Here is a 67,188-nt window from a genome sequence, read left to right as displayed (position 1 = left end):
ATTCTGCTCAGATCGAAAGGCCAGCTGGTCTCCTGTGGAAACCTAGATTTTAGTTGGAAGAGAAAGAGGGATTTTATAAAAAAGTGTGGATGTTTAAAAAACAATATTTTAAATCAAGAAGGTGATGTATTCGTAGTTTACAATCAGTTCCTTTTGGTTTTGAAGCACCCTCGTTATTTGGAATTTACGGGGACCTTAAGACCCATTGACTCCATCTCAGTTATCCTGATTTATCTTCCCTGAAAAGGGTTCTGTAGCCATCTCAGTTTATACTCGGATATAATTTGCCTGGCAAATGATATAGATTTCCATTTCATAAAAATAACAGAGACTTTTTTGGAAAATACAGACTCCTCTGCGCTAATACCGCAGCTGGAAATACCATCCGGGGTCCCGTAGCCTACCCCGTGCCTTCTCTAACCTCTGAAGCCCACGGCTGTTTGATGCTGCTCTGGAAAGGCCTGCCCTTCAGAATCTGGATTTCACAGCATCTGGACTTTAGGACCTAATTATTATTCTCTTCAGGATGTTCTTTCTAGAGAACTCGCTTTGCTCCGGCTGCAGCTTAAGCAAAGGTCTATTCAAAGCAGTAATGAATAATCACCGGGGCCTTAAACTCACACCTCCCCAGAGAGAGCACATCTCTCCGCCCCTCCCTGGCCCACACTCGCTGGGTTCCTGTGTATTCTGGGTCTGGAGGGGTCAGCCATTGGCAGACAGAGAGGCCAGACCGCTGTTCACCCCACTCTGACCACCATGGCAGCCCCGTGGTCCCTCTGGCGGCCTCAGCTCCTGGGGGCTCTGCGAATACCTTTCCCCTCTGGAGTCTTCAGGACCAGGGCTGGCAGCAGCCCCCGCTGTGGCTAGACTCTGTGTTTCCTATCCTGCCCGCACTCCGCACAGGGCCTCCTCTCTGAAGTCTTCTGGCCCATAAGAGCTGGCTGCTATTTCGGCCAGGACTCCTGGAGGGCCGGGTGACAAGAGTCTCAAGCCCTTCAGCTTCGTGCAGCGTGAGAGAAGCCTGCCAGGTGCCTCGCTACCCATGCCCTTCCTCTCCGGATTCCCTCGAAGGGTCTGGGCTCCCCCGATTGGTTCTGAGGCCAGCAGGATCTCTGTGGGTTATGGGCAGCAAACCCTGCTGTGCCACCCGGGAGGAGGCTCCGAAGGGGGAGCAGGCATGGGTCAGGAGCAGAGTCTACCTCACAGCTAGCACAAGGGGAGCTGGCAGCATGGACAGCACCGGCTTCGTGGGCCTCCCGTGGATGGAGAAGGACATTTGCATAGACGGCCTCCAGCCATGGCCCCCTGTACTTACCTTCCTGTCCCAGTCCTGGGCGGACCCTCATCTCCTGCTTCTGCCCTGCACAGCCCGCCCTCTGGAACATTTTCAAAGCACGGGCATCCACCTGAGGATGCTCTCTACTGCTGGTCCCCTCCTGCTTCTTGGTACCATGGTAACGTAGGGGCCTCTCACAATCATGGCTCCTCCATCACCACTGTCCTGGGCTGGCCAGGTGGGCCCCAAGACAACCCACAGAGCAAGCACAAAGCCGGACTGTTAGCCAGGTGTTAGGTTAGATACAGGCCCCTCGAGGAGCTCGTGAATTGGTGTTCAGAGTTGAAGTCACCGAGTCACGCGGGCTGTAATCCCAGCAGTGGGTAGATCCACCCGACGGCAGGTCCCGGTCCTCACCGGCGCCTTCAGAAGGAAAGGGAATGCTTTCCACGGATTCCCTGGCTCCGCCACGCTTACCACCCGAAAGCCAGGCCCGTCACCTCACTCCCTCTGAAGGCTCTTGGCGACGGCCCCGTCTTTGTTCAATTTGCAGCCGCGGCACCTGGAGCATAGCAGGGACCCAGAAAGGTTCTCACCGCACACCACAGTGCCAGGCCGCCTGGCTGGCCAGGAGGCCCAAGGGCTGAGGGGTCGAGGACAAGGACAGCGAGGGTGTGTGCTGGGCTCCACCCTCCTCCAGGATGCTCTGTGTCTGTCTGTCATTCCGCAGCCCTGCACCTCGGGTTCCTCGTCTGTAAAATGGAAGATGGGTGTGGAGGGGTGCCGAGGGACAGCAGCGGCAGAGCGGGAGCCTGCCCTGCGCGCACAGCGGCCCGCTGCTCCCTGCAACACTCACAGAGGCTGAGTAGCTAAAACAAAGAGCAAGTTCACAACAGAATCTCGTGTGTCACACACACACACACTGCATAGAAACAGATGCAAACAGATACTCAAAAATGCTAGTGAGGATTATCTGTAGCTGGTGAGACTATGAATGACTTTTGGTTTCTTTCCTGTAATTTCCAACTTCTATGCTGAAATTACATAAAACGACTTTGGAAATGAGGGGTGTGTGTGTGTATTATTGGGGATAGAACCCAGGACCTCTGAGCTAAACACCAAGCCCTATTTTTAAAATTTTTTAAATCTTATTTTATTTTTATTTTTTGGTGGTACTGGGGTTCCTGGAAGCCCTTCTACTTCTGGGCTACACTCCCAGACCTATTTTATATTTTTATTTGGAAACAGGGTCTCTTAAGCCAGCAAGGCTGGCTTCGAACCTGCACAATCCTCCTGTCTCTGCCTCCCACACGCGGGAATTACAAGTGTGCGCCACCACGCCCGGCTAAATTTTATTTTGAGACAGGGTCTCATAAGTCACAGCAGGCCTCAGTAAGTTGCTGAGGCTGACCTGGAATCCTTCTGTCTCAACCTTCCAAATACTGGGATTATACAGGTGAGTGCCACCATGCCTGATGGGAAATGAGATATTTTAAAAACTTGTTTGGAGGGACACACACACACACACACACACACACACACACACCCCTGAGATTTATAAATACTTCCCCCCAAACCTGAATTTGATTCTGGGTTCTCAGGAGACACCCCTGTGGTTTCCACTAGCCTGGGAACAGAAGGGAGCCCGCCACGGGGCTGGGACACCCCAGCGCTCCTGGCACACCCAACTAGAGAATGCGACATCTTGTGTTTGGAGTAAACTTCCTCCGTTAATCACGGGGACACTCCAGGTCTTTGGGCACAGTGATTGGTATAATTACAGCCTCCGTTTCCGACAGTAATGCCAGCAGCCAAGTGGAGTGTGTACAAAGCCAGCCCGGGCTTCCTGGAGTTGGCAGAGATGGGGTGCTTCCCTATGTCATGAAAGCCAACGGTGAAGAGGCCTGGTGTAGACAGATTTTGGGTGTAGACAGAAGTGTGTGCATTGCTACTGAGAGGACTCTCAATAATGTCAATAAACTTGGCGTTGGCTGGAATAGCGGGAAAGGATTTCCATGTTTCAGGCAGCTGCTTAAAGATGGATCCCCAGACTGCCCCGTGAGCTCCCACCGGCCACGTCTCCTCTCCGGGTGAGAACAGTCACACCTATCATGAAGGGGCTTGGCCAGTTCAGTGGTACGGTCCCTGGTGCCATTAAAAATGGACTCATTTAAAGAGCTGGGCGTGGTGGCACACGCTTGGAAAGGCGGAGACAGGAGGATCACGGTTAATGGACATCCTCAGCTACTTAGTAAAGCCCCTTTGCAACTCGGTAAGACCCTGTTTCAAAATAAAAGAATAAAAAAATCAGGCTAGGGGTGTAGCTCAAAGGTAGAATGCCCCTGGATTCCATTCCCAGTACCACATACAAAAATAAAGTAAATAAATAAAGCAGGTTGTGGGTGTATCTTAGAGGCAGAATGCCCCTGGGTTTAACTCCCAGTGCCAAAATGTACATATTTTTACATCCCAAAGAAGTAGATAGGCAGTGGTCACTAAAAGCAGTCAACGTAAACCACCAGGCCATCTGCCTTGTTTCCTACCCCTGTCAGCTCCCCAGGAGCAGGAGGGCCTTTGTGGATGGAACAGCGTACACTGGGCAGCATGTCTGCAGTTCAGCTGATGGGAAATCAGGAGGCAAATGCAGGTAGGGCTGGGCCCCCCGGGAGCAGCTGGAGCAAGGGGGAGGAGGGAGGAGCCAAGTGGAAAGGGGGAGGGCCATGTGAGAGGAGGGAGGGGCCAAGGGGGAGGAGGGAGGGGCCACGTGGGAAGGGGGAGGGCCATGTGGGAGGAGGGAAGGGTCAAGTGGGAGGAGGGAGGGCCATGTGGGAGGAGGGAGGGGCCAAGTGGGAAGAGGGAGGGGCCAAGTGGAGGAGGGAGGGCCACGTGGGAGGAGGGAGGGGCCAAAGGGGGAGAGGGAAGGGTCAAGAGCTAGGAGGGAGGGGTCAAGTGGGAGGAGAGAGGGGCCATGGGGAAAGGGGAGGGCCATGTGGGAGGAGAGAGGGGTCAAGTGGAGGAGGGAGGGGCAAGTGGGAAGAGGGAGGGGCCAAGTGGAAGGAGGGCGGGGCCATGTGGAAGGAGGGCGGGGCCATGTGGAGGAGGAGGGGCCGAGGGGAGGAGGGAGGGGAGGTTGAGCCCTGAGCTTCACACTGCTGGTTGGCTTCCCACAGGGTCTCTGTGGTCTCAGGGGGGGATATGTCTTGAGTGTGGGCTCACCTGGGTGGGCCTTGCACTGGTGCCAAGGACCGTGTCCATCCGCCCTGCTGGGCTCCAGGTCCAATGCAAGATGGCTCTTCCTCTAGAGATGGAGACTGTGAACCCACAAGATTTAGAGATAAAAATTAAACTAAAGGACGCATCATCTAATCACACTCCTCCAATCCCAGTATTTGGGAGGCCGAGAAAGGAGCCTCGCGGGTTTAAAGCCCAGCTCAGCAGTGTAGCAAGACCCCCAGCAACTTAGTGAGACTCTGCTTCTAAATAAATAAAAAGGACTGGAGGTGTAGCTTGGAGGTAGAATGCCCCTGGATTTAATTCTAAGAAAGAAAGAAGAAAGAAAGAAAGAGAGAGAGAGAGGAGAAAGGAAGGAGGAGGAGGAGGAAGAAGAAGAAGAGAGGAGGAGAAGGAGGAAGGGAGGGGAAGAAAGAAAACAAATGAGGATATGGAAGTGTGCACAGCTTCCTTAAATAGCCAGGTATAAAGATTAAAATTAGATACCGCTATGGTTTTAATCTTTTAATTTTTTTTTTTTTTTTTTTTTGCAGTACTGGGAATGGAACCCAGGGGCATTCTACCTCTGAGCTACACCCTCAGCCCTATTTTTTTGTTCTTTATTTTGAAACCGGGTCTCACTGAGTTGCAGAGGGCCTCACTAAGTAGCTGAGGCTGTCTGCCAACCGCGATCCTCCTGTCTCAGCCTCCCGAATGCTGGGATTACAAGCGTGTACCACCATGCCCAGCTTGTGTGTGTGTGTGTTTTTTTTTAATCTATGAAGTATTCTTGCCAGAAATGAATCTCATCAAGACTCGAGTCCTAACTCCACGCTGTGTGGAGCGGGAGCACTGTGAAGAAACAACCGCGTGAAACCCAGAACATTCTACAAAGGTCCGGATCGCCTTCTCCAAGGGCGGGTGTGACGTGGGACAGGCAGGTGGGAGAGCTCCCCCACAGTCCCATCCGGACCCCGAGCCAGGTGGACGGCCCTGGAGTCTGCACGAGGGTGCATGTCTTGACTACCCTCAGCCACCCAGCAGACAGACAGACTGCTCAGTGCGCGGCCACCGGAGCCATGGCCGCCCCACCCAGGACTGTGATCTGCAGCAGGCACACCGGGGAAGCCGCCAAGGGAGGCTCCTGAGGACAGGAGGATTTCTGCACGACTTCAAAAGAGCACGCTTTCCTTTTTACATAAAATACCTACCCGAAAGCCACCCGAAATCCATTGGGCGGCGCTAAATGCTCGGTTGTCCCCGCTGATCAAGTCCTGACCTCTCAGCTTGTCGCACAGGTAGCCCTGCCGGGATGCCCACGTGGCGGGGACGGCAGGCGGGGGGAAGGCCGAGGAACCCTGCACCACGCCCTTCTCCACAGTGCCCAGCCGCCAAGTCAGTGCCAGACCAGGGAGGTGTGTGCGGGCCGAGTGCGGGGGCATTCATCTGCTTCTAATTAACCAAAGAAACTTCTGGTTGAGGGCCCAGAATTTCTCAATAAGTGGCCAATTTTTATCTCACTAACTTCTGTTGTTTGATTCGAAAGCTTGTGTGTGAGGGTGGAGGTACAAAAATACCTGACTGGTGTTGGCTGGCCCTCAGGTTTTGACGGCGGCCTGCAACTCAGTCACTTCAGACGCGCCTCGGTTGGGGAGACTCCGGGTCTCTAGACTCCGGGTCTCCAGGTCCTCCGAGCCGGCACCCCCTCTTTTGGACGGCTTCCTGGCTGGGCAGCGGCGTCCTCTGTCCTCTGTGGACACTGAGCAGCCCCTGTCCTCTGGTGCAAGGGCGGGCGGGGCACATCTGTGGGGTAAAGGAGGAAAGGTGTCCTTCACTTAACAGACTCTGTAAAGGAAAAAATTAAGTATGAAGCCGGGCGTACTTGGGAGGCTGAGACAGGAGGATCGCAGTTCATGGCCAGCCTCAGCTACTGAGTGAGGCTCTCTGCAACTTAGTGAGACCCTGTTTCAAAATAAAAATTTAAAAATAGGGCTGAGGGTATAGCCTGGAAGTAGAAGGACCCTGAGTTCAATCTCCAGTACCTAAAAAAAAGTATGTATATATATATATATATATATATATATATATATATATATGACATTTTATATATGTGAATATATTTCTACAAACATATGAAATATAAGAGACTGACATCGACAGAGGTGTCAACGGCCAGCTCCTGGCAAATGCTGGCTAAAACCTGCGGAGCCAACGCACCGCAGCCGCCATGTTAACATGACTTGGGGCGTCTGGTTCAAGGTGGGTCTTCGACTGATTGGAATTGCACTGAGCTCTTTGTGTGGGTGTGTGGCACTAGAGATTGAGCCCAGGCACGCTCGACCTCTGAGCTACACTCCCAGCCCTCTTTATTTTTTATTTTGAGACAAGGTCTTGCTAAGTCGCCCAGGCTGGCCTTGAACTTGCGATCCTTCTGCCTCATTCCCCCAGTAGCTGGGGTTACAGGTGTGCATCACCTCGCCAGGCTCCACGGGGAAAGTTTTGAATAAACTTGAGGGGTTACACCCTTTAAAACATGTCCCGCCCAACCAAACCCATTCTAGGAAACCATCAAAATTCAGCTCGCCATTGGCTTCCTGATCTGCCCACAGGAGACAGCCTCGGGCCCCATGGCTGCACAGGAATGGAGCCGTTCTGTGCTGGTGCCAGGGACGCCTGTGGCCTAGGGCCCCCTGTCCTCCCTCTTGGCGGGAGCGCTTGGGACCACTCCAGAAACCTCCCAGCAAGAGCCAACTGCTGACTCAGAGGCCTGTACTGAGCTCTCAGCTCGCCCGTGGCTTCTCCTGTAGCCCGAACACCGCTGGTTCTTTCCCCCACAAGAAACAGGTTTAATAATAAGGCATTGGGCATTCAGGCGCACACACCGCCCACCAAGGATCAGAGGACGAAGGGCGCACGCCAGGCCCCCCGCTGGGGAGCTGTCGGTAAAAAACATGAACTGAGTCCAGTGCTTCGGTTTTCCCAGAGGAGTCCTTACACAGCTTCTTACCTGCCTTCCTATCCTGTTGAGAAACCTGCAACCAGATAGACTGGGACCCGGCAGCACCTCGGGGCCTCCACGAGGGTCTGAGCCAGGCTCAGCTCCCAGCTCCAGCCCCTCCCCCTGGGGATGGGTGCGCACACATTGCCAGGGAGTGAGGGAGGGGTGGCAGCAGGCGGGAGGGACCCAGGCCAAATTTTGAGACGGATCCTTGCATGGGTGAGGGGGGGCGATTGCACAAGCCATCATGGTGGCTGGAAGAGGAAACTGAGGAAGCTGGCGCCTGCAGGCAGGGGCGGGGTTAGGGAGAGTTGCAGAGCCTCCGAAGTGGTCTTCTGCCCTCCGTCCTCCAAGGCAGAGTGGTAGAGGAGAAAAAGGGTGGTAATTCGGAGCCAAAGACTGAAGTTGTAAGGTGCAGGGAATCGCAAGGTTCTGACTGCAGGGCCGGTGTGGCCCAGTATCAGCCTGTCAGGGCTCCCCGGGGGCCAGGAGAGCCCTCCATTTACAGTCTTATGTTGTGCTCCTGTTTCCACCTTATATTACCTGGGGGCCAGTGTATATCTGTAATCCCAGTATGTGGGAGGCAGAGACAGGAGGATTGCAAGTTCAAGGTCAGCCTCAGTAATTTAGCAAGACCCTCAGAAACATAGTGAGACCCTGTTTCAAAATTAAAATTTGAAAAGCCTGTGGATATAGCTGGGTAGTAGAATGCCCTTGAGTTCAATCCCAGTAAAATAACAACAACCTGGGAGACTTCAGGACACAGGGTCCACACCAGACCGTACAGGTCCAGGCGAGGGCAGACGCTTCAGGGATGCTGGGTATGTGTTTCATGTGTGTTTAAAATTAGAAATAACCTGAAATCCTAGCTACTCATGAGGCTGAGGCAGGGAGGTTACAAATAAGGGTCAGCCTGGGCAACTCGGTGAAACCCTGCCTCAAAGTAAAATAAAATGAGCTGGGGAGTGTTCTCGTCTGGCATGCATGGGGCTCTGGGTTCAGTCCCCAGCACCACAAAATAATAATAAATAAATAATAAATAAAATTAGGAGTAATTTAAGCCTAGTGACATTGCCCCTCTGGAGTCCTGGGGCCTGTGAGTTTTGACGGATGTGTAGAATCATGTGATCATTCCCACAATCAGCCTCCAGAACAGTCTAACACCCCCTTCTACCAGGTGTTGGTGGTCCCTTCTACTCCAGGCCATAGGCGGCCACAACTCACCAGCGCCCCTGCCCTGCCTGGTGAGAGCCACTGAGAGAGAAGCCAGGTTGCCGGGTCTCCTGCTCCTGGAGCGCGGGCAGAGCTCAGGGCCCCACCCACGCATCCTAAGGTGCCCAGAGCCGTCAGGAGTGCCCCCAGCTGCCCACAGCTGCTGAGGACCGGCTCATTGGTTTGGAGTTCCCAGGTTCCTCTTCCAATTAGCTGCCGGCTACTTGGGGATAACCAGACAGGGCTTTGTAGGACGCACAGGTTGTCCTTCTGAGAGGCGGCCTGTCCGGAGCCCAGCGTAGCTACACCTCCAGGTCCATACGGGGACGGGGACCGGGACGGGGATGGGGACAGGGACGGAGAGGAAGGAGGCGAGGTCTCCAGCCAGCCTCCCCCACCCCCAGGGGACTTTAGGGTCCCCTCCCCCACTTCACTCACTCTGCCAGGGAGGGGACCCGGTGACAAGAACAAGATGAACGGAGCTTGTGCGTGTGTGGGCGTGTGTTGAACAAAATGTTCCCGGGTGGAGGCCTTGCAAGAAAGTGAAGTGGGGGAGGCGGGGCCCAACCAAGGCGTCAGTCAATGAGACCACCTGCCGGACTGGTGCCCCAGGCAGAGATCCCGCAGGCCAGGGCTGTGGCCTCAGAAATGGCTAGCAGCGTGCACAGATTTATTTTATTTTTATTTTTATTTTTTTTATGGTACTAGAGATTGAACCCAGGGGCATTCTGCCTCTGAGCTACACCCGCAGCCATTTTTATTGTGTGTTTAGAAACAGGGTCTGACTTGCTGAGGCTGGCCTTGAGCCTGTGGTCCTCCTGTCTCAGCTTCCCCCGTCCTGGCCTGGGAGGCTTCCTCGGGGTTTTCTAGGGATGATGTACCACCAAAAAAAAAAAAAAAGAAAGAAAAAACGAAATTATCTTAATTATACATATTCATGGGGTACAGTCTATAAGTAGATACATGTATGCGATGTGTAATGATCAAATCAGGGTGGGTAACGTTTCCATCTACTTGAACCCAGGGGCATTCTACCTCCAAGCTACATCCCAGCCCTTTGTATTTTGAACCAGGATCTTGCTAAGTTGCTGAGGCTGGACTCGAACCTGCGGTCCTCCTGTCTCAGCCTCCCAAGTACAGGGATTACAGGCCTGAGCCACCACGCCCAGCATAATCCTGTCTAAGCGGGCCGCCCTTCACTCGGAAGCCACATGCTGTCCTTGCCGTCTTTGGGCTCTCCTCCCGTGAACACCCCGTCCATGTTGACGTTAGGCTTGATGAGAAGATGCCCTCCTCTGCGGGCACCGGACTGTGCTGCTCCGCAGAGGCTGGCAGAGTCCTGCTCAGATGTGTCACCCGCGTTTTTATCACCTAGACATCTGCTAAAAGACTCGAGCGTGTCTAGCTTTTAATTGCCTTGCCCACCCACACAGAAGCTGCTGGAAGCATTCACCTGGGCGTCTAGTACTTTCTGGTCACAATGCTACTGATGTTCCCCAGGCCACAGCTCCTCGGTGACAGGAAAGGGGAGACTTCAGTCTTCTTCCCCGGCGGGGCTTACCCCAGACTCCATCAAAGAGCTCAGGTGCTTCGTGCTTACAAGGGATATACAAAACCACCCCAAAGTCAAACAGCAAAGACAAGGTCAGAAACAAAGGGGAAGGGAAGGCAGACCACTGGAAGAGAAAGCTCGTGATAAAAAGAGTGTCCGAGGGCAGCTGGCAGGTGCGCACACTTGCAACCCCCGTATTGGGAGGCTGAGACATGAGGATCGCAGGTTTGAGGTCAGCCTCAGTGAGGCCCTCTGTGACTTAACAAGACCCTGTTTCAAAATAAAATAGGTCTAGGTGTGTGGCTCAGAGGTAGAATGCCTTGGCTTCAATCTCCAGTACCAAAAAATTTAAAAAAGAGTAAAATATTTGTAAAGTGCTAACCATGACGCCTACATCTAGCAGGCAGCCCACACCCCGAAACCTGCGCCAAAGCGTACAAATAAAAAGGGCAGAGGGGACGTCACATCTGGGACGGGTCACTCAGCGATGGGATAGCTTCTCAGAGAATCATGCCACCATTAAAAAAATAAGAAAAAGAAAAATGGAAAGAAAGAAGCCAGGCCTTGTGGCACACGCTTGTAATTCCAGTACTTGGGAGGCTGAGACGGGAGGATCACCGGTTCAAAGCCAACCTCAGTAACTCAAAAGAGGTTGTCAGTAACCTAGGGAGACCTTGTTTCCAAATAAGAAATACAGGCGCGCTTGTAATCCCTGCGCTTAGGAGGCGGAGACGGGAGGATCACGCTGGTTCGAAGCCAGCCTCGCTGGCTTAAAAGACCCTGTTTCCAAATAAAAATATAAAATAGATCTGGGAGTGCAGCCCAGAGGTAGAAGGGCTTCCAGGAACCCCAGTAGCACCAATAAATAAATAGAGTAAAAAATAGGGCTGGGGGTATAGTTCGGAGGTAGAATGCCCCTGGGTTCCATCTCTAGTACAAATAAATAAATAAATAAATAAATAAATAAATAAATAAATAAAATAACAAAAATAAAAAAGAAGAAATACAAAAACCACCAAGTGACTCCGAGACCCACGTAGCGCAGTGGAAATGTGGCGGCCTAGCACGTTCGGCGGAGCCGCAGCGTAAAGAAGCAGGTGCCTTCGCATGGTCTTCGTGGTGGTAATAGGGCAGCAGCGTTTCGAGTTCTTTTACAGCTTTCCTGCAGGCATGACTGTTGTCACGGGTCCCTTGCACTCCCCGCCTCCCCAAAGGAGAGGGGCAGCCGGAAGGCCGCAGCAGCAGCAGCTGCGTTACCGTGACTCCTGCAGGCAGATGGATGGATTGATAGTGGGGCCTAGGAAGCTCCGCTGTGATGTATGTCAGGTCTCCTTGAAGCTCCGGGACATGGAATGCTGGGATGCACTCAGGATACCGGCCACTGGAGTGTGTGTGTGTGTGTGTGTGTGTGTGTGTGTGTGTGTGTGTGTGTACTCAGTATGCTGGGGACTGAACCCAGGGGCATTCTACCTCCCAGCTACATCTCCCACCCTATTTTGTTTTTTATTTGAAAACAGAACCTTGCTTACAATCCTGAAAGCCTCACTAAGTTGCTAAGGCTGTCCTCAAACCTGCAATCCTCCTGTCTCAACCTCCCAAGAGCTGGGATTCCAGGCCCCATGCAGGCAATTATCTTTGACCGTTTTTGGCCCACAGAGAGATGAACATGGGTTCTTACTATTATTAATTATTTTTTGGCAGTACTGGGGTTGGAACCCAGGGGCATTCTATCTCCGAGTTATGCCCCAGCCCTATTTTTTATTCTTTATTTTGAAACAGGATTTCATTGAGTTGCTGAGACTGTCTGCAAGCCCAGATCCTCCTGTCTCTGCTGAACATGGGTTCCTTTTTTTTTTTTTTTTTTTTTTTTTTGCAGGTCTGTGGATGGAACCCAGGGGCATTCGACCTCCGAGCTGCACCCCCTGCCCAATTCTTTATTCTTTATTTTGAAACCGGGTCTCACTGAGTTGCGGAGGGCCTTGCTAAGTAGCCGAGGCTGTCCGCGAACCGCGGTCCCCTGGTCTCCGCCTCCCGAGTGCTGGGATGGCAGCGCGCCCCCGGCGCCTGCTGAACATGGGTTCTTAGATCCGGCTCCTTTGGCCCAGTGAGCACCTGTGAGATTCGCTCAGCTCATTCCCTGCACCGTGAGCTCCTGATCCACTGCTGAGTCTATTTCATTACAGGGAAAGTTACTGATCCCTTTTTCTGGATGGTGGACATTTGGGTTGCCTTCAGCACAGGGCTGCTATGAATACGGTTCCGCATGCACGGCCTTCCACACGCGAATCGCTTTGTGGGCACGTGTTTGCATTCTCGAGAGGTGTATCTGTGGGTGGACGAGGGAGATTCGATGAAGTAAATGCTTCAGCAGACACCAAATTCTCAAGGCCGATCTCAGTATCACAGGAAGGGAGCGCGGGGTGGGAGCTGGGACGGGCTGTAGAGCCGAGTACAAGTACCTGCGTCTCCCTCGCCCTGCACTTCACCACACGCCGTGTGATTACAATGACCAGTAAAAAAAGATCTGTGATTACAATGACCAGTAAAAAAGATCGATCTTTGCACAGAAGCTGCCAAACACTCCCCTCGTGACCAGTCCTTCTCCTTCCCACCAGCCACTGCTCCATGGGCGACCTCGGCCACCGAGGAGCAGGAGAGGACCTTTATTTGGCCTTCTCTGACAACTAAACATTCCGAGGACTGTCTCAGATGTTTAGCAAGTGCTCGCAGATCGCATCTTCTGTTCCCTGATCTCAAGTGTTATTTATTGAGCATGAAGATAACTTTATCCTTTAAAGGAAGTGGACGGGAAGCTCCTCTGCGGGCTGGGATCTGGCTGCCGCGGCAAGGCGGTTTCGCAGTCATTTGTCTAAGGGAGAAAGAAAGATGCTGGTAACTTGAGCAGAGAGAACGGCCGCATCCCCTCTCCTGGCAGCAGCCTGATGTTCCAAGTCTTCCTGCCACCTCCCCTGCACTCTCCCGAGGCATTTCTTCCTCCTTCTCCTCTGGGGAGGAGAATGGAGAACCGGGGATGGACCCAGGGGCATTCTACCTGCCTGCATTATTGTTGTTACACATCCCTTGTACTCCCCCGCCTCCTGAGATATACCCCCAGCCTTTTTTATTTTTTGCTTTTGAAACAGAGGCTTGCTAGGTTGCTGAGTCTTGCTAAATTGCTGAGGCTGGTTTCAAACATGCAATCCTCCTGTCTCAGTCTCTCGTGGAAGGGAGACTGAAACATGCTGGAATCAAGCCCAGCTAGGCATTGCAGTGTGTGTGTGTGTGTGTGTGTGTGTGTGTGTGTGTGTGTGTGTGTTTTACTGGAGGTTGTACCCAGAGGCATTCTACTTCCAAACTACACTCCCAGCCCAGTTTTATTTATTTGTTTTATTTTTTTATTTTATTTTATTTATTTATTTTGGTGGTACTGGGGATGGAACCCTTCTACCTCCGGGCTACACTCCCAGGTCTATTTTATATTTTTATTTGGAAACAGGGTCTCTTAAGCCAGCCTTGCTGGCTTCAAACCTGCAAGATCCTCCTGTCTCCGCCTCCCAAGCGCAGGGATCACAAGCGTGCGCCACCACGCCCGGCGCTTTATTTTCTTATTTTGAAACAAGGTCTCCTTAGGTTACTGACAACGTCTTTGAGCTACTGAGGCTGGCTTTGAACCGGTGACCCTCCCGTCTCAGGCTCCTAAATACTGGGATTGCTGGCATGCACCGCTGCTTCTTAATTACCATTAATATTTGAGTTGTGGAGGAGACGTAAAGACGGGAGGGGAGCTCAGGTCTCCAACTGTGTCTCCTCAAAATACATTAACAGCAGCTTCTCCTGCTGTGTGGTTCACAGGCAAATGAATAAAAATAGGTTAGTAGCCAGATTTCTTCCGCCTGGCTTTATCCAAGCTGGAAAGGTGGGGCGCAGCTGTCAGAAGACCAAAGAGCAGTGGGGTTTGTGGCAAATCACTTGGCGACCTGTCTTCGGGGGCCTAAGGGTGCTGGTGCAGTGTGAACTGGGCTTAGCGACCTGTCTTTGGGGGCCTTGGGGTGCTGGTGCAGTGTGAACTGGGTTCAGCTTACGTGCATCCTTTCTTCTTTTTTTTAAACAAATTTTTTATTGAACACAAGTGGTATACATTTAAACTATGCTTGGTGCCTTCTCCCCCCTCCCGCCCCCATTCAAAATGCGTCTGCGTGGTCCCTTCTCTACACTGCACAAAGGCCGGCAAAGCCTGGAGGGAGGGTCAGCCTGGAGGGAGGCGCTGGCAGTGAGCAGCAGGGGCTGGAGGTGGGGGCATGTTCCGTTTCCTTTACCCGAGTGCTGGTAGCATGGGTGGCTTTGGTTCTGAGCACATAAGCTTCAGTCAAAGGCTCGAAAACCGCACCCCCTGTGTAAGCCCAAGTGCCCGAAAGATCCCTCCTCAAACCGGAGACATGCTTCTACCGCTCCCTCAGCCCCCGGGTGCAGGGCCTTCCCGGCCACCAGGGAGGGTAAGCAGAGCAACCACAGGCTTTTAAGATGCCCGCGGTGCCCCACCTCTCCCTGATGTCAGTCCCTCTAGCTCCATCCTGGACGGGTGTTCCTCCAGGGGAGCTGAGCATGTCAGACTCCCAGGCATCCCTTATGGGCACATATCATCCCGCGGAGAAGCAGGTAGAAATTTAAACACGCACGCGCATGCGCACACACTCCCTTGCCTCTGCCCTTGGCCCACACAGACACCTTTCTCAGCCTGCCTTTGTCTGCTGCATTCTTCAAGGCCCCAGAACACAGAAAGTGATAAAAATAATTCCTTTTAACATGGAAATTTATTGCCAAGACCGGCTTCTCAGTATTGTTTGCCAAATCACCCTTTTAGAAACCCTGAACAATGGAGCTGGCAGATGCCACTCTCCCTGAAGAGTCAGGCCAGGCGGGGGCCAGGGTGTCTGCAGAAGAGGCTGCTTGGACCTTCCCAGTGGCAGACCCTTGGCTCCCCTGGCAGCACCGGCATGGCGGTCCCACTGGGAAGAGCCAGGGCTGCGGATAGGGCTGGGAGCCAGGTGCATCTGGTTCAGATCCCAGGTCCTCCATCGGTGACCCTACATCCTCATCAGGTGACCCCCAGGACCTCCCTGGGAGATAGAGAGCTTCAGGGCTGCCTGGAACAGAGCGGTTATCCCAGGACGCGCTGGCCGGCCGGATCCCAGGAGCAGCAGCTCTGAGATGTGCAGGACAGAGCAGAGACTACGGCCTGGGCTCCAGGAGTCACCCACTGCCCCTCTGGGGCCTGTGGGAAGCTGCTCAGCGCCTGGACCTGGTGCCTCGATGGCACAGCCCCGATGCACCACCGAGCAGGCGGGGCCTGAGGGCGAGGACCTCTGGGGCACCCTTCCCAGATGCCTCTGTGGCTTTTGCTATTCTGCCCGCCCCTCACCGCCACCAGGGGGCTTCTGCCTCTTGCTGGAAGAATGGCTCTCAAATCAGGGTATGGAGTCTTCGCCTTCATACCCTGAGGCCCAGGAGTCCCTGCTGCCTCTTCCTCTGGGGAGCACCCTCTGTAGACCTACCTGCTTGCTCAGGGAGCACCTCCTTAAGAAATACAAGCCTCCGGGACATAAAGCACTTGCTGCTGGACAGCCCGGGTCTTAGATACCCCAGAGCTCCACACGCCGGGCATGTCCAAACCAGAATTGCCCTTACTGCTCCCAAGGACCACGGCAGCCCAGCCCCAGCCCGCCCACCGCGCAGGCCCCCAGCTGTCACCTCCTGGCTGACTGGCAGGCTCCTGCGGATGCGCTCTGGGCCGGCCTCTTTGCCCGGCTAGACCAGCTCTACTCACGCCCCACACTGCGGTCTCCTCCTCCATCCTCTCTACTTAAACTCTCACTTTCTGGGATTCAACTCCACCTTCCTGGCTCAGTGCTGAAAGCCCCTCCCCGCACACTGCACCCTCCCAGCTCCTCCATCAACCTACTGCGAAGATGGAGAGGCCCAAACATCCTTCCCCAACCCAGCGTGGCCTCTCTTATCCATCCTTCAAAACTGCTTGGCTAAGCCGGCCGTGGTGGCGCACGCCTGCAATCTCAATACTCGGGAGGCCAAGGCAGGAGGCTTGCAGTTTTAAGGACAGCCTCGGCAAGTAGTGAGACTCCGCAAACTAGCAAGACCCTGTTTCAAACTAAAAATAAAATAGGGGTAGGGGTATACCTCCTAGATAGAACGGCCCTGAGTTCAAGCATCAACACCCCGCTCTGAAAACAACAACAACAACCAAAACGGCTTGGTCTCAGTGCCCAGGAGGCTTCTGGAGCCCCACAGTAGGTGGGGGCCGGCGCCCGGTGCCTGCCCTTCTGACGGCCTCCCTCAGCTCTCAACCTCTCTCTGGACCCGTTTGGGTCTAGAAGCACCTGTGAGCGCCCCCAGAGGGGTGAACTGCCTGTCCTTTACCTCGCTGCCCCCACTACGGCTCCCGGCATGCCGCAACCTCTCAGGATGCGCTAGAGGCGCTAATAACAGCCCGAGAGCGCCCTGGCTCATGGCCGGGCCGTCGTTATCCTCTCTTGCCCTGTGGCTTCTGCGCCAGAACACATGCCACCCACTGTCCCTCCCGGCCTGCACCCAGGGGACACACGGAAGCAGTGGCAAGCCAGGGACAGTCACGTGTGCTCTTTGCATGTGATTTGCCTGAAATTTGAATGTAATCGGCTTACGCCTGCAGAATCTAATCTCTGGCTATGTGACCTTAATGCTGAAGCCACATCAGTGAGACTCATGGGAAGCTATCTCCTGCCTCCGCCCACCTCCCCGGCCCACCTGGAGGTCTGACACTGTGGTCCTGGCAGCGAGGTCTCTGGAGTCTCCAGGGGGTGTACGCTTTGCATTCAGAGCAGGAGGAGCAGTGTTGAGTTCAAAGGACCCCAACCAGGCTGGGGACAAGGCCGTCCTGACAAAGTAACATCCCACGCCTGGACGCCTGCTCTACCCAAAGCCTTCTGCTGGCGGGGGCTTGCAGGTGAGAGGAAACCAGGGCTGGGCCAGGCAGGGTGAGAGTCTAGGAGAAAACACACAGCAGTCACTGGGACTCCGGTGGCGGCAGGAGTCGGGGCTAAGCAGTCAGGAGACTCCTGAGCCCCGGGACACCAGAGGTGGGGAGGGACCTTGGCTTGCTCTCACACATGGGCAGATGCCCAGGTGGTTTTCATAAACGGCCCAGTTGGCACCAGCACACCGACGTTCTCGGTGGCCCTCCAGGTGGGGCCAGCCGCCTAGGGCTAGCCAGCACCAGCGTTCTACGCACCCTATGCACGGCTGAGGTCAGCAAGTCTTACGCAGAGGGCAGGTGCGTCCCGGGCACAGTCTGCGGTGCTCCACATAGGAAACGCCTCCAATTGCTGGCCGAGCTACTCTGTGTTCCCAGCCTGCGTGATGCGCCAGACAGACGGGTATGGGATGCCAAGGGCCGGCACTCGACTTCCGTCAGACGTCAAGGAACGAACGGTACCTCGCAAATCAGGCAAAGGAAGGCCACGTTGCTGAAACCCCAGAGGTACCACCGTAAAGCAGGGGTGCTCCGAAGCAGCTTGGAATATGGCGCAGAACACCCCCAAATCTCACTCCCACGTATAACTACAGCGTGCCAATACCCCAAACAAGCCGGGTGTGGTGGCGCACGCTTGTAATCTCCGCGCTTGGGAGGCGGAGACAGGAGGATCACACTGGTTCGGAGCCAGCCTCGCTGGCTTAAGAGACCCTGTTTCCACATAAAAAAGTTAAAAAAAAAAATAGGTCTGAGAGTGTAGCCCGTGGGAGTGTATCCCGGAGGTAGAAGGGCTTCCAGGAACCCCAGTACCACCAAAAAAAAAAAAATAAATAATAATAATAATAATAATAATAATAACCCCAAACAAAAACCCTACCAGAGAAGCCTTTTCAGTTTCCAATCATTCCCAAACACCAGTAAAGACTGTAAGAATTGCCTTCATAACTATTTTGTGTGTGTGTGGTACTGAGGGTGGAACCCAGGGGCCTTTCTACCTCCAGGCTATACACTCAGCCCTATTTTATAATGTATCTGGAAACAGGGTCTCACTAAGCTGCTGAGAGCCTCACTAAGTAGCTGAGGCCGGCTTTGAACCTGCGCGATCCTCCTGTCTCAGCCTCCCAGGCGCTGGGATTACAAGCGTGCGCCACCACGCCCGGCTTGATAACTATTTTAAAACAGATGCCAGGGCTTCGTCCCAGAGACGCCGATCCCAGGTGGCCTCGGGGAGTCCTGAGCGCTGTTACCAAGGAGCTTAGCAGGGGATTGTGGGATATGTCCAGGGGTGACCCACAGGGCTAGTCGGTGTCAGAGAGCTAAAGAACTGTGCTGGGTCTCTCTCCAGAGACCAACTGCAAGAGGGTGAGGGGATCTGAACACGAGGCCCTGGGGAGGGAGGGTGTACGCACATTCCAGCAACATTTGGGGTTATATGCTAAAGTTTCAGTGAAGTGGTACTTTTTCTGGGTAGCAACTTAATGGCCCAGAATTTTTTGTTTGTTTTTGTTTTTTGTTTATGGTACTTGAGATTGAACTCTGGGCATTCTCCCTTCAAGCTACAACCCCAGCCTTATTTTATTTTATCTTATTTTATTTATTTATTTTTGCAGTACTGGGGATGGAACTCAGGGGCATTCTACCCCCAAGATACACCCCCTAGCCCTATATTTTATTCTTTAATTTGAAACAGGGTTTCACTAAGTTGTGGAGAGCCTCACTAAGTAGCTGAGGCTGGCTGCAAACCCATGTGCCTCCTGTCTCAGCCTCCCAAGTACTGGGATTGTAGGTATGTGCCACCATGCCTGGCTATGGTCCAGTATTTGAAAAATAGCTGTTTCTTATCTTCCTTCCTGCAAGATTTTTGGTAAAAGGAAAGTGTCTCCCACCCCAAACCCAGCCATTATGGTGCCTGATTTGCAGTTATAGCACCTCATTAGCTTTAATTAGTAAAATTAATCGGAGCCTGTCTTTGCCAAGACAGGTATGGACCAGGCATTTGAAGACCTAAGACATGGGTCAGATTCCTCGTTAAGGTATAAGGGAGCCGTAAGTGTGCATATCTTGTATTGCACCTGGAACTGTCAGCGTTTGTGCTGCGGGTGGAGCACCCAGCCGTGCTGCTGCTCAGCCTGGTTTAATTAACACCTGCTCTTCCACCCCGGCTTCCCTTTAAACAGGCTACTCCGTGTCCAGGCAGACGTTTACACCTGTCTCAGCGATTCCGGGAGAGGTGCTTTGAAGCGCCTTTGCAAAATCCCCTGTTAGCTATCTGCTAATTATTGTGGTGACTTTTCAATGCGGTGTGGAGCGTGCAGCTAGCTGTCAGCCAAGAGCCTCTCCCGGGCCAGGGAGAGGGGCACAGCAAGGGAGAAGAGAAGGAACGCTGGCCTGCTCTCCCTCCGGGCACAGGGGCGGCCGCATCTGCACCAGGAGGAGCCTCCAGCACCGGCACCGCAGAGAGCCTTTGTCGCAGAGGAGACCTCTCTGGGGTCCTGCGGCAGGTCTGGCTGTGGAATGCGGGGACACTACATGAAAGACCTTCAAGTCCTTGCCAACAAACTTAGAAGACAGTGCCAGGTCCCCAGGCTGGCTTCCAGGAAGAGCCAGGCTCCTGCAGGCCGCGGACTGTCTCCTCCCAGCCGGGCCTCCCCAACCCACCCCACCCCACCCCCACCGTCTCAAGCATTTGAACAACTACTGATGTTCCCTTTGCTTGCACCCCCCACGCACTCACACACGCACGTGCACACACACGCCTGCCCTCCTGTCCCGTGCAGCCAGTTGGGACCAAGCAAAGTGAGCTGTGCTGGGCACCCCAACACCTGGGAGCCAAGCCATCTCTGCACCAGTGCTCCCCAACACCTGGCTTCCACTGTCTAAGAGAGTACTGCAAGGACTGCCCCAGGGCCTTGAGCCTGCAGCCTCCGGCCTCGTTCACCTTGAAGGTGGGAGGCCACCAGACACTCTGGGGTGCTGCCACGGCCCAGTTCCTGCAGCCTCTGAGCTGGCCCACCTTTCCCAGACCCCCAAAAGACAATCTTGAAGGAAAAGGGAAATGCCCACACTGAAGGCCTGTGGGACACCACCATGTGACCGTGGAATCTCACAGCGCAGGGCACCTGTCTGGTATGGCCCCTTCTCACCAGCACGGTGTCCCCCGGCTGTCGATGGCGTGTCCCAGGGCTTTGCCTCAGCCCTGGCTTTCCCTGCAGGGCCTGCTCTGTCTTCACATGCTGGCTTGGCCTGGCCCCCACAGAGGGCAAGGCCTGGGGGCAGGGGCTCTGGGCACTGTGCCCTGGGCCATTGCTTGTGCCCCACTCAGCGGGGCAGACACTGCCAACAGCTGCCTCCGTGCTGTGGGGCGCACCCCAGCCTGGCCTCTGGGGCCCCCCCAGCCCCGACCTCCCAGGCCCAAACCTGCTCCAGACGTGGAACCTCCTCTGTTTTAGAGTAGAAAATAGAAATTTCATCTGAGATGGAGCTTGGAAGAAAGTATCGCTCAGAACATTTGTGAGCGTGATTTCTGTCTTGCTTCTTGAGAGGTTTAGAGTCTGAAGAGTACGCTGAGCAGCCTCTGGGGTTGAACAGAAGAACCCACAGACTTCGTTGGTAGAACCAGGGCTGGTGGAGCACACCTGTACTCCCAGGGACGTGGAGGCTGAGCCAGAAGGAGGGAGGGACCGGGCACCACAATCCCCACTTCTGAAAGTTTCCAGCACCCCCAGCAGTGCCAAGCCAGGACCAGGACTGTAATACGGGGGCACTTAGAGCCAAACCTCCGCACCTACTGTTACCCCACTTCACAGTTGAGAAGACCGAGGCTCGGAGCGGTGAGCACCAGGCCTGGGGCCACACGGCCCCTCCCCTGGGTGGCCTCCTCCAGGACAGCTGTGTCTGCCACAGCAGGAACACCTGGGTAGGGTGGTAAGAAGCTGCCACCACGACTTGCTCAGCATCTTCTGGAGTCTGCAGCGGGAAGACCTTTCCAGTGAGCCTCCACTGCCCAGTCAGGGAGGGCCGTGGGCCCCACCTGCTCCTGGCCTGAGCCCGGACATCTTCAGAAGCAAGGCCAGAGCTGGTCCAGCCTCCGCCTCCTGCCTGGATCTCCCAGGTCTCCCGGTCCTCAGCAGAGCTGGAGGGAGCGAAGTTTAACAAATCAGGACGGACATTTGCTGAGCTCTCGGCCGCTCCAGCCCGGGCCATCAATCATCCTCCCTGTAAATTGAGTTAGAAGCGTGATTCCGGCGATTACAAAGCCCATCGCTTTCCTTTTCTTGCCTAAATCAATTAGCAAGGCTCTTAGCTCTCATTTTGCAACTGGACCTCATTTCCCAGCGTAGCTGGAAGAACATCACCAGGCATAGAGCCAGGGACCGTACCCTGGGTCCATCAGCGAGCACCATGCCCTGAGGCCAGGGGACCCAGAGGCTCGGCTTCCCACCGGCCTGGCATCTGTGGCAAGGCTGCAGCCCCTCTCTTGGCCTCAGTTACCACACGTGTAAGATGAGGAGTTTGGACGAGGTGGCCTCTGGGACCCTGCCAACTCTCGTGACTGCTGGGTCCAGGTGCATGAGAGCCAGTGTGGCTAGGTGTAGACAGGAGCCTAGCTTCTCTGAGCCCCAAGATGTCCCTCTCCATTTCCCACACACAGCTATGACTTCCTGCCAGTAAACAGGTATCGCTTTCTGTAGCACAGGGGAGGAGCCACGTGCCGTGTTCCCAGGAAACTGGAGTGCGCCCTGTAACTAAATGTGCAAGCCACGTCCACGTGGTGCTCACCCTGATCTGATCATTCTTCAGCAAAGGACTCACTGACCGCTCCCAGTGGAACTGCTACTGAGCCCATTTCACAGACAAGAAAACCGCAACACTCGATAACGCAGTGCACCCCGGTCACCGGAGGCCGTGCTCATAGGCACAGTTCTCTCCAATCTCAAAATCTGGGGACTTTAAAAGAGAGAGCAAGAGGGAACCTCGCCATAGAGACAACGCCAGGCCAGGGCGCCTGTCCCAAGGAGCGCGCCCAGGAGAGGCTCAGCGCGTCCAGAGGCACAACGAGAGCCTGGGTCCGTGCGCCCCAGTGCGCCTCGCCCTCTCAGAGTGGGCCTTGGCCTCCCCACCTCTTCTGCAAACGGGATGCCAGTGATTTCATTTGAAAGGAACGTTGCGCTGTTTTGGAAGCAGCTTGAAGGCGTACAAGAACCACAAGCTTACCACTTGCTTTAATAATTGTCTTTCCAAAAATAAAATACTTTCAGTAGCATACAAATTTATAAAAATTTATAAAAATTTTAAGAAAAAGAATTCTTTTTGCGCTGGAAGTTGAACCCAGGGGCAGTCTACCTCCGAGCTACACCCTTAGCTCTATTCTACTTCTTATTTTGAACCAGGGTCTCACTAAGTCGTGGCGGGCCTACGTTGCTGAGGCTGGCTGCAAACCTGCGATCCTCCTCAGCCTTCCAGGGACTAGGAGTGTGTGCCACCATGCTTGGCTGAAATTTTTAAGGGTAGATTCTCTTTATAGATTCATTGGACAGACATTAACCCTGGGAAAAGGTGTTTTAACAGCAATATTTCATAGAATCCCTCTACCCCAGCCAGTGTGGTTCACTCAGTACCCCCAGGCTTCCCTCTCTCCCTCTCTCTCTCTTTTTCTCTCTCTCTCTCCCCCCTCTCTCTTTCTCTCTCTCTCTCTCTCCAGTACCTCTCCAAGTGATTGGTCATTATTTTAAAATCCAATAATGGCAGCCTAAAGGCTCCCAGGCGTTTCAGGAGCCCGGGCGGGATGCTTGCCGAGCTGCGCAGTCCCATTGAGCCTCGGGTTTCTGGCCACGCTGACTGAGCAACAGATACAGCTCCATCAGACACATCAGATATCTGATATCAGATATCAGATCAGATATCCATGCCAGGGACCACGGTGACTGTGTTAGCTGGCTTTCTACCACTATAACAACACACCAGAGATAAATAATGTATAAAGAAGAAAGGTTTGTTTGGGCTTACAGTTGTAGGTGCTCTGGGGCCTGTGGCGAGAAGGGGTGGCAGAGAAAAACCACTCACTTCATCATCAGGAAGCAAAAGAGGAGGAAGCAGGGGCTGGGATCCCACAATGCCCTTCAAGGACACACCCCCAATGACCTAAAGACCTCCCACTAAGCCCCGCCTCCCACAGGCCCAGCATTTCTCAGCAGCACAGCCCTGGGGAACATCCCTCCACCACTGGGCCTTTGGAGGACGTGCGTCCACAGCCCAGCAGAGGCCAGGCAGAGCGCAGGCCTCTGGAGACGTGAGGGGGACACACCTGCTCGCAGGTAAACCGTAATCCAGGTAGTGAGGGCGGAGAAACCATCCCTAAGTATTTCAGCATTGGCAGAATCCATGAGTTGGGACTGAGAACGGGGTGCAGTCAGCCAGAACAAGGCCCAACCCTCCTGCCCACTTCCCCTGCAGTGAAATGAGAACTGTCCCGCGCCAGCCCGCAGGAGCGGTGGCGAGGAACCTCGAGCAGGCTGCAGCCGGGCACGAGGCTGGCAGGCCAGGCTTGCATCTTGGTTCTGGGTTTGTATCTTGATTCTTCTGCACCCTGGTTTGCTGCTGCTGTAAAACGGCCATGGTCATCTCTTCATCGCAAACGGTGACGCTCGACCCCGCGCCTTGCACACAGTGCAGGGGTTAAGGGACAGCTTTAACTGGTGATGGTGCTGCCGCCTGCCAGCCCCGAAGAGACACGCTGGATGGGTGCTTGTCTACTCTTCAACTTCCTTCCTCCCACACAAACCCCGAGGCACCATCCTCTTGCCCCTAGCACACCCCGGGTCCCTCTGGGGCCCTCCAGCTCTTCAGCTCAGCAGGGCCTTCCACAAGGCGTCCTTGCTGAAAATGTACCAGGGGCCTGCATGGAGAGAAACCCAAGCAGCAGCCTCTCAGATTCCCCGCAGAGCATGCACCCCCAAAGATGTAACACACAGACACAGCTAAGACTAAGTAACAACCGCGGCTGGCAACAGCAGCCGTGTCCCACGGCACCCTTGATTAATTACCAAATGAACTGTGCAGGCTGTAATTGCTGCCAGGACTCTGCAGCGGCCAATCTCCCTTCTGACCACAGCGGTCGGCAAGGATAAATGTGATGTGCACCCTGCGAGCTGGCTGAGTCACTGGGGAATCACTGATCTGCGTGGAAGCAGAGACAAGAGCCTGTTGGGGGGGCTAAGAGCCAGGCCCGGGGGCTTGCCGTGCCCAGGCCTCCGCCCCTGCAGCCAGGCCTCTAGATCCCAGCTGAGCAACAGGGCTGCTGGGGACATGGGCCTGAAAAGCCCCCCTCCTGTGTCCTAGTCCTCGGCCCAAACACACGGCCCGCACGAATCCCACAGCACGGGGATTTCAATAGAGCGAGCCCCTGGTTTCTAACCTCTCCTCTTCTCGGCCCTGTTTTTATGGCTCTTCTGTGCTCCCGGCTTATTCCACAGTCCACGGCGCGTGGTAATAATATCTTAATTCCACCCATAGAATCAGAGAAGCCTGAGAATGACGGCACCTGCAATCCTCCGAGGCAGCCGCGTGAAAGGTGTTCTCCCCCAAGAACCCAGGGGACGCGTTCTTTAAGGTTCTTACTTCAGCAGGCAACATGAGGGGCGATTAGCCAATGCCGGGGAGGGACAGAAGGTATAGAGGGAAACTACTATTCATCGTTATCAATGACTTCCTTTGAAGTATTTAATTATTGTTTCCTAACAATACAGTCCAGGTAGACAAATCTGCTGAACCCGTTTTATGGGCCAAACAGAGACCCGTCAAAGCCTTCCGTTGGCTTTATAAAAGTTTCAGGACTGGGGCACCGGGCGGCCTCGCATTTGCCTTTCTTTCTCCGGCCTGCTCCGGGAACATCGGCGGGGTGGTCCGCTCCCAGCCCGTGCCCGGCTGCTGCCCACATCCGGCCTATTGAAATCGCTCCCTCGCTCCTATTTATTGAACCCCTACTTGTGTACCCTGTATTGTTCCTTCAAACAAATCAAATAAAGTCCTGCTTGCTGGGGCAGACATTCAAATAAAGGAGAAACACCAAACAAAGCACACAGCACGTCTGCCGAGCGCACGCTCCAGGGACCCACACACGATGGATGGATGGAGACTGAGGGGGACGCGGGAAGGGGCAGCTTCAGGGAGGAGGCTCGGAAGGGCCTCTCGGAGGAGCTGACATGGAGCAGAGGCGGAAAGGCACGAGGGAGCAGGTGTCAGGTAGGACGGTCTTCCAGGCAGGGGCGTGGGCCACGGGCTGCGTCTGGAGTCTGCCCAGGGTGTTCGGGGCACAGCAAGGACGTCAGCATGCAGGGAATCGAGGGAGAGAGGAGAGGAAGGAGGCCAGACACGATGGGCGAGGGTGCGGGAACCCAGCCACGAGCAGGTCGCAGCCTGCCGCTGGGCAGCGTTCTGATCCGTAGACAGACTCATCCAGTCCAGCGCCGCCACGGGTTTGGGCGCCTCTTGGCCGCGGCTGATCCTCCAGCCTCTGCCGAGCGGAGGGGACCAGCTCCAAGTGGGTTGAAGGTGACTGGATTTACAGAAATGTTTTTGCAGAGGTCATAATTTGCCTAGTTTAGAGACTATGAAAAGATGCAAGAAAGCAAAGAAATCGGCTGGGATTAGAACTGTCTACCTGCTGTTTTCCAACTCTGGTAGTGTTGCTATGTTTATCACACACACACACACACACACACACACACACACACACACACACACACACACTTCGTTTTTTAAAAGAAACTCAACTGAAAATTTATTTTCTCAAATAAAATAGAATTGTAGCATATACTCATTTAATGTATGAACAGTCTTGGGTCCCAAAATCCACGAGATGAGATACCTCTGGTTTTTAAAAAAGCATAAACCTATCTGGGTACCGTGGCGCATGCATATAATCCCAGTACTTGGGAGGCTGAGACAGGAGGATCACAGGTTCAAGGCCAGCTTCAGCTACGTAGTGAGGCCCTCTGCAACTTCATGAGACTGTTTCAAAATAAAAAATAGGGCTGAGGGTGTAACTCAGAGGTAGAACGCCCCTGGGTTCAAACTTTTAGTACCACTAAAAACTAACAAACTACATAATAAAAAGCATAAATCTTTAGCTGGGCATGGTGGTACATGTCTGAAATCTCAGCACTTGGGAGGCTGAGCTAGGAGGATCACAGATTCTAGGCCAGCCTCAGCAACTTAGCAAGACCCTGTTTCAAAATTAAAAATAAATAAATAAAAGGGGCTGGAGCCTGTTTCAAATTAAAAAAAACAATAAAAGGGGGAGGGAGATGTAGCTCAGGGGTAGAATGTCCCTGGGTTCAAACCCTGCTACTGAAAGAGAAGAAAAGGAAAAAAAATAGAAAAGCATACCCTTTGCGTCAAAGGAGACTGCGCCAACGCCGACACTACTGCGTGGGCCCTCGGTAGGTCACTCCCCATCTCGGGACCGCAGTTGTCTCATAGTAAAATAGACACGATCCCCATAGGATTGTTGTAAAGAGTAAAGAAGGTGTGTGTAAACACCTGGCCTGGGGAAAGTCCTAAACAAACAGCAGCTGCTCACAGCTGGGAACAAGCAGGCAAATGTATTCAATCTAGTATGTACTGAGCCTCCGCCTGGCGCTGGGCCGAGGAGTAAGCAAGAGAGGGGGGAAATTTTAGCCGGGATCCAAGAACCAGTTACAGTGGGCAGAGAGAGGGCGGTAGCAGCGCCCTTGGCCAGGGCTGGAAAAGAGGGCTCATGGAGTTGGCTACTCCCTCCCAGCTGTGCAGATGAGCGGGGTTGCAGATGAGCGGTGTGCTCAGGAACCCCGGGAGCCCTGCCCCTGCGGAACCCCCAAGGATGGAAGGTGCCATGGCCGGCCTCCAGCGCACCCGGGAGACTAGTAGACTAGGCCTCTCTCCACCGCCCTCTGGCTGGCCTGGCGCCCCTCTTCTTGGACACGCTCCAGCCACACAGCTCCTGTGAAAATGGCACAGCCGTAGCAGGCTGCAGATCCTGTCCCTGATGTGCAAAGCTGGGATGGGAAGTCACCTGAAACTGACACAAGGCCCTTTTGGTACAAGTGCAAACGTTCGCATAGGCCTTCTCTTGTCTCGCTAATTTTTTTTTTTTTTTGGCATTATTGGGGATGGAACCCAGGGGCATTCTACCTCCGAGCTACACCTCCAGCCCTGTTGTTTATTCTTTATTTTGAAACAGGGTCTCACTGAGTTGCAGAGGGCCTCACTAAGTGGCCGAGGCTGTCCGCAAACTGCGATCCTCCTGTCTCAGCCTCCTGAATGCTGGGATTACAGTGTGCGCCCCAACGCCCGGCCTTGTCTCACTACTTTTGAGTTAAAAAATGATGGCGGTGATAAACAGAAGAGAAGTCCTATTCCCTTGAGGACATTAACCCTCTTTGTAGAAACCAAGGCTGCCTAGATAGCCAGTCCAGCCTGGGCCGACAGGCACCGCATCGCTGACCCAGCATCCCAGGGATGGAGGAGCCGGCGCGAGGCTTCAGGCTGTTACCACCACCCAGCCTGGCAAGGCAGGTGCGACCCACCCGCTCAGGGTCCAGAGGTCCAGGCTGATAGGCCGGGTCCCTTTCCCCTCCCTTTACGGAACCCTGCAGCTGGGACAGGAGGTGGAGCCCCGAAAGCCAGAAGCCCAGGTGGGGCAGACTCCAGCTATCAGGAGAGGACCGCATTCTCCTGCCTTGCTGGCCCCACCCTCCCCAGGACCCCTGCTACAGAAATACCCTCACTTTCTCTCTTGGGTGCGACTCTGCTGACCCATCCCCCCCATCCCCCCCCCAGTATTGGTCCGCAGACCTCATCCAGGAGCGACAATTGATCAAAGGGACCTGGTCTCACTGGATTGGGGGCTGGATTTTGCCTCCTTTGCAACCCCCTACTCAATTTCAACGTTACACAGGCCAAGCAGAATAAGGACTTTCCCAGCTGGCAGGAGGGAGGATAACTTGAGGACTTATATTTTGAGGCTGTTTTTACCACTTTCTCACTACTAGGAAACAATGGGCAAAGGCTTCCGGATATATAACCAGCCGGTGAACGAGGTTCTGTCCCTTGTAGACCCTGCAGGGGGCCGGCTGCTTCAGCAGGAGGGCCAGGGACAGTCTGTCCGCCCTTTCTCTGACTCTTGGGGCACAATGGCTCAAAGCATGGGGACATTTCCTTGCAAGGTTAGTGATGTCTGTTTCCAAGTGTGATAAGTCCAATTTCCAGACAAGTGCTTTTTGTTATAAATTTCATATAGACACTGTTCTTGGTACTTGGGCCCCATTCTGACGGGATTCTACCTCCACGTTTTGTTTTGGGGATTTTGTTTTTCTTTTTGGTAGTATTGGGGGTTGAATCCAGGGCCTTTCTACCTCTGAGCTACACCCACAGCCTTGTTTTTTTTTATTATTTATTTTGAAACAAGATCTCACTGAGTTGCCAAGGGCATCGCTAAGTAGCTGAGGCTGTCTGCAAATGGAGATCCTCTGGGCTCCACCTCCTGAATGCTGGGATTACAAGCGTGGACCACCATGCCCGGCTGTTTTCTTTATTTTCAAACAGTCTCACTAAGTTGCAGAGGGCCTCACTAAGTAGCTGAGGCTAGCTGTGAACCTGCAAATCCACCTGTCTCAGCCTCCCAAGTACTGGGATTATAGGCATGTACCACCATGCCTGGGTCCCCAGTCTTTTCTTTGTGTGTGTGGTACTGAGGATTGAACCCTAGGTATTCTACTTCTGAGCGACATCCCTAGCCCTATTTTTTATTCATTTATTTTTGAAACAGTCTTGCTAAATTGCAGAGGGCCTCACTAAGTAGCCAAGACTGGCCGTGAGCCTGCCATCCTCCTGTCTCAGCTTTCCAAGTACTGAGATTACAAGCCTGCGCCAACCACGCCTGGCTGCCATTTTTATGTATGTATGAACATACCCATTGTATGCATGCATGTGCTTATTGACTGTGGTACTGAAGTGAGCCCAGGGGCACTCTAGTCTTGGCCACATCCCCAGCCATATTCTGTTTTGTTTTGAAGCAGCTCTTGCTAAGCTGCTGAGCATCCCGACCTTACTGAGCTGTGCTGGGACCTGCGTTCCTCCGGGACTGGGTGGGACCGCGTCCGGGCGTGTCCACGGAATCTAACACACACCACGCCTCGTGTGTCCATCCTACAGGGCACAGTCTCTCGCGAACAGAACTTTCAATCGGGACCCCCAGAGCCCCAGAGCCCGGGGTCCCCCACTCCCCAGAGCCCCTGACCGGGGAACTCCATAAAGTTCTTGAAATTTTTTTTGGGGGGTCCCTGCTGCGAGGACACCTCACGGGCTCGCCCCCTGGGAGATGCATTTAAAATAATAATAATAATAATAATAATAATAATAATAATAATAGTAGTAGTAGTAGTAGTAGTAACCGTCCAGCCAGCGCCAGCCGGGGCGCGGGCGGACGCAGGCGGGGCGGCCTCAGTTTATGGGACCGGGCTCTCGCGGCTGCGCAGGGCGGGGGCTGGGCGGGGAGGGCGGGGTCTGGGTCCGGGACGGGGACGGGGTCTGGGTCGGGGCGGGTCCGGAAAGGGGAGGGCGGGGTCTGGGCCGGGGCGGGGGCGGGGGCGGGGGCGGAGTCTAGATCCGGGGCGGGGGCGGGGCGGGGTCTGGGTCCGGGGCGGGGCCAGGAGGGCGGTGTCTGGGTCGGGGCGGGGTCGGGGTGATGAGGGCGGGGTCTGGGGCCGGGGCGGGGCCGGGGGGGGGGTCTGGGTCCGGGGCGGGGCCGGGAGGGTGGGGCCGGGTCTGGGGCGGGGTCTGGGGTGGGGGCGGGGGCGGGGGCGGGGGCTGGACGGGGGCGGGGGCGGGGGCTGGAAGGGGGCTGGGTCCGGGGCGGAGCGGGCCCGGGGCGATGAGGGCGGGGTCTGGGGCCGGGGAGGGGCGGGGCCTGGGAGGGCGGGGTCTGTGTCCGGGGCGGGGCCTGTGTCCGGGGCGGGGCCTGGGTCCGGGGCGGGGCGGGGCGGGGCCGGGGAGGGCGGGGTCTGTGTGCGGGGCGGGGCGGGGCCTGGGGCCGGGCGGGGCCGGAGAGGGCGGGGTCTGTGGCGGGGCGGGGCAGGGGCGGGGCCTGGGCGGGGCGGACCCGAGCGCGCCGCCCGGGAGCCGCGCCGCAGACCGGCCAGCGCCGGCGGGCGGGCGGGCGGCGGCGGCAGCAGCGGAGGCGCCATGCGGGCCGTGCTGGCGCTGCTGGCCGTGCTGGCCGCGCGGCCCGGCCTGCCCGCCGCGCCGCCCAACGCGTCTGCCGCCGCGCCCGAGCCCGAGCCCGAGCCCTCGGCCGAGGCGGGCGCGCCGTGCGACATCAGCGTGCGGCGGCCCATGCTGAGCTCGCTGCTGGTGCGCTGGGGCCGGCGCGGGCCGCACTGCGACCTGCTGCTCTTCTCCACCGGCGCGCACGGCCGCGCGCCCTTCGCCGCCGCCTTCCACCGCGTGGGCCCGCCGCTGCTCATCGAGCACCTGGGCCCGGCGGGCGCGCCGCAGGACCTGCGCCTGTGCCTGGGCTGCGGCCGGGGCCCGGGGGCCGGCGCGCCGCCCGCGCGGCCGCTGCCCTTCTGCTGCCTGGACTTCAGCCTGGAGGAGCTGCAGGGCGAGCCGGGCTGGCGCCTCAACCGCAAGCCCATCGAGTCCACGCTGGTGGCCTGCTTCATGACGCTGGTCATCGTGGTGTGGAGCGTGGCCGCCCTCATCTGGCCGGTGCCCATCATCGCCGGCTTCCTGCCCAACGGCATGGAGCAGCGCAGGTCGGCCCCCGCCGCCGCCGCCGCCGCCGCCAGCGCCCCCGCGGCCCCCGGCGCCCCCAGCGCGGGGGTGGCCGCCAAGTGACCGCCGCCGGGCTTCGGAGGGGACGCCCGGGGCCCCGACGCACTGCGAGCCCGGACGGACGGACGGACGGATGGAGACCTCTACAGCCCCGAAGACGGACGTGCGCCCTCTCCCCTCTCTTGCATCCCCTGCCCGCCTCCCTCCCCGCACCCACGTGCCCTTGATTCTTGGCAGAAAATGACCAAATCCTGTGTCTTTGTTTTATATATTTATTAACCGTTTTAAATGAACGTTTTAGTAAAAAAAAATTATATATATATATATACAAAAAAAACCAAAAAGATTAAATTGTTATCCGTGTGGGAAGAGAAGCTCTTTGTATCTGAACATAGTTGTAGTTGAAGTTTGTTTGTGTGGGTTTTTTAAAATTCATTTTACAGCGGGGGGGGGGAGGGCGTGGGAAGGATTTAACACCCCATGTGTTGTGACGGCTGAAAATGAACTTTACGAACCTTTTTCCGAGTCGGCTGGTTTCTCAGTGACGTAGCCTGCTGGGCATTTCTTCTTGTATTTCTGTGGTTTTTCGGCTTTTAATACAGACGTTTTCCTCCAGAGACGTGTACGTAGCTTTTTCTCTTTATTGGATTTAGGGAAAGGAATCCAAGAATTGCATCCCTGTTACCATACTGCCTTCCTAGAAGTGCATGACGTTACCCTGAGCCGGGAAGGGAATCCCAGAGAAAAGGGTGGGCAGGCCCCACCTGGCTGAGTGGTGAGGGAAGGGAACTGGCCTGGCCCAGGTTCCTGGACCACACTGCCCCCGCCCCACGCCCCTACTGTCTCACTGGCAAACAGGGCTTTCCTTGGTTTATCTTTTTACCCCATGGCCGAGATCTGCAAAACACCCACTACAGAGTCAAGATGGCAAAACCAACCATTTCTTTGAGCCAGGTGTTGTTCATGAAAATGTCTCCTTTTATTTTATTTATTTATTTACTTATTTATTTTGGTGGTACTGGGGATGGAACCCTTCTACCTCCGGGCTACACTCCCAGGCCTATTTTTTATGTTTTTTATTTGGAAATAGGGTCTCTTAAGCCAGCAAGGCTGGCTTCGAACCTGCACAATCCTCCTGTCTCTTGCCTCCCAAGCACGGGGATTAAAAGCCTGCGCCCCTACGCCGGCGGGCGAAACGTCTCCTTTTAAAAGGTACATAGCTAGCCAGGTGTGGTGCTGCACGCTTGTAATCTCAGCATTTGGGAGGCTGAGACCTGAGGATTGCAGTTTGCAGACAGCCTCAGCTACTTAGTGAGGCCCTTTGCAACTCAGTGAGACCCTGTTTCAAAATAAAGAATAAAAAAACAATAGGACTGGGGGTGTAGCTCAGAGCTAGAATGCCCCTGGGTTCCATTCACAGTACAGAAAATAAATAAATAAATAAATAAATAAATAAATAAATAAATAAATAAATGGTACATAGGTTTCTTTCTGCTGGGCAGGAAATTGAGCAGGTGAGCACATTTCAAATGCTGGTCTTAAAACCTGAGATTAAATACACACACACACACACACACACACACACACACACACAGAGTCACACACACAATTTTGGCACTAGTAAGATTTTCAGAGGGAATAAAGAGTTAACCATGATGAGACCTTCCCCCAGGTTTCCATGGTTCGGTGTCTGGTGTTCTTTGGGTTTTCAGCAGAATGATTGAAAAGTCCTTACAGCAACTTAGTAGAAAAAAAATATATTTTTAAGCCTTTCAAAAAGATTTTTTCCAAGCTGCCTCCTCTTGATCCATCTCGTCCCCACTTTCAAGTTAATAATTGAGATGGTTCTAGAACTGCTGTCCTCCAACTGTGGCCCCTGGGCCAGAAGCATCAGCCTCACAAACACTCTGGAGGATTAGGGTGGCACCCAGCCCTAACAAACAAACACTCGGGAGGATTAGGGTGGCACCCAGCCCTAACAAACACTCCAGCACATTCGGATACATCTCAAGGGAGACACCTTGTCAGCAGGAGGGGAAACCCAGCTGTGTAGTCCTGAGATGTCTCTATTATACCACAGAAATGGGATCCCCCCCCCCCCACGGGAGCCCTATGAAGGAGAGGCCGGGCCGCATGCGCACACCTCCAGCTGCCGGCCCCTGGCTTTGGAGGCTCAGGGGTGTCTCTGGCAGGTGCCAGGCCCCGAGAGCAGGGGGCAATGCTCCTCTGTCTCCTGGGCCAGACACAGGGTGTTCAGTGTTTTCGGGCCCTGGCAAGCTCAGCATGGGGTGGGTGCCCGCTGCTCAGTTTGATTGGCTTGTCTCGGTAGGGAAGCGTTTCAGGTCTTTATTTTACGAGGGTCACTCAGTAGTTCTTCCTGGGCAGGAAAGGAAGTGGCCACAGCCGCCTTGTAGGCATACCATGCCATCCCGGGTTCCAGCCCGCCCGCAGCCTCCTGGGCGCAGCTTGAGCCGCTGGGGACATCATCCTGTTATCATCACTTCTGAGAGGATGTTCTCTCCTGGGGAGAGTGCTTCTCCCCCCACGCCCTGGCAGGCACCCAGTGCTATAGGCCACCATAATGACTTCACACCCACACGAGAGCTGCCCCGACCCCAGACCTGAGCCCCTGGTCTCCTTTGGGCTTGCCTTAGCTGAAGACGGCCATGTCCCCACGGGGCACACAGGACCCTCCAGTGCGGCGAGGCTTCTGCAAGGCTGCCTGCAGGCTGATCTGCTCTGCTCACTTCTGCCTTTTCCAGAACCTTCCCTAGGACCCTCGCTGACCAGCCTCCTGCACACACTGGCCTTTGCATCCAGCCTGCTTCTCCAGGGACCCAGCCATGACAGGACCCTTCCCAAGGGGCACGATGACTCGTCCTAGCCACCTGGCCACTAGGTGGCCTGAGGAGCACCCCGCGGGATCATCCCTTCCATAAAGAGCATACTTTTCTATTTTTTTCTCTTCTACCTGCATAGTTATTTAATAATAGCCATCAGCAGCAAGGGGAGAAATGTCTTCAAATGCCATCCAGTTTACTCATCACCGTTCACGATATCCACGTTAAAAGAGGAGTGCCTTGGCTCCCCGGTCCCCGGCTAGCCGCTGCTGCCCACGCCCAGCCCGGGCAGCCCTGGGAGACCTTCGGAGCCCCCGCCACCCAGGGCAGCCTCCTCTTAGACAGTGCCTGTCTGCTCTGCCTCTGCGCCCCTTCTGGGCGGCTCCCCTGGGCTACACTTAGTGAACCCCCTTTCCGCTTGTGAAGCCAGAGCGCAGGCCTCAGTGCAGCCTTGCCAGGCACCGCCCTCCTCGGATCCCCGCTGGGCCTCCATGTTAGGTGCCGGCAGGCACCCAGGGTACCCAGATCCTCTCTGCCAAGTGCCCATCCTCATGCTTGCGTGTCCCCGGGCTCCTGGGGCTCTTACCCCAAGGGAGGGTGTTCCTATGGACGCCAGCTCTTGGTGAGTTCCACGGCACCTTCCTCTGGGCCTACAACCTCCCTAGCTCTGAGTAACTTCCCTGATGCCACAAGACTTTTCCTGATTCCCACCCAGCAGCTCTGTCCCCCGGCAACTCTGTCCGTCTTCTCCAAAGCTGGGGTCTCTGAGGCGCGCTGGCCCCAGCCTTCTGCAGGCCCCGCGTCAGGCCGGTCAGTCCTCCAGCCTCCCTCGATGCTCTCCTGGCCACCAGGACCCTAGACTCTTGGCCCAAGGGTGTTATAGTTTGAGGATATGTTATGGTTTGGGGGAAACTGTCCCTGTTAGGGTTCCAGACACAATTTCCCTCAAAACACACACAAAAAAAACCCCAAAACATAAAAATCATGGATTCTTGTCTTGAGCTAAGGATAAATACACATTAGCCCGGACTCTGGCTGAAGATTTAAAGAAGTTTATTAAAAAGATAGAAATACAGAAGACAGTTAAAGCCCCATGCCATTCAGAAGTGGCAGGGGGCGTTCAAACAAATTCACCAAAAACCCCCACATGCCGAGTGTTCTTATCCTGACCAAGTCTGCCAGGTCCTTTGATATGTAGACGTGCTGCCCTACCTCTAGCCCAGGTACCCGCTCTGTCTCCAACCCAGCCAGACCCGCCCCCTCTGGGGCAGGAGGGGCAGCTCTATCTCCAGCACAGACCCCCACACCTTTTGTTACACTCCAAAATGTGTTAAGTTGCTTCTCCAGGGAATCTGGGATTACATCCTTGAGGAACCTTGCCTCTCTTTAGAAATGTAAAAAAAGTCCTTTTTCCTGAGGCTCCTGGCTTTCTTTACTACCAAAGATATATTTTTAAAATTGGAAATCTTTCCCAATACGGGTACATTAATACATTTTGAAACCTCTTCCCAAAACTGGTACAGGTGAGCCTTGGGGTGGACCTCCCCCAGGCTGGCCACCTCCACGCCTGCCACCCCCAGGACAGGATAGGACAGGACCGGAGGCATCAGAGGTGGGTGCGGATTTCCTGTGACCTCCAAGGGCCTGCAGAACAAGCAGAGGCCTCTCCTGGTCTCAGCCACAGAGTTTTCCTGGAATTCTCACTGCCTGAGCACTCCCGGAACTGAGCTCCCAGAGCCCCTGCGCGCCTCCGCCACGCTGCAAAGACACGCTCTTCCGTGCGTTTCCATAGCATCGGCAGAAATAACAAAAATAATTGGCGTCTTGATGTCACCCAGGGGCTGCATTTTGACTGTGCCCAAGACTTGCCAACCAGCAATGTCTTCTGCACTCCAGGAAATAACCCCCGTTCGGGGCCCCCCGCCAGGCCTCGTCCACTGAAGGTGGGCAGGCCCGGAGGGAAGACCACGGACCACCCGGCTCTCCAGCCCTCCTCCCCGAACACCTCCGATCTGAGCCCTGCCCTGCTGGTTAGAGAAACTCGTTCACAACCTACAAGAACCCCCCCCCCCCTGCCTTGGACAACAGCTCCAGCCCCCCCCCCCCCAGAGCGCTACAGACACCTGCCACTGAGCTCCCTCCGAGGATGTGCCTGTGAATCCAGCCTACTAGGGCCTTCCGCACCAGAACTTGGGACTTCCCTCATGACACCCCGTGTCATGATCCAGAACTGGGTTTTATGATTACAGCACCTTGGAATCTTATTTCAGCATGTTTTGTACTCACTAGGAGTTCCCTGGCTCCAGTTAAACCTGTGTATTATTTGTTTTCCTGGCAAGACAGATGCTAATTTTCTTCCTATAAATGTTAACATCGCATCCTTCTCTACCTCTGCGTTCTAGAATCCCTCTGCAGTTGCCTAGGAAGGACCACACTTGGAAAATGGTAATTGCCACTATTACAAAATAACCATAATGTGGGTTTTAATAAGTGTCACTTAGGAAGGGAAAGAGAAGAAGGAGACACAGAAGAAAAAGTGAAAATTAATTAAGAAGAGAGAAGGAGGCCGGGCGTGGCGGTGCACGCTTGTAATCCCCCGTGCTTGGGAGACGAAGACAGGAGGATCGCACAGGTTTGAAGCCAGCTGCGCTGGCTTAAGAGACTCTGTTTCCAAATAAAAATATTAAAAAATAGGTCTGGGAGTGTAGCCCAGAGGTAGAAGGGTTTCCAGGAACCCCAGTATCACCATAAAAAAAATAATAAAAAATAAAGAAGAGAGAAGGAAGCCGGCTACACACCTGTAATCCTGAACTCACTGAGAATGAAAGATCACAGGTTCAAGGCCAGCGTCAGCTACTTAGCAAGACCCTGTTTCAAATTAAAGGGCTGGAGGTACAGCTGGGAGGTAGAATGCCCCTGGGTTCTGTAAGATTAAATGAAATGCGGTGTGCCCCACCAGTAGCATAGAGACACGCCGAGATCCATAATAAGTTACGAGAGGCTTTATTCGTGGGGGGTCAACCCCCAGCCCCCGCGTGGCCGCGGGGGCCGGTGGCCGGCGGGAAAATGCCTCCCTCCCTCTCCGGGTCCTCTCTGAACTCTCTCTTCCGGGGCGGGAGGCCTGGTCCCCGGAATCGCAGGGCTCCGCCTCCTAGCTTCCGGCCCTGCCCCAACTTTACAGGTTCAATCTCAGTATGAGAGAGGCGGGTGGGGGAGACTATAAGACTTGAAAGCACAGCATTAAAAGAGAAAGATGAGCCGGGCATGGTGGCGCACATTTGTAATCCCAGTACTTGAGAGGCTGAGACAGGAGGATCACAGGTTCTCGGCTGGCCTCAACTACTTAGTGGGGCCCTCTGCAACTTAGTGAGACCCTGTCTCAAAATAAAGAATTTTTAAAAAGGGCTGGGGGTGTAGCTTGGAGGTAGAATGCCACTGGGTTCCATCCCCAGTACCACACACACACACACACACACACACACACACACACCAGAAAGAGGGTTCCCCACTTCAAGCCACCGACGCACACAGAAAGTAAACAGCCAGGCCTCTCCCCCAAAGGGATGGAGGAGCTGGAGCAGGTTGCAGGCTCCACAGCCCCAGGCGGGCGAGGCAGGAGAGCAGAGGGCCACCACCGGCAGGAGCAGGAAGGCCTGGTGGCCACTGGCTTCCTTCCTACAGAGCTGCCCTGAGGGGTCGGGCCCTGTCATCGCCCCTCCACCCCGAAGCCTTCTCCCTCAACATTGAAAGGCTCCGATCACAGAGTCCCAAAGTGTGGCTGGCCCACTCGAGTGGCGCAGGTCACCCTACCAGCTCAGGGCCGTCACCGCGTCCCCAGAGGGGGCCTGCGCTGGTAACGCTGTGCAGGTCCCCCAGAGGCTGAGGGATAACTCAAAACACAGCACCATCCTGCACTCTCGACTGAACACAGAGAACACGTATGTGTTGTGTAGGTAAAAACACCAGGAGAAATCAAGAAGAAAGGGAAGGCGCATCTTACGACTACAGAAACATTAGGCTCTGAACCTTCAGTCCTATTTTACACATATATGTGTGTTGTAAGTAATTATTTATGTTAAAGTATTTATTTATGTTAAATTGTGTTATGCATAACTGCCATGTGTGTGTGTGTGTGTGTGTGTGTGTGTGTGTTACTGGAAATTGAATGCTCAGGGGCATTATACTACACCCCAGCCCTTTTTATTTAGTTCATTTTTTGTTTGGAAACAGGATCTCACAAGGTTGCCGAGAGTCTCACTATGTTGCTGAGGCTAGCCTTGAACCTGCAATACTCAGGTTCAACAACTGCAATATCTCAGCCTCCCAAATACAGGGATTCCAGGCATGTGCCACTGTGCCTGGCCATAACTGCTTTAAAACTTTTCTTTCTTCCTAATACCAGTGTTCTGTCATAGAAAAATAAGAAAACACCCTTCAAAAAGCAAGTCAATCAGTATCAGAAACAATATTCTAGCATCCACCGGTGACCATATTTACCAATGGATACGCAAGTACATAAATCATACATGTTTTCATCCCAGGGGCACCTGCTCCTCTGAGTCCAGCCTCCCCCACCCAGCAATTACTCGGAGGTCCCTTCCCTTTGCAAAAGGTGATAGGACTTCTCGGGAGAGGTCAGAAAGGCTGTATTCCTGACACAGAGCCAGCCACACAAGATACTGAAACTGGTCCAGGGCCGTAACCCCAGCAGAGACCCATCCTCGCTCTTCATCTCTGGATACACATCAAAGACAGACACCCCCCCCCCCCCCCCCCCGCCGCAGAGCGCGTTTGCATCTGAGGTCTCAGATGAGGCAGATAAGGAAGGGAACGGGGTTGTGGAGGAAGGACAATGTGATTCATCTCCTCCAGCCTAACCACGGAGCTGCTTGTATTGTCTGAGTTTATCTGATGTCTTGGGCCTGAAAATGAAATCTGAGATTCAATAAGCAGGAAGGATATTGCTGCCCAAACAACTGTCTACCACTCTCTGTAGCTGGGGAAATGTCACAGTCCTATGCCCCTTTGTCCAGAGCAGGTGCTGAGCACCCAGAGGCCCGCCCAAGACGGGAAGGGACGGCGCCAGAGTGGGGTGACCACCAATGACTGGACCCACAGGGTCAAGGTGTATCCGGCACCTCTCACCATTAGCAGGCTGTGTTGGGTTTTCCGTGTGGCTTTGTATTGGGGATGGGTCCTTGGAAACAGAGCCTGAGCTGGACCAGTAAATTCTACAATGAGGGAGGAGGGGCACCAGATCGGGCGGGAAGGAGCCCAGCAAGGACGTGCCAGCTGGAGCCGTCTCGTGCTGACCACAGGGCCTCTGGAGCACCGACTTCTCCCCTATTCACACTCAGCCAATCCCTGGCCGCGCTCTGGGTGGAGGAGGCCACAGTCCTTCCCGGTGGGTTGCATTTCTCTGGCCCGCTCTCCAGGAGTGGGGACGGTCGAGGGAGGTCGGCATCCTGTGCTCCAGGGGGCTGTAAAGGGACTCTGGCTTTGCAGCCAGCATCTGCCAGGGGCCACCCATCCCCCCATGGCAGGCAGGAAGCTCCGATGTGGTCTTGACGCTGAAGCCCTCTGGCCAGTGAGCGCTGACCTCAGGGCCTTTGCCAGGATGGGTGGGGTCTCTGGGTGTCCTGCCCCGGGCCCAGGAGCAGCTGGCTCTGCCACACCGGCTCTGCCTGATGCAGACAGAAGTCTCTGCCCTTTGCCATTTCAGCCAAAGTCCTGGCTCCCCGATCCCTGCATAATAAGGGAGGGCCCACAGTATCCGAGAACCTGCGGAGGCCGCCAGCCACCCGGTAGTGACAGCAGAGAGGACTCCGCGCTGGCACCTGCCTTTCCCCCAGCGAGCCTTTTGGCCCCGGGCACAGGGCCCTTCTCTCATCTCCAGAGCGAGGCAGCTGGAGCGGTGCAGCCTCGGGCCCTTCCAGGCCTGCCTTCTGGCTTCCCTCCCCTCCCTCCAGGTCCCCACAGCTCCAGTGGGCCACAAATCAACACCCACACTGTGTTTTTCCACCAGGGAGACACAACAGAGGCAAAGGACACTTATTTTTCTGAGTGATTTGCAGGGAGGAAAACGTACAAATAAGAAAAGAGTGTTCTTGGGACCTTGAAGGTTTTGTGGCACTGGGCCATCAAAATTGGCCATTTGTGTGGCTGGGGGCCCATGAAACTGTAGGGTTTTTGCATTCCTCTGTTCAAATGCCCACAACTATGGGATGAAAACAAATTTTTTTTCGAGCCAACGAAGCAGTGAGAATTGAAAAACGCTTCACAACTTAAAAATGACTCCTTTGGGCGTGGTGACGCACGCTTGTAATCTCAGTACTTGGGAGGCTGAGACAGGAGGATCAGGTTGGAGGACAACCTTAGCAGGGAGTGAGACTTTCATCAACCTGGTGAGACCTTGTTTCAAAATAAAAATAAAATACAGAGCCGGGCGTGGTGGCGCACGCTTGTAATCCCCGCGCTTGGGAGGCGGAGACAGGAGGATCGCGCAGGTTCGAAGCCAGCCGCGAGCGCTGATTTAGGAGACCCTGTTTCCAAATTAAAAATGTAAAAATAGGACTGGGAGTGTAGCCCGGAGGTAGAAGGGCTTCCAGGGACCCCAGTACCACCAAAATAAATAAATAAATAAATAAATAAATAAATAAATAAAATACAGCTGGGGGTATAGCTTGGAAGTAGAATGCTGGCAGGTTCAATCCCCAGGATCTCACCCACCCTGCCACACTCCTTTGCCAGGTACGGTGGCACATGCCTGGAATCCCAGCTGCTCAGGAGACTGAGGCAGGAGGATCAGGATCTCAGGTTTGAGTCCAGCTCATGCAACTTAGTGAGACTCTGATTCAAATAAGAAAAAAAAGACCGCAGGCGTAGCTCAGTGGTAGAGCGCTTGTCCAGTATGCAAGAGGCCTTGGGTTCAATTCTTACTGCCAAAAGCAAATAAATAAAATGACTCGTGTGATTTTCTGAATTAACACAGAGCATCATACTCTGAGGCAGGGTCTACAGGAGCCTAGGAAGAGAAGAAAGTAATGTGTCTCCTTGGCTGAGACTCAGGAAGGAGTGAGTCTACGTAGGTGCCCAGTGAAGGCTGCTTCAAAAGGTAACAAACAAACCAGCCATGGTGGCACGCATCTGTGATCCCAGGACTCGGGAGGCTGAGACGGAAGAATCACAGGTTCGAGGCCAGCTTCAGCAACTTAGCAAGACCCTGTTTCAGAATAATAAAAGGAAAACGGCTGGGGGTGTCGCTCAGAGCAAGAACATCCCTGTGTTCGATCTTCAGTGCCACATGTAGCACCGAAACAAGTAGAAATTACTCTCCGCTCGCAGGCTGTACACAGACGCCTGCGGGCTGTGAGCTGTGGTTTGAGGCCGCCGCCTGCACCCCCCCAATCTGCACCGCATCCACGAGGCAGCTGGTTGAAGAGCTGCATCGTGGGTCTCAGGCATGACAATGTTGCCGTGCTGTGCTTGACCAGCGGTAACGGCTGTGGGACAGCTCCCTCTCACCCTTTGCACAAGCCTTCCTCTTTTTTATTTTCTTTTTTTTTTTTTTTTTTTTTTTTGGTGGTACTGGGGTTCCTGGAAGCCCTTCTACCTCCGGGCTACACTCCCAGACCTATTTTTACATTTTTATTTGGAAACAGGGTCTCCTAAGCCAGCGCACGCGGCTGGCTTCGAACCTGCGCAATCCTCCTGTCTCTGCCTCCCAAGCGCGGGGATTACAAGCGTGCGCCACCACGCCCGGCGACAAGCCTTCCTCTTATGGAGATATAAAAGAGCCAGGGTTCCGATTCTCCAGACCGGCAGGTCCTCAGCTCACCCTCCCATTGAAACGGGGGTTTCTTGAGAAGAAACCCAGCGTTTCCTTAAGATGAAAAGTAGTTTCTTGACAAGAAACTCGACGTTTCCTTACTGGGTTCTTGTCTACAGTGAGCGAAGAACGATACCCACAGACTGCAGGAAGGGGAGAAACTGGTTTATTGGAAGCAGCGGGGAATAGGGAAAAGTGGCCGAACACCCCAAAGGGGCTGTCGGAACTCTGGAGTCCAGCAGCTGCCTTCAGGACAATACTTGAGGGTATCCCAAGCCAAATGCCTTCAGTTGCAAGCTGCTTTCTCCCAGAGTCCACGTGATCTGCTAGAAAAGAGATGCAGGTCACCTCTAGGGTCCCTGGTTGGCCTTGATGTCCAGCAGAGGCCTTCAGGTCACTACCCAAGTGTAGCCTGGGCCACGTGCCATCCGTTATACTCCACCTTCTCTCAAGGCTAACACTACCTGAGAGAGAGAGAGAGAGAGAGAGAGAGAGAGAGAGAGAGAAAGCTCCCAACGGAGAGGGGTTCCCAGAGTGAATAACCGTCCTGGTGGCTGGTCTAAGGTTTTATAGATGTCTGCGTGTCCTCTGTTGGTTGTGGTGAGTTTGGGATCCTGGGAATTCTGGGAAGCAGCTCTCAGAATTTGCATGTCCTTTGAAGGGTCTACTTTCAGTAGAAGTGTCAGACTTGCTCCAGTGATATCTCCTGGGTTTGTTGATTAGTAAACGATAGTTTTGTGAAGCTTTGGTCCCTCTTATCTCTGAGGCTTGGAAGTTCAGATATTCGTCGCCCCTCAGGAAATTATCTTTTTTTCTATGGAGGCTTCTTCCCTATCTGCCTATTTCCTTTCTATCTCCTCACCATGGCGATGGATGTTTGAGCACAGACCTAGGAGCTCTGCGTCCTTTCCATCTATCTGAGGCCCCACACTGGGGAACAGAGCAGATGGGCTGGCAGCCCCCGGTGGGCGCCTGCGCCGACCCAGGTGCGCAGACCCTCGGGAGGAGAGAGCCACACAGCCGGCTGTGCAGACCCGCAGCAGCGGCCTCGCCGCAGACTTGAGGAAGAAAAGACAGGCATGGCACAGTGTGCTGCTCACGAGTCCCCATCTCCCACGGAAGCCCCGGCTGTGGTGAGAGCGCACTCCACTCCCTAACCACACACAGCTGCCACCTCCACCGCAGACAATGATCTTTAGCCCCGTCCTTTATTTTCTTAATTCATGCAGTTTGTTGGTTCTGCCATGACCAGTTTGTTTTCGTAGAATTTAATTATTTAAATTGTTCATGAGTCAAAACCTGTTTCCCCCTTGGCATAGCACCCAGCGCCTGGGGGATGCTCCTGTGGTTCCCAGCCTAGGAGCCGAGCCGGGCGGGGTGCAGACAGACAGGCGCTCGCTACTCCCCTTGCCCTCGGCGAGTGCCTCAGACCCCTCAGCTGTTTGCTCCTCTGTCCCTGGGCTGTAGACTTCAGAACATGTTCTCTTCCTCACTTTTATTTTTTATTTCATGTGTATGCATACAAAGAGGTTTGTTCAGATTTTGGGAGGTATGATTTGTATGCACTGGGATTGTGTGTGTGTGTGTGTGTGTGTGTGTGGTACTGGGGATGGAACCCAGGGGCATTCTACCTCTGAGCTACACCCCCAGCCCAAGTTTTTATTCTTTATTTTGAAACAGGGTCTCACTGAGTTACAAAGGGCCTCACTAAATAGCTGAAGCTGTCCGCAAACTGCGATCCTCCTGTCTCAGCCTCCCGGATGCTGGGATGACACGCGTGCCCACCACGCCCAGCTGCACTGGGATCTGAAGTGTGGTGTAGCACACACTGTGTGTGTGGTGGTGCTAGGGATGGAACCTGGGACATTCTACCTCTGAGCTACACACCCAGCCCTTTTTATTTTGAAACAGGGTCTCGCCGGGCAGCTATAAAAACACACATATGTGGACATAACGTTTCACCTTTCTTGGGCAAATGCCTAGAGGTGGACCTAGAAATCCCAGGTAGATTTATGTTGGTGTTTACTTTAAGAACTCCATTTTCCCCCCCTAAAGCTTGTGTGTCATTTGACCTTCCAGCTGCAGTGGCCCCCAGTGTCCTCAGCAACTCCTGGAGTCGTCCTCCTTAATTTCAACTACTCTGGTGGCCGCGTAGAAGCTTCTCGCTGTGGTTTTAATTTGCAGTTCCCTGGTGGCTATTACAATGGGCACTTTTTCATGCACTTATTGGCCATTGGCACATCTTCCTGTGATGTCTTTTGCTCCCGTAAAAAAAATAAATGGTTGGCTTTCTCCCAGCTTTTAAATCTATTCCAAGGGTCGGACATTGCAGACCCGCGCTTCCTCTCAGCCGTTCACCTCGCCGGGTGTGACGTTCTCATCTGGGAGACAGGAAACTGACTCCTCACCGGCGGCAGGGAAGTCGGGAGGATTCATTAGGAAGAGCAGCTGTGCTCCTGCTGGCAGGGAGTGCTCCGTGAGCAGACCACGTTATTGAAGGTTGAGCACTCCTCCCCTGAAGCACTTGGGCCCAGAGTGTGGCGGATTTCAGGTCTGGGGATATTTGCACTTACGTAATGAGCTATCTTTGAACCAAGTCAAAACACAAGACTTGGAACCCAAGTCAAAACACAAAATGTAGCCGGGCGTGGTGGCGCACGCTTGTAATCCCCGCGCTTGGGAGGCAGAGACAGGAGGATCGCGCAGGTTCGAAGCCAGCCGCGCGCGCTGGCTTAGGAGACCCTGTTTCCAAATGAAAATGTAAAAATAGGTCTGGGAGTGTAGCCCGGAGGTAGAAGGGCTTCCAGGAACCCCAGTACCACCAAAAAAAAAAAAAAAAAAAAAAAAAAACCCACAAAATGTATTCAAGTTTCACATGTGCCTTATGCTCATGGCTACCAGGCAAGAGGGGTGCCATCAGGCTGCGGTTGGGCAGGGGACGCAGACAGGAGGCACGTGGTGCCATTTCATGCAATATTTCTAGTGCACCTGTGGGTTGTTTGTTTGCTTGTTTTTTGCAGTCCTGGGGATGTGAGTCCAGGAACATTCCACCTCAAGCTCCACCCCAGTCCTATTTTGTATTCTTTATTTTGAAACAGGGTCTCACTGAGTTGCAAAGGGCCTCACTAAGTAGCTGAGACGATCAGTGAACCGTGATCCTCCTGTTCAGCCTCCCGAATGCTGGGACTGCAAGCGTGCACCCCCATGCCCGGTTTCGTGCACCTGTGTTTTAACTGCGACATGAGGTCTGGCGTGGAGTTTTCTGCTGTGGCTTTACTCAAAGCTTCATTTCGGGTTTTCAGGTTGGATTTTGACTTATATCTCCCTGATTGCTAATGATGTTGAACATTTTTTTCATATATTTATTGACCACTTGTATTTCTTCCTTTATGAGGTGTCTATTTAGTTCAATTGCCCATTTTTTATTGGGTTGTTTTTTGTTTTCTTTTAGTGTTAAGCCCTTGAAGATCCCTGTATATTCTAGGTATTATCCTCTATCCAAGGTACAGCTGGCAAAGATCTCCCATTCCATAGGCCCTCTCTTTAGCCTCTTCATGGCTTCCTTTGCGGCATAGAAAGTTTTCAATATAATGCCATCCCACTTATTAATTCTCATTTTAATTTCCTAAGCTTTGGGGGGTCTTATTGAGGAAGGTTCTACCTGTGTCTATATGTTGTAGAGTGGGTTCTATACCTCCTCTCGTGTTTCAAAGTCTTTGATCTAGTTTCCAGGTCTTTGATTCACCTTGAGTTGACTCTTGTGCAGAGTGAGGGGTGGGGTTCAATTCCATTTTCTACAGATGGGTAGCCAGTTTTCCCAACATCATCTGAAGATCCCACCACAGACAGCGAGGAAATCCAGAGGACCATCAGAAGCTATTTTGAAAATTTATATTCTAATAAAGTGGGTTTTCAGACTAGGGATGCTCAAAGTGTACCAGTGTTTGAGGATACACAGAGAAGCTGTCCTTGCGGCCTCGGACGCACCCCCCTCGCTCTGGGGCACGGAGGACGCAGAGGGAGCTCCTGGACATCCGCCCGCCCCCGACATCCCCGCCGACCTGGAGTCCTGGCACAGCATGGCCTGGGCCACCGGCCCCTTCGGCGTGAGGACTCTGTGGCTTCCTGGTTCTCCTCTCCTCTGAGTCCACCCTTTGCCAGGGGAAGGAAGAGGACAGAGCCAGGTCCTCTGGCCTCTCCAAGGATGCCCAGCCCCACTTGCCGGTCCCCAGTCTCCTCCACTCACATTCCCGTGACTGGCCATCATATGGAGCCATACATATGACTCACATCTGCTCGTCAGGAGCCCCAAGTCGCAGGGACGGCCAGACGAGAGGGGAGATCCCCGGAGACGCCCTGGCTCGCCGGCTACATTTCGAGGGACGCCGAAGCCCGGGCATGGTGTGACGCTGCGGCTCTCGGAGAGCTCTCCCCGAGGGCCTGGCCAGGCAGGGGGAGGCGGCGCGCGCCAAGGCCGGGCCGAGGGCTGAGAATGAAGCTCAGCCGCAAAGCGTTGCCCTGCGTGAGGCCCTGGGCTCGACCCCAGCACTCCAGCACCCAATCAAAAGGCCTATCAGACTGGCCATCCGCTTCCCGGGCCTCTTTCCCTCCCAGCTTGTAAAGTGGGAATGAAAACAGTGCCATCCATAAGTCTTGTTTTAGTATTGTTTTGAGGGTGTGTGTGTGTGTGTGTGTGTGTGTGTGTGTGTGCGTGTGTTACTGGGGATGGAACCCAGAGGCATTCTACTTCCAGGCCACAGCCCAGTCCTATTTTATTTTTTGTTTGTAAACAAGATCTCACTAGGTTGATGAAAGTCTCACAACTTGCTGAGGCTGTCCTTGAACCTGTGATCCTCCCGTCTCAGCCTCCCAAATACTAAGATTACAGGCGTGCACCCTCATGCCCCTCTCCTGGTTTGAGGATTTTTAAAGATGGCACACCAGAAGGATCCCTTCCTCTCCACATTGTACGAACAGACTCCAGCGAGGCCCGGCTCACCAGGCATTATCTGGCTGATAATGTACTGAGTTGCTGTTTAGGGTGAGAAAAATGTTTTAGAAAAGAAAGTGGCGATGTATCAGGACACTATGAATGTAGTCAATGCCGTCAGACTGCACGCTTAGGCTGGCTCAGGCTCGTCCCAGTACTTGGGAGGCTAAGACCCAGGGGCTGTAAGTTTGGGGACGGCCTCAGCAAGTAGTGAGACTCTTAACAACCCAGCAAGACCTTGTTTCAAAACAAAAAATAAAACAGGGCTGGGAGCGTAGCTCAGAAGTAGAATGACCCTGGGTTCAATCTCCAGCACCACAAAAACGACAAAGAAGAACAAAAACGATGTACATTTAAAAAGGGCCAAGTGGCGTTTGGGAGGCTGAGACAGGAGGATCGCAGGTTCGAAGCCAGCCTCAGCTGGTTTAAGAGACCCTGTTTCCAAAAAAAATATAGAGTCTGGGAGTGTAGCCCAGAGGTAGAAGGCCCCTGGGTTCCCTCCCCAGTACCACACACACACACACACACACACATACACACAACACACACACATACACATGTGCGCGCGAGCGCGCGCGCACACACACTAAATAAAATAAAAAGGGCTAAGTGGTTTAAAACAGAGAGTTCTATGTTATTTCTATTTCACAATAAAAGCTATTTTACAAATGAATAAGAATAAGGGAAGAGCTTGCTTGGCTCCAAGGAAGAGCTCAACCCGGGCCAGGCCAGCAGAGATGGGCGTTGTCCGCTCTGGGCGGTCCTGGTGCAGCCTGCTGCAGGGCGCTCCCTATTTCCCACCAGCCTCTCCTCTGCCTGCAGGACTGCCGGGGGTGTGGCGCGAAGGGGGACTGGGCTTCTCTGCCACCGGCATTGCCAGGTGCGGCTGCTTCCTTCAGAAGAGAGCTGAGCAGACTCCACCCCCGACCGCGCCGTGACGCAGGCAGGGGGCCCTGGGTGTCCCCTCCAGGTGGAGCTGAAGCAGAGTTGTGGGCAGAAACAGCGGTACTCCATTCCAGCCGACAGGGGCTGAGTCAGAGGAATGTCCCGAAGCCCTCGGATTTGTGCCTGAGTCCTGCCAGGAGGAGTGATAGCCCCGCCCCGCCCCCCCCCCAGGATCCCTTTTGTTCAGTGATCCGGGAACTGGGGGTCCCCCCTTGGATATAGCTCATTATGGTGCACAGACTGGGGCAGAACATAAAAGATTCAGCCTTGGCATTTTATACATGGAAACAAATTTCTGCATAGTCATGGGTAGGCAGAGAGAGAGAGAAAGAGGAGAGAGAGAAGAGAGAGAGAGAGGAGAGAGAGAGGGAGGAGAGAGAGGAAGAGAGAGGGAGTAGAGAGAGAGAGGGAGGGGGAGGAGAGAGAGAGAGAGAGAGGGAGAGAGAGGAGACAGGGCGTTTAATTCCCAGCAAGGTGATAATCACCGTGGTGCTAGGGAGAACTGGCAGCTCCCCGCCCAGGCGGAGCACCTGGTCATCCTCCCCCTCCCTATGTGGCGTCGTGGCGTCTCTACATCCTACATCCTCTCCCAGGGTCCCCTCTGAAATAAACTGTTTACATCTGAATCTCTGGGGGTCTGCTTTACAGGACCCCCGGCTCAGATTCTGCATAATCTCTCTATAAAGAACCCAGAAGCCAGGCGCTGTGACCTCTCACAGCTAAGACCCTGAAGTTCGGAGACTAGAGTGACATGGCGCAGGCTGGAAGGCCGGCACCCGGCTCCCATGCCCAGCCAAGCCGGCGGGCACGTGCCCAGGCAGCGGGCACTCCAGGAAGCCTGAGGCCTCCGGCCTCCCCAGCCCACGGTGTACTGCCGTCCCCCGCCTCCAGGTGGCGCCCTTGCTGGCGTCAACTCAAGCAGGAGCAGACGCTACCCATTAGATCTGCCTTCTGCAGAAGGCCAGCATACCCATGCATGTGTGTGTGGGGGGGGTCCCTCGAAGCCCCCGGGTCTCCAGGCTGCTGCAGCCGCACCCAGGGGCCCACCTCCCCAGCTGTGAGCTGTGAACACCCCATGACAGGTCTTTCTTCCCTAAAGCTACGGGGTGGCTGAGGTTCTAGAGACTGTTTCTACCCAGGGCAGCAAACGATTGGCACCTGGGGCAGAGGAGCAGGCACCCCTGGCCTCCTCCTTCAGGGGCTTGGGTCTCAGGCCTCCCAAGGGCTGCAACATGGCCGTCCACGTCTCCAGGGTCCCTCTGCTATTTGAGTCCTGACTTCAAACTGTCAAGGGAGATGGGTCTGGTTTTAGTTTCTACTTAATAAGCAGTAAAGGTGGCAGTCGGCTCTACATTCCTGAATACACCCACAGAGCCTCTTTTTTGCAAATGCATTTTAACATTTAAAGATACAGGTATCGCTGGTGGCCGCAGGTAAGCTTCCCGGAAGCAGGCACGGAGATGAGCTGTGTGCAGTGGACTGGTGAAGGGTGTGTTCTCGGGAGCCCTCAGGCACAGGCCCGGGGAGTGCGGCTCAGGGCCAGCCCGCAGGGGTCCTGGAGTGTAGGCAGAATCCCCCACCTCCCACCCTGGGCACCCGCCAAGGCGTCCACGTCCGCCCCCTACCGGTCAGGGATTAAAGGCTGCCCAGAGCTCTGCCAACTCTCAGGCAGCGTGACTCTCGGTAGCCCAAGACTACCCTCTAGGAACAAGCGGCGGCTGGAGGAATCCCTAGTCGAAGGGGCCCGGGGCTGCAGCAGGACGCCAGCTTTGCCCTGTCAACCTGCCCTGTGCGGGGTTCAAAACGGGGATCAAGAATCACGTTCAAGGATCAAACCGGCTCATCACTGGAGTTGAGACAATGGAGAACCGTAGATAAAAAGTGCGCGTATCCAGAAGGAAAGTTAGAAAATGTCACTAGGCCTCACACCTAGGAGCCAAGTCTCCAAACAGCCGCTCTCCTTCCTGGGGAGCAGAGACTCCCCAGCCCTCTAGGCCCTCTTGGCCTTCCTCCCTCCCTCCTCTGAGCTTTGATTTTTTTTTTAAAGATATACAGTCCTGGGAATTTTAAGGAAACCCTTCTCTTGCTCTCTTTTTTTTTTTTTTTTTTTTGCAGTACTAGGGATGGAACCCAGGGGCTTTCTACCTCTGCGCTACACCTCCAGCCCTATTTTTTTATTCTTTATATTGAAACAGGGTCTCACTAAGTTGCAGAGTGCCTCACTTAGTAGCTGAGGCTATCAGCAAACCGTGATCCTCCGGTCTCCGCCTCCCAAATGCTGGAATTACAAGCATGCGCCACCATGCCCAGCTTGGCTTTTTGTATGGTTGGTTTTCTTTAGTTTTTCAGGGGGCCTTTTTTGTTTTCTGTCTTTTTGGAGCCGGGGATCGAACCCAGAGTGCCTCACCTGCAAAGCAGGTGCTTTGCCACTGAGCTACAAGCCGGCCCCATACTCTTGATTTTGAGACAAGGTCTCATTCAGTTGCAGAAGGCCTCACTAAGTAGCTGAGGCTGGCCACAAACCTATCTCAGCCTCCCAAGTACTGGGGAAATGGCTTTCGAGACTACTTTCTTGTTTTGAGAGTTTAAGTTTGCTTCAAACCTCAAGCAGAGGAGGACGACCTGGATTCACACTGCTGCCCACTCCACGCCGAGTTTTTGCATCTGCTTACTGGGCAGACTTAATAGCACAGAGCCCATGGGGAATGGGTTACGGGGAAATAAATATATATCAGACATCGAAAACATTATCCTGTGGCCTTATTAAAAATAGATAGAAGGGCCAGCAAAAGCTAGCAATAAATATCATTTTCTATCTGTCAAATTAGCAAATGTTTTTGTTTGTTTTACGGTACTGGGGATGGAACCCAGGGGCATTCAGCCTCTGAGCGACACCCCCAGCCCTTTTTTTTTTTTTTATTCTTTATTTTGAAACAGAGTCTCACTAAGTTGCTGAGAGCCTCACCAAGTAACTGAGGCTGGCTTCGAACCCGTGCGATCCTCCTGTCTCAGCCTCCCAATTACTGGGATTACAAGTCTGCGCCACCACGCCTGGCTAGCAAATGTGTTTTAAAACCCTGAATCTAATGCAGGCAGGGATGCTGGCCTGGGCCCTGGTGAGAGTGTAAATTCGTAAAGGCAACTTGGGAGGTAATCTAGCAATATATTCCTACCAAGAGCCTCCAAGGAGAACAAAGGTGCTAAGCAGGGAAGGTAGCTCTTGGGAAAGAAGCTTTCGCAGTACCCATTTTCAGGACAAATGCTAATGCCTCGCGCCTGGAGAGCACACACTTGTGCACCTGGAGCCTCAAAGGCTGGGCTCGACTGGCCGGCTCAGCCTCCCGCAAGGTGGCCCGCCCCCCCTCAGATTAGCAGTCCTGGTGGGGACTCTGGGAACGGGAAGCTCACCTGTGCCTGAACCCTCTCTGCGCCTTTCAAAAACCTTCATCACTGGAGACTCGATTCCTGGACCCACAACACATCCTGCAGGGACATCCGGAAGATGGCAGCTTCCGGGAGCCTCTAAGCTGCTCCTGGTGAGCACCCAGCTGGGGTTCCCCGAGGGGCCCCGGAAGTGCCTCCCAGCCCCACAGACGGAGCCAGCGCCCTGGCAGCGAGGCAGCAGCACCTGGGTCAGGAGTGCGTCTGTGTGGCGCTCACCTGCAGGCTGAGCAAGCACCTCTTCCTGGGCCGCAGCTCAGCTCTATGACTCCAGGGAGAGGGAAGAGGCGATGGGCGTGTGTGATTGAGGGGCCGGGTGCGAGCCTGTCTAACAAGGCTCCGTTCTGCACCTGTGAAGGCAATGCCTGAGCAGCTGGGAATTCCTTTACAGCTCGGTGAGACCCTGTTTCAAAATAAAGAATAAAATATAGGCCGGGGTGTAGCTCAGAGGTAGAATGCCCCTGGGTTCCATCCCCAGTACCGAAAAAAAAAAAAAAAAAAAGACAAGGCTGCTACACGTGGCTATTCGGCCGTGGTGGGCAATGAGTCACTTCTTGGTTATTTGAGAGTGTCCTCACCTGCCCGCAGGCTTGGGAAGTCCTCCCAGGAACCGTTCTCTGTCTGGGAGCTCTCCCTCATCCCCAGGGTAGCTCTGTCCTCCCTGTCGTCCACCGCAGCGCGCTTGCCGACCTCACTGGCGGGAGGTGTCCCCCAGCCCTCCCCCACAGTGCTGGAATCCCAGGCTCTCCACCCGGGAGACGGTGGGCTCAGTGCCTTTTTAGGAGAGGCGTACCCACCACTGCCCTGGAAAGGCTTGGTCTGCATGAAAACCGGTCTGGGAGTAGAAGAGCAAGCAGGGTGAGGTGAGCTGAGAGCAGAGGGAGCACAGCCATGGGGAGGGGTGAAGGAAGAGGGGAGAGGCTTTGGGGACGGGTGAGTGTGCCTCGGGGCGCTGGCCCGTAAGTTTTCTGACCACACCAAGGCCATTGGTGGTGAGGAAGTCCAAGCTAGCCCCACAGAGGGCCTCCCAGAGACCCCCAAGCCACACAGAGGCAGAGATTCCCAGCCGGCCACCTGCGGCCTCAGCCCCGCTCCCCACCAGGAGCCACCTCCATCAGCCATGAGAGACCAGAGCCAGGAACACCCAAGCAAAGGGTTTTCAGTCACTATACTGTTACAAAATTGTGAAATGATTTGTACAGAACACTAGCTAGCTGGGACAGTGGTTCTGGCCCAGTATATATGATCAGCTCTCTGTGTGTGGAAGCTTCATACCCACCAGTTCTACAATCCACAGATCTAAAATATTTGACAAAACACTAGGCATATTGGTGCACACCTGTAATCCCAGTACTTGGGAGGCCGAGACAGGATGATTGCAGGTTTGAGGCTAGCCTCAGCAACTTAACAAGACCCTGAGCAAACTAGTGAGACCATTTCAAATTTTAAAATAAAAAGAGCTAGCTGGGTGTGGTGGCACACACTTGTAATCCCAGCATTCGGGAGGCTGGGACAGGAGGATCACAGTTCACAGACAGCCTCAGCTACTACTTAGTGAGGCCCTTTGCAACTCAGTGAGACCCTATTTCATAATAAAGAATAAAAACTAGGGCTGAGAGTATAACTCAGAGGTAGAATGCCCCTGGGTTCCATTCCCAGGACTGAAGAAAAAAAAAAAAAAAAGAGCTAGGGGTGTAGCTCAGGGGTAGAATGCCCCTTGGTATTTCCCCCCCAGAAAAAAAAATTGAAAAAAATTGTATCTGTATTAAACATGTAGAAACTGTTTTCTTGCCAGTATCCCCTAACTGGTACCATATCAGTACTAGCACAGCCTTTACATAGTACTAGGTGTTATAAGAAACGCGTACGGCAGGGTGTGCATTGGTTACACGTCTCATCTAAGGCTCTTGGCATCTACGGGCTGGCGCCTCAGAGTCGTGCTGGACCCAATCCCCCGGTGCCAAGGGCCATTCGTGGAGAGCTGAGGTCATTGCAAACCATTTGAGCAAAGAGACGCATCTGCCCCTTTCCTGGTTTTCACACCACAGCACCCTCACCGCCTCTGATGTCAAGATGGTGCACCTGACAGCCCCAGCCCAGCCCAGGACTGCCAGCTCAGCCATGGGCTTCTGGACCCCCAGGCTGACCTGTGGCTTCTGAGTGCCCCTGGGCGACCTCTGGGCCCTAGAAGACACTGCAATTTCAACCCCTCTGGGCCCCACCGCTGCCCCGTCTCCCCCTCCTCCTAGCCGGGACCACCGAGCAGGGCTTTCCCGTGCTGTCCCCTCAGCGCCTGTGGGGTTGAGCACCCCAGGGTGCTTCCAGGCTGCAGCGCTGCGCCTGGGCCCCGGCTCTCAGACCCTGCTGGTCTCCAGGCCCTTCTCCTCATGCTCAGAGGACAGATACCACAGCAACGCTGTTTTTGTTTTGTCTTGTTTTTGTGGTGCTGGGGATTTGGACATTCTGCCTCTGAGCTACACCTCCAGCCCTATTTTATTTTATTTTTTATTTTGGAACAGGGTCTCACTGTGTTGCCGAGGCCGGCCGCGAATCTGCGCTCCTCCTGGCTGTCAAGCACTAGCACCCAGGCGTGCGCCGCCATGCCCGGCTTGTAGCAGCCTTGTGGTTCTCCTGTCTCCTCCAGACCCCCCATTCCAGGGCTGCAGTTCCTGAGCTGCAGGTAGACAGAGAGGGAGCAGGTGTTTTCACACGCCAGGCACCCTGCTCGCCCGCCCCAACACTCACCCACAGCCCATCCCCACGGTGTGCCTTCTGTTATACTCGAAGTCCGGGACCCCAGGGAGACAGAGACCACCAGTACACACAATAATGCAAAGGCAGGAAGGGGTTTATTGGGGGACTAGCTTGAGCTGGGGTCCAAGTCCCTCCAATGCCATGGAGTCTTGACAAGGACCCCGAGTCTTTGCTCCAAGGCAGTTTTATACATTTCAGTCACTCGGGCTGTGATTTATGAAGGAGTTATCTTTAAACCAAAAGGAATTTTTACTGCTGTGATCACAAGCAACGGACAGGATACTTGGTGCCTCCCATTTGGTTCGTGCCTCCTGGGGTTGGTTGGGAGTCTTTCATCCTGGCCCAGGTGCCAAAACTGGCACTTAACTGTTAGTTGTATTCCTGGGAAACGGAAACTCAGGCCTAGCGTGTTTGCTGCGTGGATGAAGCCTGTCATGGCTCCACTAGGGATCTACACCTTCTACCTTCAAGAAGCTGGGAATGGAAAAATGACGGCTCAGATTGCTCAGAGCAATAGAGTCCAGAGATTGGGATGCAAAACCTCTAGCAATAAAAATGGCAGGTAGGGGAATCTTTCCATCGGGCGCCGCAGGACCGTCGCCGGAAGTTTCATTCCAGATTGAGCGGACTCCGGTGCCATTATGGAACACAGCTCAAGACAAGCCATCTGCAGACCACTTTACTTTTGAACATGCTTTGAAATCATGCCGTAGACTAAGCTGCCTTTCCTCCATAGACCTGAGACGGGCTCGCTGCGGATTATCCCACAGTCCTGGTCTGCGGCATCAGCCGGGCATGGTAGTAGAAGGGTGCTTGCCCAAACCTCCGGAGTCTGCAGGGACAGCTGTGGCTGCAGGAGCATTTTCACACCGAGCAGAGCAGAGTCTGAGCAGAACCAGCCACTGGCCCTGCTCAAGGGTCCAGACCAGACAGGAAGGGCAAGGGCGTTATTTCTTGAGACCTGGCGAAAATCAGACGTGGTGTGTATGGGGGTGAAGAGCAGAGACAGGGTAAAGCATCTGAGACACGGAAGGACACGCTCGGTGTGCGGGCAAGTCGATGCAAAAGAGATTGGAGTGGAAACGTTGGGGCGGAGGCCGCTGTCACAGCCAACTGCAGATGCCTTTCCTTGGAGAATCTCCCGAGTTGAAAAGCACACATTCAATAGCGCTGCCCACGGCGGCCACTTGCTGGAGGCCCTCCCAGCCTACACCTGCCCGGAGGGCTTTCGGGAAATGATCAGAACATCCAGGGCTCACAGCAGTACTTCGCCCCCAGCAGAGAGCTCCGGCTGACCCTTTCTTCCTGTGTGTGGGGGGGTGATGCCCTTTCTTCCTTTCTTCCTGTGGGGGGGGGTGATGCCCTCCTCCAGCCCGCGCCCCTCCTCTCCTCTGTCTTCCCCTGTTCACAGATCGACCGATTCAGTCCTACTGCGGTCAGCCGCTCGTCCAATAAACCCCCGTTCTGTTCTGAGTCTACCCTGCTCCCTGGCTCTGAGCCGTCCCCGGCCCCAAAGGCTGGGTCCTACTCAGTGTCAGAGAACGCTGGCAGCGCCCCGCCCTTTGACGGGCTCAGTGCAGGCGGGAGCACGTTGGTTCTGGCCCACAAGATGCAAGTGAAGGTTTGGGGGGAGATTTGGGAACCATTGTTCTTTACTGATAAAAAGACACAGAGAAGTCAAGGTTTAGCCGGGCATGGTGGCCGCACACTTGCAATCCCAGCATTTGGGAGGCTGAGGCGGGAGCATCGCGGTTCGCAGACAGCCTCAGCTACTTAGTGAGGCCCTCCGCAACTTAGTGAGACCCTGTTTCAAAATAATGAATTAAAAAAAAAATATGACTAGGGTGTAGCAGGGAGGTAGAATGCCCCTGGTCCCATTCCCAGTACCACAAAAGAAAAGAAAAAAGTCAATGTTTCTCTCTCCTGTGACCGGCCATTGCTGGGTCTGCTGCTGGTGCTGAATCTGCAGCCACATCCTGAGGCAAAGAGGAGCCAATTTACGCCGAAGGAGAAGAAGCTGGAAAGAGCCCGGATCCTCGCCGCGCACGCGCACGGCACGGAGCTGCTGGGCTGCGTCTCAAGGTGTCTCCACGCCTGGCTGTCTTTACTGCTTAGCCTGTCTTCTGTGGCATTTGCCTGCTTAGGGGGAAGGGGCTGGGGCTCTTCATCCTTCTTCTTTCTTTCCTTTTTTATTCCTTTTATGAATATAAGAGTAGCTCTAACAATTGCTGGTGGCTTTGAGAGAGAGCCAATGTTGCACCTGGATCACAGTAAGGGAGACCCTTTTATTTTTTATTTTATTTTTGGCGGTACTTGGGATGAAACCCAGGGGCATTGTACCTCCGAGTTACACCCCTTGCCCTTTTTTTTTTTTTTTTACTCTTTATTTTGAAACCGGGTCTCACTGAGTTGCAGAGAGCCTCACTAAGTAGCTGAGGCTGTCCACGAACCGTGATCCTCCTGTCTCAGCCTCCTGAGTGCTGGGATTACAAGTGTGCGCCACACGCCGGGCCTCAGGGAGACCCTTTGGCAGCTCCTATGCTTTGGTTTAGCGTTCCCTTTTCCTTTCTTCCTTCTTCCCACAGGGGAATCACCACCTGGGGCCCCTCTGGAAGACAAATCTCCTGCGCTGCCTAGCCCCAGCCCCTTAGATGTGGAACTTGGTATAGAAGAAAAGCTGTGTCCACAGGGCTGGCGAGGAAGCATGGCGGGGGGCGGTGTGTGCCATGCAGAGCAGCTGCTCGTGTTGCAAAGCAGGTGCGCCCTCCTGCCTGGCATCCCACCCCGCGGGTCCGCTAGTGTGAGATGGCTTGGAGCAGGCGTCCCAGGACCAAGCACACACGGAGGCCTTTTTCAGCGTGGGAGGGGAGGTGGCGGAATCCAGACCCCCCTGCCCTGCACCCCATACCCAGCCCAAGTGGCCTGCCCACACCACCACGCTGAGACCGGGCAGATGGAGGCCGCCTCTCCAAGCTCGGCAGGCATCCCTGGGGACTCTGCACAGCCAAGAACTTGGCGCCCAATGTCCGGGGTGGCAAGTCTCCGCATGACGCGGATCCAGCTCCTAGGGCAAGCCTGCACTTCACAGGCCCGCACACGGATGCCGAATGTTGCGAGGAAAGGGGCTTGCGGCGCCCGTGGCTGGGACTCTGTGCCCACAGGCTTCTGGAACTTCCCATTGGGATCCCTGCTGTGGCCCTCCACCCCGGAGAAGCTGAGAGGTGAGTCAGCACATTCCTGCCCCTGAAGTCACCAACACCCGGCCCTAACACCCCACCAGCCTCCCGTTAGGGGGACACCTGGCTGGCTGGGTGCTGCCCTGCCCTTCCGCAGCTGGACCCTCCCACCGGAGCACTGAAACTGGAGCACAGCCGCTCTCAGGAGTCAGGCCTGGCGCTGACGTGGATTCTGTACTTCCCAGAGGCGGAGGCCAAAGAGATCCCCTAATAAGGCCTGGAATGAAAGGAGAACAGGAGTCTGACAGTCCTCGTGGGCTGGCTTGGCTGGGGACAGGAATTTCTCTGATCAGATTTCGCCAGGTACTCCGGAGGCTCAGACAGAAGGATTGCAGGTTTGCGACCTCTGCAACTTAGTGAGACCCTGCTTCAGAATTTAAAAATAAGCCTCCCAGTACTTGGGAGGCTGAGACAAGAGGATCTCAGGTTTGAGGACAGTCTCAGCTACTTAGTGAGGTTCTCAGTAACCTATGGAGATCCTGTTTCAAAAGAAAAAAGTAAAGAAAGACTGAAGGTATAACTCGAAGGAAGAATGCCTCTGGGTTCAGTCCCCAGTATATCTCTCTCTCTCTCTCTCTCTCTCTCTCTCTCTCTCTCTCTCTCTCTCTCACACACACACACACACACACACACACACACACACTTAAAAAATAAAATGGGGAGCCAGGTGTGGTAGCGCACGCTTGTAATCCCCACACTTGGGAGACTGAGACAGGCGGATCACATAGGTTCGAAGCCAGCCTCAGCTCGTTTAAGAGACCCTGTTTCCAAATAAAATATAAAATAGGTCTGGGAGAGTAGCCCGGAGGTAGAAGGCCCCTGGGTTCCATCCCCAGTACCACCAAAAACAACAACAACAACAACAACAACAACAACAACAACAACAATAATAAATAAAATAAAATGGGCCTGGGAGTGTAGCTCAGTGTAGAATGCCTCTGGGTTCAGTCCCCACCACCACAAAAAAGCTAAAGTTTCTCGAGTCAGCCAGCCCTGCGCACCCCCCTCCCCCTAGTTGGTCCAAGTCCTCTGAGAAGCACAAAGGAGAGAGGGTCGGACATGCGGGATTTCCCTGCAGGGACGGAGGGGGCACCAGCAGGTAGGGATGTGGTGGGGCACCGCAGGGTGAGTGGCCCGGGGCCAGCCGACTTAGCAGGTGAATAGCCAGCGCCGCAGGCAGTTGTGAGTTGTGCATAAGCATTGAAGACTCTGGTATAAGTAAGTCCCACGGAGCGGAGCTTGGGGCCTGCTGCTACCGAGAGGCATCTGTTGTTTATCTGAGCCTCAGAGGTCCCGGCACGTCCTGCCTCTTCTCTGGCGACCCTGACTCTGGGCACAGGAGAGGACTGGGTTCAGCAGGAACTTTCTAGAATGTGGCACTGTCCACGGAGGTCAGCAAAGCCACCTGGCGCCAAGGAGACGCCGCATCTGAGGAGCGCCCGCCGTATCCCTGCTGCGCTCGGTCTAGACAGGCGGTGGAGAGCAGGCCTCTCACAGACCAGGAAGTGGACGTCGAGCCGGGGCAGGTTGGTGGCCAGTGTCCTCCCCGTGGCTGGAGGCCTGGGAGGTGCCCACACAGGCTGACGTCCAGTAGCATGCCAGGGAGTAGAAGGGCCGCGGAAGTTGCCGCAGGGCACCTGTGTTCTAGCCCGGGGTCGACCTCCTTGGAGTGAGGTGAGGAAAATCTTCTCTGTTCCCACTTCCCACATGCCTGGCAGATGCCTGGATAACCAGGAGGGGCCGAGGGAGGGCACAGCCGCTCTCGGAGGGAAGGCTGTGGGCGGGCTGCCTCTGGTCGACCAGTGTCTGGCTGCGATCCCGTGGCCGGATGTCCTGCTAAGGTAACGCCCACCCAACATCATGTGGAGGACATGGTCACATTACACCTCTTTCCCCAAAATGTGAAGCCCATAGGGACGGGCCCCAGGGCCCTAGGGGCCACTCACGTCCACCCTGGGAAAGAGAGAGGGGAGCTGCAGGGCTGGTCCACTGTCAGCAGGAGCCACACCGGACACCTCGGGTGTCCCTGTAGGCTGCAGAGGAGCCGCGAGCCCGCGGCGGAGTGGACGGCCTCACGCCTGCTCCCCACGTCCTGTCCCCGGCCTAACGCGCCTCACTGGCTGGGAGATGTTTCTACTTGTTTGGTTTTTTTAACCCAGAAACATAGACTCAGTTATCCCGTTACCACAGCAACCACACACATTCCCAGCAAGAAGCGGCCAGACAGAACTCTGCCCAGCACAGGAGGCCAGCTGGCCTGCTCCGGCTCCCCGGGGGCAGCCCTGCCCAGTGACCAAGGCGGTCTGGGGACAAGGACCCCAGGCCTCCAGGGCAGAGAGGCGCACTTCCAATCCAAGTCACAAGTTCCGGCTGCCCTTCCTGGGACATGTCTGCAGCTGGGGGCCGCCGTGCCGCAGTGGTGCCACTGCGGTGGTGCCCTGGCCACCAGGGCCCCGCAGGCCGTTCTGATTCTCGCAGTCCTCATCTCTGTGACCTTGCTCACACCTGGAGTCCAGGGACCTGACACAGTGGCTTCCCGCCTCCCGGCCTCTGCTAGGCCATTACGCTCCACTGCGTCATGGCCCAGTGCCCACGGGCGTGGGGCTGGACTCTGAGATCCTCCTTCAGACTCTCAAGCACCTATTACCAAGTGTGGTGGCAACATACCTGTAACCCCAGTACTTGGGAGGCTGAGACAGGAAGATCGTAAGTTCAAGGCCAGCCCCAGCAACTTAGTGAGTCCCTCAACAACTTAGTGAGCCTGTTTCCAGATAAAAAATAAATAAAACAAAATAGGGTGGGAAGTAGAATATTAGCTCAGAGGTAGAAGGCCCCTGGGTTCAATGCTCAGCACAGAAGAAACAAGAAGACAGGCATGGCGGCACACGCTTGTCATCCCAGTACTCAGGACGCTGAGACGGGAGAGTCACAGGTTCAAAGCCAGCCTCAGCAACTTAGTGAGGCCCTCCCACAACTTAGCAAGACCCTGTGTCCAAATAAAAAATAAAAATAGCCAGGCATGGTGCTGCACGCTTGTAATCTCAGCATTCGGGAGGCTGAGACAGGAGAATCACAGTTCTCAGACAACCTTGGCTACTACTCAGTGAGGCCCTCTGCAACTCAGTGAGACCCTGTTTCAAAAGAATAAACTATGGGCTTGGGGGTGTCTCTCAGAAGTAAAATGCCCCCTGTTTCCATCCCCAGTACCGCAAAAAAAAAAAAAAAATAGGGCTGGGAGTGTAGCTCAAAGAGTAGAATGCCCTGGGCTCTATTCCCAATACGCAAAAAATAAAACAAAAATAAAAAAGAGGTCTGGGGCTGGGTGTGGTGGCGCACGCTTGTAATCCCCGCACTTGGGAGGCGAGACAGAAGGATCGCGCAGGTTCGAAGCCAGCCTTACTGACTAAAGAGACCCTGTTTCCAAATAAAAAAATATAAATAAAAATGGGTCTGGGAGTGTAGCCTGGAGGTAGTAGGGTTTCCAGAAGCCCCAGTACCACCAAAAAAAAAAAAAAAAGGTCTGGGAGTATAGCCTGGCAGTAGAAGTCTTCTGGGTTCCATCCCCAGTACCACAAAGAAAAAAGGAGGAGGAGGAAGAAGAGGAGGAGGAAGACACAAGAAGAGGAGGAAGAGATGAGGAAGAAGGAGGAGGAGAAGGAGAATTATCTCAAGCACCTGCTGGCCAGTGGCAGAGCTGTGTTGGAGTTGGGGAATAGAAAGTCTCACATAAAGCTGATTCTGGCCAAGGTAGAAGCACCATTGGTCCCAAGGGAAGGAGCTCTGTCGGGGGCTGGAGAGCTCCTGATAAAGCAGGCGTCCCTGGGTGGCGCCCCGCATTGCCTGCACTCACCGCAGCCCTGCAAAGTGGGGTCCTTGCACCTGTTCAGAGGTGCTGGCCCACTAATTGCAGGGCCAAGAGTGCACCTGGCTGGTGGTTTCCAAAGGCCAGTGCCTCTCCTCCAGTCCATTCCTGCCCCAACAGAGCTTCCAGGTGGCTTGCGGGCAATATTCAACAGGTAGAATTATTTAAAATATCTTGGTTTCAGGCCCTGAGGCTACCCGTGTGCTGGGTTCTTCTTCCTAGCTAAGCTCCACTCAGCCATGCAGTATTTACTGGCTGTCAAGCATCTTCGAGGAGATGCTTTTGTCCCCAGTTCAAGGCCCTGACGTTTCACCCTGTAGGAATCACGTCTTCATCTTTACAAACACCGCACGTCGTCCAGCATGGGGCCGAGCGCAAAGCCAGCACTCAGCCAGTGATTGTTGAACCAATGCACGAAAAATAACAACAGTCCCTTACTATCTGTTACAAGCGCTCCTCTCCTGAGCGTCCTGCTTGACCTTGAAGGCAACCCGCAGAGCTACCCCGGGGGGCCAAACGGAAGGCACCCCCTTGCCCTGCTCACCGCACGCCCTGGGGGAATGGCGGGGACTCTTGTGCACCTTAACAATCCCAAGAGATCCAAAGACGGAGGGCCTTTCAACACCGAGTCCTGGAGGAGAGCAGGGCGGGATGCGACTTACCCAAACAGCGGCCTCCGTCGCCACTGCCAAAGGCGCCATCTTCACCAGGAGAGCCTGCAGAGCTGCTTCCAGAACCTTCTTTCGGATGCTGCAGCAGATCACACCTCCCTCCCTAGGGCTGGACTCCCCTGCGCCCAGGCTGAGTGCCCTCTGGGACTTACCTCGCCGCAGAGCCGCGGGCCCAGGCCAGGCTTCTCACCGGCTCTTGCGCGCAGTGGCTGGTCGCTGCGGGGCTGCCGGTCCAGCACCCTCTCTCCCAGCTGGGTCAAGTGGAAGAACCCAGAGCTCCCTGTCACCAGAAGAGGGCTGACTCCTCAGCTCAGGGTCTGCGGGGCCGTTGGCTTATGTGACGGGAAAGAATTTCAACACACACCAGTCAGAGACAGACAGAGGTTTATTTAGAAATATACTTTCAAGAGAGGGCTCGGAGCCGGGCGTGGTGGCACACGCTTGTCATCCCAGCATTCGGGAGGCTGAGACAGGAGGATGGCAGTTCGCGGACAGCCTCAGCTGCTTAGTGAGGCCCTTTGCCACTCAGTGAGACCCGGTTTCAAAATAAAGAATTAAAAAAATAGGGCTGGGGGTGTAACTTGGGGGTAGAATGCCCCTGGGTTAAATCCCTAGCACCACAATAAATAAATAAATAAATAAATAAATAAATAAATAAAGGCTGCCGTCTCCCTTAGTTTCCTGTCTGTCTCCTTTCCGCCTTTTCCTTTTCCTGTCCTACCTGGCTCTCCACACTTGTCACCCCCCCCTTTTCACTCCCCCGGGGGGCGTGGGTCCCAAGATTCCCAGCAAAACCCCCAGGCTGCCTCCCATCGACCACCATGCCTGAGGCTGGGGCCCTGGTCCACCGGCCATGACTGACAGCTTCAGGCTGCAGTCGAAACTCACTGGAATTTCCACCGAAGCCTTATTTTTCTGAGGTGGCAGACGCATTCGTCTGATAAAGTCCATGTTTGGGGGCTCACACTGGGCCAAGGCTCCTCCAGAACCTTCCAGAAGTTCCAGCAGTCCTGGCTCAGGCCTCAGAGCGCCAACCCACAGCCACGTGAGTGAGCACGTCTGCAGACGCCCCTGCCCGGCTGCGCCTGTGACCCCCCAGCACGGGGGGCAGCATGGGACCAGCCTGCTGCAGCCCCAGGGTTTGGGATGTGTCCTCCCCTCTCTCTCTCTCCTCTCGCTCTCTCTCTCTTCAGTACGGGAGATGGAACCTAGGGGCATTCCACCTCCAAGCTATACCCCTGCCCTATTTTTTATTTTGAAACAGGGTCTCACTGGGTTGCCAGGGGCTTAACTAAGTAGCTGAGGCTGTCCATGGACCACAATCCTCCAGTCTCCGCCTCCCAAATGCTGGGACGCCCGGCTGGGTATGTGTTCTCTTCATGGGAGACTGGAGGCCATTCTCAGAGGACAGACACTGACCTATCTCTTGATGCCCAACAGCTCACACGTAGAATGTGTGTGTGTGTGTGTGTGTGTGTGTGTGTGTGTGTGTGTGTGTGTGTGTGACTCAGGGGCATTCTACCTCCGAGCCATACCCCCAGCTCTATTATATATTTTTTAAAATTTTGAAACAGGTCTCACTAAGTTGCAGAAGGCCTCACTACATTTCGGAGGCTGCCCTTAAACCTGAGCTCCTCCTGTCTCAGCCTCCCAAGTACTGGGATTACAAAGCCTACACCGTCACGCCTGCTTCAAAGCCCACAGGATTTCTGGAGGCTGTGGTTGTGTTTACATTCGACTGTGGCTGGGGGCTGCCACCTGTTAGAGGGCGTGCTCTTTGTCAGAGTTTTCTTCCTTAACCAGAGGGCAGCAGCACCGCTGGCCCAGCCAGGTTGTATGTAATCATTATTCCACTGCTAGGCGTTCAGGTGGCTTCCAGTTTGTCCCTGCAGGGAACAGCTTCCCGCCTGGAGCCTTTTCTGACAGCAGAATTACTTCCTCAGGACAGGTTCTACAGACACGACTCGGACAGAAGTTGTGCGTACTCATGGTTCTGAACATAAGTCCCGTGTCAAATTATCACAGAGATTTATTTATATTTTATTATTTATTTATTTATTTACCTTAGGCATTTGTTTATTTTCCATACTGGGGATGGAACCCAGGGGCATTCTACCTCCGAGCCACACCCCCAGCCCTATTTTTTATTCTTTATTTTGAAACAAGGTCTCACTGAAGTGCAAAGGGCCTCACTGAGTAGCTGAGGCTGTCTGCCAACCGTGATTCTTCTGTCTCAGCCTCCCGAATGCTGGGATTATAAGTGTGCACATTACGTCTGGATTTGTGTGTGTGTGTGTATGTGTGTGTGATACTAGGGATGGAACTCAGGGCCATTCTACCTCCAAACTACACCATAACCTATTTTATTCTTTACTTTGAAACAGGGTCTCACTAAGCTGCAGAGGGCCTCACAAGCTGCTGAGGCTGACGGGAACCTGCGATCCTCCGGTCTCAGCCTCCCACACACTGGGTTATTTTTATTTTGAATCGTGATTGTTGTAGTCAATGCTGTTGTCATGGAAGTGTTCAATGGTTGGTTTCGAACCTTTGGAAAAGTTGAGCAAAGTGAATGCAACCCCCCCCACCCCACACTTACCCGCCCAGGACGATCACCATCCTTAACAAGTTGGTGCATTCCGTTCCAGCCTATTTTTTCTTACGTAAGTATCAGGGATTTATTTGTTCTTTGTTTGAGTACATGTGTGAGTTAAGAGAATTATGAAGATACTCTAAACAGATTAGCGATCCTAACTTTCCCTGAGCAAAGCAGCAGCTGAGCATTTCCCACGCGTCGGCTCGCGCGCTCTCTCCCACATAGAGTTTAAGAAACACAGCCGTTCCCCTGGGTAGCTGCGTCGTCCTCGCCGACTCGCCCATTACCCTAGCTGGGAACACTTCCACGGAGTCCTGATTTCTGCTCTTAACGCATTCTCCAGGAATGCATTTGCACGTGGTGGCTTCAAACACGATTCATAAGTTGGGTCACTAGGAAAATTACGAAAACTCATCGCGAAGGCGCTGACTCGCTGCTCTCGATGGTGGAAAAGACGAGGCTGTAGGCTCTTTCCCAGACTCGTGAGTGGACAGAAACAGCCCAACGTGGCTGTGATTTGGACCATCAGCGCAAACCCAGCTCAGAAGGCAGGCGGGAGCCCTGGCGCCTGGTTCTCTGAAGGCTGCGTGACCTGGGGCTAGCCACGCCTTCTCCCTGGGCTGTAGTAAAATGAGCAGTCAGGCTAGAAGGCACAGGCCCCAGCGCTCAGGGCTCCCGGTTGTTTCCTTGCACCCGCCCACACCTCTCAAGCAGCCCGTGAAGCCTCCTCGCGGCCCTGCCCATCTGCTTCCTGCCCGCCCTCGGCCGGAACGTTCTGCAGTGCGGGCCTGGGCAGCTGGTGTGCAGAGTGGCAGACAGGGGCTCCCTGCTGCAGAAAAAGAAAATAGAAGCCACTTATAGAAGTGGCACACACTTGTAATCCCGTCCTTGGGAGGCTGGGACAGGAGGATCACAGGTTCAAGGCCAGTCTCAGCTACTTAGTGAGGCCCTCTGCAACTTCGTGAGACTCTGTTTCAAAATAAAAAATAAAAAATAGGGCTGGTGTCGGGCGTGGTGGCGTACCAGCATTGGGAGGCTGAGACAGGTGTAGCTCAGAGGTAGAACACCCCCGGGTTCCATCCCCACTAACTATATATATATATATATATATATATATATACACATACACAATAACAAATAACAATACACACACACACGCACACACACACACACACACACACACACACACACACACACACACACGAGAGAGAGCTGGATAGACACATATCAAAAACCAACCAAAACAGAAAGCTGGGCTCCCACCTGTCACCACTGGCCGCCATGCAGCAGGAGCCACCGGACCTCGGAATCCTCCCTCAGTTTTCTGCGGGGGTCAGCGGGCAAGTTGTTGTGGCTTGGGTGGGAGGGGTGAGGCTTCCCAAACCCGCCAGCCCACCCTGCTGAAGGGGCGGCGGCCGCATGCAGTGCAGCTGGAAATGGCGCAGGGGAGAATCAGCAGGTGCGGCTTTCATCCCTGGAGACAGCGACATTAGCAGAAGGCGTGGATGAGATGGACATGGAGTGGACAGGAAGCGCTGCCCAGGGCTGACGCACTCCTCAGTAGGAAGTGGGGACCCTGGAGGCCAAGCCCGGCCCCCGGCCCGAGCCCCACTCTCCTGCTGTGTTCTGTTGCTCTGCCGGGGGTTCCCCTGGGCCATCTGCCACAGGCAGAGGGCTGCCCCCCTTTAAACAAGGTTGCCGAGAGTCTCACTAACTTGAACCTGGGATCCTCCTGTCTCAGCCTCCCAAGTACTGGGATTACAGGCGTGCGCCACCGCGCCCAGCGGATGCTTTCTTGGTTTCTCCTCCTGCCTCCCAGCTGGGGTCGGTGGAGCTGAGGAGCAGGCCTCGGCTGGCCCGGCCACGGGCTGTGGCCTGCTGCACAGCATCTGCTTCCAACCACCTGTCTATACCTCCTGCCAACATCAGGGACTGAGTCAGCATCTCAAGTCTTTTTTTATTCCTGAAGAATGACGCTGAGCCGGGCGTGGCGGCACATGCCTGTGATCCCAGTACTTGGGAGACTAAGACAGGAGGATCTCAGGTTCAAGGCCAGCCTCAGCAACTTAGCAAGACCCTGTTTCCAAACAAAAAATAAAAAAGGCAAACCAGGTGTGGTGGTGCATGCTTGTGATCCCACTATTTAGGAGACCAAGACAAAAAAAAAATGCAAATTCAAGGTGAGTCTCTGCAATTTAGGGAGACACCGTTTCAAAACTTAAAAATTTAAAGAAGGCTTGGGGTACAGCTCAACGGTGGAGGGCCCCTGGGTCCACAAATAACAACGACGATGATGGTGAGGATGATGGCGACCAGGGCTGTCACTTGGAGTTAGAATACCCTGGGTTCAATCCCTAGAACCCCATTAGCCCCTGCCAGAGCCGACTTGGGAGGGCGCTGACGTGAGGCAGGGCAGGTGGCTGGAGGGCACAGTGCAGGTGGCTGACACTGCAGGAAATGACACTGCAGGGCTGTAGCGACTGTCCCCAAAGACCCCGGCACGGAAGAAGTAAGAGCCCATAAACCAGTTGTGGTACGCCGCGCTGACGGTCTGTACCCTGGGTAAGGCGTGATGGAGATGTCACTGACCTGTGCAGTCTTCCTGCCCAAACCCATAACCCCATCTAACCACGAGAAGAATGCCAGTAGACTCCATAGAGGGACATCCCCCAACTTCCCTGACCAGCACCCCTCAAGGTCCCTGGGCGTAGTGGTTCGCACCTGTAATCTCAGTACTTGGGAGCTGAGACAGGAGGATCGCAGATTTGAGGCCAGCTTCAGCAACTTAGTGAGACCCCCAGCAACCTAGCAAGACCCTGTTTCAAAACAAAAAAATAAAAAGGGCTGGAGGTATATTTAGCTCAGAGGTAGGATGCCCCTGCGTTCAGTCCCCAGTGCCCCCCTGCACACACACACACAAACTGCCACGGTTGTGGAAAACAAA

The 67,188-nt window shown here is 54.4% G+C and overlaps 1 protein-coding gene across 1 annotated transcript; it reads left to right on the top strand.

Annotated features, from left to right (window-relative positions):
• Positions 1 to 30,493: 30,493 nt before the first annotated feature.
• Positions 30,494 to 31,147, top strand: TMEM158 (transmembrane protein 158; the record flags this gene model as incomplete). Its single annotated transcript, XM_080715330.1, has 1 exon — positions 30,494 to 31,147. One exon carries the CDS (start codon positions 30,494 to 30,496, stop codon positions 31,145 to 31,147), a length of 654 nt encoding a protein of 217 aa, XP_080571456.1.
• Between the last annotated feature and the right edge of the window lie 36,041 nt (positions 31,148 to 67,188).

This window comes from Muscardinus avellanarius, assembly GCF_963383645.1.
Source record: "Muscardinus avellanarius genome assembly, chromosome: 18".
Lineage (NCBI taxonomy): Eukaryota > Metazoa > Chordata > Mammalia > Rodentia > Gliridae > Muscardinus > Muscardinus avellanarius.
Note: the sequence above shows the minus strand (reverse complement) of the source record. Positions and strands in the feature narration are given on the sequence as shown.